Here is a 72,089-nt window from a genome sequence, read left to right as displayed (position 1 = left end):
ACCAGCTTGACCTTTGTATGCACTATGACTGAACTCATAGAACCTCTAGGGTCAGCATACCTTATGTCAAACTCGGTTCAACACATATATAAGCATAAAAATAAAACTCATGCACAAAGGGATTATCCAACTCGGGCTAAGCACAATACTATACCTCTGAACATATTACATAACATCATTTTTTTTTTCAATACCACTCTTTAACATCGTTACAAAACTTACATTACATCATGTCCACTACTATTCTATTACATATCATAACCATAGCCATAGCTTGAGGACTTCCTGAACTATCTCTGGCCCTGTATACCTAGGGTTAGGGGAGAGGGGTGAGCTATAAAGCCCAGTGAGCGGAAAACATACAAGAAAAACAGTTCATTTTAAAGTATGCTATCATGGAATGCAGCACATCACAAACATATCACATCAAGGATGAATTTGTCACCCCTAGCCCTCTACGTATCGTAATAAGTCCAACTATACCAGGGGCGATGAGGCCACACCTAGTATTCGCTTACTTAAATCATATCATAACATGTCCAACTACACCAGGGGCGATTAGGCCTCACCTAGTGTTCGCTTTCTTAACATAGTACCAGGGGCGACCTGGTCTTTCTATCTCATATCATACCATGGCATATCATATCATTTCATATCATACCGAGGGCTAAAGGATCATTCAAGATTCATCCACATCAACAACACATATTATGCAATGCATCATATTCGTGATTACTAGTGCAAAACAACCTATTACATATCATGGCATTTTATGATGCATGAACATGCTTAACATTTGATTTATTTTAAAACATAAGGTTTAGTTCCACTCACCTGAGACTAGCTCTGAACCGATTCTGAAACGGCTGACACTGCTAAACACCTTGGTTCCTCGGGTCCGATCCTACATAGGTGGACTCCAGTGAGGCACCAAACATACTCTAAACAACTCATAAACAACTCCCCAAAAACCCCCTAAAACATCATGAAATAATCATAGAAGAACGTGCATGAAATGGCTGAACAGGGCACTTTCGGCGGCAGGTTCGGCGGCCGAAAGTCCCTCCAGAGCCGAAAGTCAGGCACTTTCGGCGGCACCTTCGGCGGCCGAAAGTCCCAGACAGAGACGAAAGTCTTCTTTCGGGGGCAGGCTTCGGCAGCCGAATGCTGCCTCCACAAGAGGGTTCGGCGGCCGAAAGTCCCTTCGGCAGCCGAACCTGAGCTTCTCCTGAATGGCAGAAATTCATCTCTCATATGCACATTTCGCCTCCCAAGCTCAAATCATGCATACCACTCAACCAAAACATGCATACAAGTTCCTAGGGGCCTCAAACAAACAAATACCCCAACTACAACACTTCAAACATACTCAAACATGCCACATTGCTCAAAAATCACATAAAACCTAACATAGCTCAACTAACTTAAACATGCATTTCTACCCCATAAAACTTCATAAAACTTATTTAAAACATACTATGAGCTTAAGATCGGCTCTTACCTCTTGAAGATCGAGAGAGAGACGACCTAAACTCGGAGATCCAAGCAAATGAGCTCCTGAGTTCCCAAAGCTCCAAAACTTGTTTTAAAAGCTCAAAACCTTCAAAACCAAGTGAAAACAAGTGAAAATCTTGGAAGATTTAGAGGAAGAACATCAAAAATGGGTGAGGGGCGGCAGAGAGCTCACCTTGGCTGAAAATGGGGAAAAGCTCGCCCGTTTTCGGCTAAGGGACCCTTTTATAGTGGCTGGCCAGACCACGTTCGGGGGCCGAATGTGCCTCCGCATGCATGCCATGTTCGGCGGCCGAACTTGACTTTCGGCGGCCGAACCTGGACTTCCCTTGCTCATGCTTTCGGGGGCCTAACGTGCCTCCAAAACGCATGCATGTTCGGCGGCCGAACTTGACTTTCGGCGGCCGAACCTGGGTTTTCCTCCAAAGACTTTTCATGCAAAAACTCATTTAATTTCATGCTTAAAAACATTAAAATATATGAAAACATTCTATAAAAACATGATGTTACCCTTCTAGAGGTTTCCGACATTCAAATCCCACCGGACGGTAGGAATTCCGATGTCGGGGTCTAGCCGGGTATTACAGTTGGAGGCCCTTAAAAGAGCTGAAGGCAGAGCGGCTGAGGCAGCAGAGCACACCAAATCCCTAGAAGCAGAGTTGTCTCGTACTCGCAGGGTTCTCCAGGAGTCTGATGAGAGGGCAGCTGAGGTGGAAGTTCGTTGTGTGGAAGTTTCAAAGCAGCTGTCTTCTATGACAGCGGCTCTTCAGGAAAGGGATGAGGCTGTAAGTCAGAGGAATGAAGTCCAGTGCCAATATGAAGCCTTAAAGGCTGATTCTGAAGGACTTCGAGTTCGCCTGAACGAGGTGAATGCTCAGAAGGAGAGGGCCTTAGCTCGAGTGGAAGTCCTTGAGCGGGAGCTGAGCACGAGCTCTGAACATATCAGAGTCCTGGCTTCATCGGCGGAGGAGTCCCAACTTCGCCATCAACAGCTTAACCATGAAGTCAGGACTTTGGAACGTAAATGTTCAGCCCTGCTCGAGGTGGTGAAACATGCTGAAGGCAAGGTCCTGCTAGAACGCGAGAGGTGTCTAGCGGAATATCAGGAGTCGAAGGAGCTGAAAAGAAAAGTCGAGCAGGCCTGTGAAGCTCACCTTCAGGACTACAAAGATTCTCCTGAGTTGAAGGCATTTATAGCTGAGGCCTGTGAAACACATCTTAACGAATACAAAGCCTCTGCGGACATAAAGGCTGCTATTCTTCATAAAGCCTTCCGCATGTATGTAACGGGTTACAATCGCGGTATAAGAGAGGCTAGACACGCTCCTGGTACTCCTCTGGCAAAGCTTCGTATGGCCGAAGTGGACTCTGATGGTGAGCCGGTGTTGTATGGAGAGGATGATTTCCCTATGCCCAGAGGGGACTGTCGCGTTGGAGGTCCTTCGGCTGTATCTTCCGAAGAAGAATCCGAGTCGGATGGGGAGGACCTGGGAGCCCTTGAGTCTGAAGGAGGCGACCCCGAATCTGAAGGGGAGGACCTCAATCCAGGGTTGGAGACGACCCCTGTTGTTGATACTAAGACATCTGACCCAAAGGATGCCGGGCTTCCTCCAGATATAGTTGTAAATAAACATAATGTAGGCGAGGATGTTCTTACAAATGTAAGTCCTTTAAGAACTATCTTTCCTTCAACCTCGTCCGATAAGTAGATTGTAACAGCCCTGTATTCTTAATGAAATTTTAATTTCTTTTTACTTGAACTATTTTTTGCTTTATAATTTCTCTCTCCTTCTCGTAACTGTAATGCTGGCATTGTATATTTTTATTCATAAGCTTTTTCTGAACTAGATTAGCCTTTAGTCATGAGCTCGATTCTTAGCTAACTGTGAACTTACAAGTCAGATCACATACCTTCTAATGGTGATTAGCAGGGCTGCCTTTTTGCTTTTAGTTATGTCTTGTCAGGGAATGAAGCTGAGGTCCTTTCTTCCCAAATTGCCCCCTTGACCTCCTCAACCTTTCATTACATGAGTGTTGAGGGGGTAAATAATTTTTTCCTGCTCCCTGGTTATGAGCTCGGATGTCTATTTGACGGACTCAAGTTATGAGCGCGGTCCTTCAGCTTCATATGGATTTTTTTTTATATATATATCCGAGCAGAGAGCTCGGCTCTTTACTCTTCACTTAGGCTTTTACGCCTATGGCTTGTGATGCTTCGTATATCCCTGGGTATCTTCCGGGCTATTTGCTGTCTAGACTTCTTTGTGAGCTAAGCTTAGCGTCAGTGAACACTTTTTGAGTTCAGTACCTTTTGGCCATAGTGCTTCGAGCTCCTTTGGGAGATCGGAGTTTGGCCTTTCTTTGATGACTTTGGACGCATCTTTTTGTGAGGTCGGAACTGTATTTTTATGCATTGTCCCTGCATATGATATGGGGAATTTTTGCTTAAAGATGGTCTTAAAGCCTTCTCCAGCTATTTTTTACTTTGTTTTCCCGGGAGTTCTTAGGGGATCCCGGTCTTCTTTGTGTTTCCAGGACGACCTCGGGGCCTCGCCGGCTGTTTTTTGCTTTGTTTTCCCGGGAGTTCTTAGGGGATCCCGGTCTTCTTTGTGTTTTCGGGATGACCTCGGGGCCTCGCCGGCTGTTTTTTGCTTTGTTTTCCTGAGAGTTCTTAGGGGATCCCGGTCTTCTTTGTATTTCCGGGACGACCTCGGGGCCTCGCCGGTTGTTTTTGTTCCAGGAGATCTTACGGGATCCTGGTCATTTTTGTATTTTCGGGATGACCTCGGGGCCTCGCCGGTTGTGTTTTGCTTTGTTTTCCCGGGAGTTCTTAGGGGATCCCGGTCTTCTTTGTATTTCCGGGACGACCTCGGGGCCTCGCCGGTTGTTTTTGTTCCAGGAGATCTTACGAGATTCTGGTCATTTTTGTATTTCCGGGACAACCTCGGGGCCTCACCGGTTGTGTTTTGCTTTGTTTTCCCGGGAGTTCTTAGGGGATCCCGGTCTTCTTTGTATTTCCGGGACGACCTTGGGGCCTCGCCGGTTGTTTTTGTTCTAGGAGATCTTACGGGATCCTGGTCATTTTTGTATTTCCGGGACGACCTCGGGGCCTCGCCGGTTGTTTTTGTTCTAGGAGATCTTACAGGATCCTGGTCATTTTTGTATTTCCGGGACGACCTCGGGGCCTCGCCGGTTGTTTTTGTTCCAGGAGATCTTACGGGATCCTGGTCATTTTTGTATTTCCGGGACGACCTCGAGGCCTCGCCGGTTGTGTTTTGCTTTGTTTTCCCGGGAGTTCTTAGGGGATCCCGGTCTTCTTTGTATTTTCGGGACGACCTCGGGGCCTCGCCGGTTGTTTTTGCTCTCAACTTGGTTTGTGGTGTCAGGAAATCTAGGGGATCCTGTACACCTACCTTTTTTTTTCATGGAGGAATATTATTTATGATAATAATAAAGATAATCTTATTGTGTAAATAACTTGTTTCCTTCATATTCATCAGAATACAATATTTTTCTTTACAACTATATCAGGGGAAATACCTCTTTAGGTGTTGAATATTCCAAGCGTGTGGCTCATGGTTCCCTTGCATATCTTCAATCCGGTATACTCCTGGCCGGACCACTTTTGTTACTTTGAACGGACCCTCCCAGGTCGGTGCTAGCTTACCAGCTGCCGCCCTTTTTCCTGTGGCTTCCAGGTTTCTTAAAGCCAGGTCTCCCCACTTTCAAGCTTCTTTCTCTGACCTTTTGGTTGTAGTATCGTGCTGCCCGTTGTTGATAGGCGGCAGTTCGAATTTGAGCTTCTTTCCTGATTTCCTCAAGGGCATCCAGGTTGCTTCTTAGCTTGTCATCGTTAGTGCTTTCGCTAGCAAATTGGACTCGATGAGTAGGAATCTGCAATTCAACTGGGACTACGGCCTCTGTACCATAGGCAAGTGCAAAGGGCGTTTCTTTAGTGGGTGCTCTAGGAGTAGTTCGGAGTGCCCACAGGATGCTGTTGAGTTCTTCTGCCCAATTTGTCTTTGCCCCATCTAGTCGCTTTTTTAATCCTTGTAGGATGGCTCTGTTGGTGACCTCTGTTTGGCCGTTAGTTTGAGGATGAGCCACAGAGGAGAATTTATGCCAGATACCCATGTTCGTTGTGAAAGCTCTGAAGGTGCTGCAATCAAACTGTCTGCCATTATTCGAAATGAGCACTCTGGGTACACCAAATCTGCAGATGATATGCCCCCACACAAAATCTATCATCTTTCGAGTTGTGATTGTGGCTATTGCTTCCGCCTCTGGCCATTTTGAGAAGTACTCTACAGCCACCACTACAAATTTCCTCTGCCCCGTGGTTTTGGGGAAAGGTCCCAGGATGTCAATTCCCCATTGCGAGAAAGGCCATGGACTGGATATGTTGGCTTGAGGAGTAGCTGGAGTTTTGATGGCATTAGCAAATCTTTGGCATATGTCGCACCTTCAGACGAACTCTTCTGCTTCTTTTTTAACAGTGGGCCAATAGTACCCTTGTCTGAATACTTTATTAGCTAATGTCCCTCCTCCCTCGTGGGCTCCACACATGCCTCTATGTATTTCTTCCATCACCTTCATAGCCTCTTCCGGGCTCACGCATCGGAGCCACGGACTGGACTTTCCTTTTCTGTACAAGGTCCCCCTTATCGCTTGATAGTTAGCGGCACGAGCTGCTATCTTTTTGGCTTCATCTTTATCCTCGGGGAGTTTACCTTTCTCCAGGTATTCTAAGTAAGGGGTCATCCAAGTCGGGTTCTGTTCCACCTGCAATATCATGTTAGTTTTATTAAAAGCAAGTGTATGGACCTGTTGTATGTACACTTCATCGGGAAGCTGTTCCAGTTCTTCTTTGGATAATCGGCTAAGCAGATCTGCTTCCTCATTTTCCTCTCGGGGTATTCTTTGAAACCTGATGGTTACTCCCCGACAATTTTTTACTTTAGCCAGGTAACTTTGCATAAGGGGGTCTCTGATGCGGAACCCAGGACCAACTTGTGATCAAAAACCCCGTCACACAACTTGATAAAGAACAAGACAAAGATATCTTCCAGAAGGTTGCTCTACCACACCCCTAACCAACGAATGTGATTAGAAACATGGATAATCAAGCGAAGATTGCTCTACCACACCCCTAACCAACCATGTGATTAGAAACATAGATAATCAAGCGATTCCAGCTTCGAGAACGCCACAAGAAATTCTTGATAAGTTAACTAAGCATGGAGGAAATCCATATCAGAACGCCACAAGGTTAAACCTTGATAAGTTACCAAATAATGGAGACGAACCAAATATTGTTCATAAAATCATTTTTATTCACTGCCTTCTCGTGGCTGCCACCTTAAGGGTGTTTTTATAGCCTTCAAACCCTAATTCTATTGTAGGATGGTGTAATTACAATATAGGAAGGGTATCTAGTCAAATAGTCAAATCTGGATTACATTAAAGATCATTTTCCTAAATTATCTTGGAGAAATCTCCTTCCTAAATGGGCTGCACGAATTTGGCTTCTAATATAGGCCAAATTAATTTAAAACAAATCCCACAAAATACTAAAATACCAAAATAATAAAACTGGCCTAAATGCAATTTGGCCATACATGCATTACGCGATCTGAAATTGTGTTGTGCGTCCATATGTGTTGAAGAGAGTCTGATTTGTTTCCTTATTCTCCCATGCTTCCCAAATATAGTTCTCATCTCGTAAGTCTTGAATTAAGCGATGGTAACTTGATTTGTCATGATTTGGAGTTTCCCTTTTTAAATATTTGAAGTATCGTATTATTTCCTTATCCGTATCATTCTCTGCTTCTTCAAAAAGATTCGTCCTCGAATCTTCAACCATAATGATAAGAAAAGAATCGATCGACATGGGATTCTCCTTGAATGCAGTATGATATTTCACGAATAAAACACTAAATTTTGACATCTCTCCTCCTTTTTTCTTTTTTTTTTTTTTTCTTATCTCTCACTTTTTTTTTTAAAGAAAAAATCTCACACTGAAATAAAAAATAAATTCTCTTTTTTTTTTCCTTTTTTGTTGAGAGAAATTATAAGATAAACTGAAATAAAAAAATAGAGAAAAAATAAAAAAAAAACTTACGAAATAAATAAATATAGATAAATAGGAATTTATCTATCACCGTGCTCTGATACCAACTGATGCGGAACCCAGGACCAACTTGTGATCAAAAACCCCGTCACACAACTTGATAAAGAACAAGACAAAGATATCTTCCAGAAGGTTGCTCTACCACACCCCTAACCAACGAATGTGATTAGAAACATGGATAATCAAGCGAAGATTGCTCTACCACACCCCTAACCAACCATGTGATTAGAAACATAGATAATCAAGCGATTCCAGCTTCGAGAACGCCACAAGAAATTCTTGATAAGTTAACTAAGCATGGAGAAAATCCATATCAGAACGCCACAAGGTTAAACCTTGATAAGTTACCAAATAATGGAGACGAACCAAATATTGTTCATAAAATCATTTTTATTCACTGCCTTCTCGTGGCTGCCACCTTAAGGGTGTTTTTATAGCCTTCAAACCCTAATTCTATTGTAGGATGGTGTAATTACAATATAGGAAGGGTATCTAGTCAAATAGTCAAATCTGGATTACATTAAAGATCATTTTCCTAAATTATCTTGGAGAAATCTCCTTCCTAAATGGGCTGCACGAATTTGGCTTCTAATATAGGCCAAATTAATTTAAAACAAATCCCACAAAATACTAAAATACCAAAATAATAAAATTGGCCTAAATGCAATTTGGCCATACATGCATTACGCGATCTGAAATTGTGTTGTGCGTCCATATGTGTTGAAGAGAGTCTGATTTGTTTCCTTATTCTCCCATGCTTCCCAAATATAGTTCTCATCTCGTAAGTCTTGAATTAAGCGATGGTAACTTGATTTGTCATGATTTGGAGTTTCCCTTTTTAAATATTTGAAGTATCGTATTATTTCCTTATCCGTATCAGTCTCTAGCCTGATACATCCCTGTTACTTGGTTGATCACCAACTGAGAGTCGCTGCTTATCTCGAGATCGGTTACTCCCACTTCCAGTGCCACCAACATCCCATTTATCAGGGCTTCATATTCTGCCATATTATTCGAGGCTTTGAACTCTAGACGTAGGGCGTAACACACCTTAAAATCCTCTGGCCCCTTAAGCATTATTCCGGCACCACTGCCCTCAGTGCTTGATGCTCCGTCTACATACAACTTCCAGTTAAATTCTGGATGAGGCTCCCCCTCACGTTCCCGTCCTTCTATCCCTGAGGATGATCCTCCCTGCTCCTCGTTGAATGAGCATTCTGCTATGAAGTCAGCCAAAGCTTGAGATTTTATAGCTGTCCTGGGTCGATATTCTAGACAGTAAGGGCTGATCTCTACGGACCAAGCCAACATCCGACCTGAAGTTTCCGGCCTGCATAGAATCTTCTTTAAGGGTTGGTCTGTCATCACAACTCCTTGGTGGCCTTCCAAGTAAACTTTGAATTTTCGGATTGCTAGCAATAGGGCGTAAGCCATTTTTTTAATGTTCGAATATCTAACCTCGGTATCTCTGAGTACCTTGCTGACGTAAAAAACGGGTTTCTGCTCCCCTTCTTCCACCCTTACTAACACTGTGCTGACTGCTTGTTCTGAGGCTGCCAAGTATATCAAGAGTTCTTCTCCTTTCATAGGACTACTGAGCACGTGGGGCGAGTTGAGATATCTTTTAAGCTCTGCGAAGGCCTTCTGGCAGTCTTCTGTCCATTCAAAGTTTGGCACCTTCCTCAATTTTTTGAAAAATGGTAAGCATTTTTCTGCTGACCTTGACATGAATCGGTTGAGTGCTACTACTCTTCCGGTTAGTCTTTGGACATCCCTTACACAGGTCGGTTCTGGCATTTTCAATATGGCTTCTACCTTCTCCGGGTTAGGCTCGATGCTTTTTCCGCTCACTATGAATCCTAAGAATTTTCCTCCTCTAATAAAGAAAGCACACTTTGCTGGGTTCAACTTCATTCTATACTGGTTTAATACCCCGAATACTTCCCTCAAGTCTGCTATGTGCTGCTGGAAATTTGGGCTTTTGACCACCATATCATCTACATAAACTTCTACGTTCCTGCCAATATGATTTTTGAAGATTTTATTCATCAATCTTTGGTACGTTGCCCCGACATTCCTCAATCCGAATGGCATAGCTCTGTAGCAATAAGTCCCATCTTCAGTTATAAACGAGGTCTTTTCCTCATCCGACCTTTCCATTGGGATTTGATGATAACCAGACATAGCATCCAAAGAAGACATATAATCAAAACCGGCCGTAGAGTCGACCATTTTATTAATATCAGGAAGTGGATAACAATCTTTAGGGTAGGCCTTATTTAGGTCAGTAAAATCTATGCACATCCTATATTTGCCATTGGCTTTTTTGACTAATACAGGATTTGCTAACCACTGTGGGTACATAACTTCCCTAATAAAGCTTGCCTCCTCAAGTTTCTGCACCTCTTCCCTGGTGGCCTGCTGCTTCTCTCTTCCTACTACTCCCTTCTTCTGTTTTACTTGCTTGGCTTCGGGGAGTACATTCAGCTTGTGTGTCATTACCGTAGGGTCAATTCCAGGCATGTTGGAGGGCTTCCAGGCGAAACTAGACGCATGACCTCGGATCAGGGCCATGACTTCGGATCAGGGCCATGACTTCAGCTTTTTGTTCTTTAGTGAGGCCGGCGTTGAGACTAAAGACCTTTTCTACCTCTGCTTCTGATAAAGGGAAGATCTCCAGCTCCCCCACCGGTTCTGTCCTGTCCTCTGTTTTCTCATCCCGAACCTCTAGAACTTCCGAGTCAAGAGCTTCTCCAGTGGAGCTTGGTTCTGCTACTGTGGCTAAGTATACTGCTCTTGCCTCTTCCTGGCTGCCCTGGACTATTCCCACTCCTTCTTCTGTTGGAAATTTAAGCGCCAAATACCTGATACTGGTGACAGCTTTGAAATTGAACAGCGCAGGCCTCCCCAAGATCACATTATAGCTTAACGGAAGTTTGACCACTAAAAATACCTCGTGGTGAGTACGAGTTCTGGGTGCTTCACCTAAGGTGAGAGCCAGCTTCACCTTCCCTTCCACGAGCACCGGTACTCCTCCGATCCCCTTGATTGGTGCTTGGTCTTGGACCAACTGTTCTTCCGGAATTCCCATCTGCTGAAAAACCCGGTATGGTAGCAAGTTGACTTTACTCCCGTCATCCACTAAGACCTTCTTTACCCGATAATTGTGAATGACGGCTTCAATGATGAGCGCATCATCATGGGGCATCTGAATACCCTGAGCATCTTCTGAAGAGAAGGTGATTATCATGGGAGAGTGGTCAACGATCTGCATGACCTCGGTGCTGCTGGTCTCTCCCTCCCGATTTCTCTTCTTCCCTCGGCGGCCCATCCGTCCTCCCGTTCCTCCAACAATCATGTTGATGGTCCCACTGGATCCATCGTTCACTGGTCCCGTTCCTGTTCTCCTCGGCGCCTGGACCACCGGACTGGGTTGAGTCCTTTGTCCCTCTGATTTCTTTATAAAGTTCTTGAGGTGCCCCCTCTTTATTAACCTCTCGATCTCTGCTATCAACTGGAAGCAGTTGTTGGTATCGTGGCCATGCGTCCGATGATACTGACAATATTTGTCAGGATTCCGTTGGTCTGCTTCCGACTTCATAGGTTTGGGCCACTGGAGGAATTCCTTATCTTGGACAGCCATGAGCACCTCGGCTCTGGACGCATTTAGTGGAGTTGGCTTCTCAAGGACCCAAGGGGGAGGCAATCTTGGCTCAAGGACCCGTGGAGGGGGAGGCCTTTGATCCCTTCGCTCCCAGGCCTGCTTGTACGGCTCGGGCCTCTTGCCGTGTTTCTTTTCATGTTTCTCCGGCCTCCTTTCTTCTGAGGCTTTTTCTTTTCCTGTCATCCTTTTGGCAAATCGGCTTGTTACTAAGGCGTCATCCTGCCTTATATACTTCTCCGCTCTCTGCATCAGCTCGGCCAGGGAGGTCGGAGGCTTCCTGCTTAAGGAACCGAAGAACTCGGTAGAGGTCGTTCCCTTTTGCATTGCCTCTACCGTCCTTCCTTCATCGAGATCGGGAATCTGCAGGGCCTCCGTATTGAAACGAGCGACATACTCTCTGAGCGATTCACCCTCTCTCTGTCTTACTGTTTCCAAATAGCTCGTCTTCCTCTCTGCTGGCACCCCGGCTATGAATCGACTGATGAAGCGAATGGCTAGGTCTCCGAAACTTCTGATACTTCCGGCCTTAAGGCTGTTGAACCACGCCTGCGCTGGTCCCGAGAGCGTCGTTGGAAATACTTTACACATTAATGCATCTGAGAGAGTTTGCAACTCCATGAAGGTCTTATAGTTCATGACGTGCTCCCTCGGGTTACCAGTCCCATCATAAGCCGCCATTGATGGCATCATAAACTTCTTAGGGACAGTCTCTTGCTGCACCAACTTTGAGAAAGGGGAAGAAGTAGGCAAAGAGGTTTGGCTTTGGTCTTTCTTACCTAGCTCGGCGAGGAGTTGTTCTCTCAATTTCTTCAACTTTTGGTCCACCTTCTTGTCTTCTGGGCTGGGTTTTATCGCAGCTGCTGGCTTGAAGACGGTCAGGTGCAGGTCGGGGGTCATTGGTCTGAGGTTCCTCTACAACCGGAAGTGTATTTACTGGGGTGTTGAGGCCTCTCTGTTGCATTATCTGCCCCAACCAGTGGGCGGTATTCTGTAACTGGAAAGCCATGTTTTGAAGATCTTGGTTAGACAAGGTAACAGCGGGAGTATTCCCTGCCAAACTTGGCGAGGGATTAAGAGGAACAGGTGTTTGGTTGTTTAATGTCGTAGGACTAGAAAAGGAGAATTGTTGCCCCTCTTGGGCAGAGCTTAGGTCATTTGGGACGTTAAGGTTACTTTCTTGGTGATTAGCCATTGTGGATCTCAGTGGGTTTTGTTAAGAGTGAAAACTCCGGTGATGAAAAGATCTCCGTCGTCCCCACAGACGGTGCCAATTGATGATCTGAGATCCAATAGAATAGGGTTTTACAAGGGTTTTGGTATTGAAGAATAAAGCTTGGTCTATCTCTCTAGAGGGGTATCCCTTTTATCCTTTCTGTCTGCTTGCTGATGATGTACTATGGCTCTCCTATGATTGGGCCACGCGTCTCTGCCATACAGATATGGGCGTATGAAGATATCAGGCACCTGTTCCATGCGTAACGGCCTCTGATTCTCCCCCGTGCGTACGCTCGAGCAGATCTGCCAGGCTGTATGACGAGTCTCGTTCTGGATCCTGGGCTGGGCCGAGAGCTGGGCTGGACGCGGAACCCAGGAGGAGAAGGAATCCGTGGGGAGGTTATACGGGCTGGGCCGATCTTGATTAGGAAGAATCTGGTGGAGTCCGGCCTCAGGGGTCTGATGATCCGGGCCTGTTTTACTTGAGAGAGCATGCGGGCCTTCCTTTCATGGGCCATGGCCTTAATCTAGGCCCAGAATTGGGGGTAGGGAAATCCAGCGGTCATCAAAATTGTTATTAATATATTTTAGTTAATAAAAAAATTAGATAAATTATAATTTAATTATAATATTTTATTATTTTTTATAAAATTTTTTGAATATATATTTATTTTATAAATTTTATTTTTTATTGATCATATATTAAAATCGGGTCTGAGTAAATAAATTTTTTGGATCCATCATTGGATTTCAAATTTAATCGATTCAGTTTGATTCATAGTCCGAATCAGACTATTTTTCCAAATTCATATTCAATTGCCTAAAATAGAAAATTTCAAGTTCAAAATTAACAAATCCTACTTCACCAATAAAGAAGAGGAAAATCCACCTTTTAATTCCAAGAAGGTGAAATCATCCTATCGTTTTCTAGTGCTAAGGTATTGATTCACCACCTTTTTGGATTATTTCAAATCTATGATTTATTAGAACTATTTTGTGTTTTTTTGTTTTTTTGGATTACTTCAAATCTATGACTTATTAGAGCTACTTTGTTTTTTTTTTAAATTATTGATTTGACTTATTAGAGCTACGTAGACCCATTAAAAAGACGAAAAACTCTCTCCTAAATTTTAAATGTGTTTTATATTTATGACGTAAATTCGAAACTTTTGATTAAGGAGGAGAAACAATATCATGTTATGGATGTAGAGTATTCAATTATTTTTTTAACATCTCAATCAAACAATTATTCAAATTCTACCTCAAACTAATTATTCAATCATCTTATTGACCGATACTAGAGGTTTCGAATTCAAATTCTACTTCAAACTAAATATGCAAATTCTCCTTTCAAGCTGTAATCAGTAACAAAGGTCATAACTCATTTAACTGCATACCAAATTTGTTAAAGAGTAAAAGAATAAATGTCCCACTTGAAAATACACCTCCGAGGCTCAAGTAGTCGAAACATGCTCTACGCATTTCATCTTGTGCTGGATCATGTGATGCACTAAAGACTTTGTATAAGGCTCCTGCCAATGTATTTATAGTAGATGCCACTGGCTGGATAAGAAAGAAAAGAACACATGGTTAACAAAAATTTACTCTTTTCCTTGCTCTCTTTCTATGAAAATAGACAGACTATATGCTTGACTACCTTGCGAAGTGTGTAGAAAGATTTAAGATATTCACAAAGGCCAGATGCATCACTTAAATCATGTAGAGGTCTAAGAAGATTCCTTAGAACAACTATATCAGAAAGCGCCACAGTCATTCCTCCTCCAGTTAAAGGATGCCTCATGTTAAATGCATCACCTAAAAGAAGAGCACCTGGAGTGGGATGAGGAGCAGCAGGCATGCTCCTATTAGGCATTGTTCTGATGTTTCCTTTGTTAATGGCAGAAATGAAAGCATCAAATAGCTCATGAGGAATCTGAAACATGCAAGTTCCTGATGAGTCCAAGGAATCAAAGAGTAATGACTTGTAATTTCAAAAGAAAAGAAAAGAACATCTCCTCCATGCATTATAAACTGAGTCATGATCGAAAGCTCCTTTAAGCTAATAACTATATTAAGGATCAAATTAAGTAAAAGTTAAAATAACAAATAACAAATGGTTGTATTAGCAGGCTAAATAAGCAAGTTATTAATACCTGGGGAGCCACTATGGATTTTAAATAGTTGGCCATTTCACCATTGGAAATTGATGGCAGTTTTTGGCTTACTGGTATGTCAACCAAGCAACGAATTTCTGAGCTACTAATACGATAGAACAAGATTGGTGAAGGGTCTGCCAGAATAACATGTCCATGATTCTGGTATGGAAGCTCACAGTTCTCCAATATCAAAGCAACAAAGCAAGAGGGGATTTCAACCTGCAAACATTACAAGGCAAAATCCATAAATTACAAGTGAAATTGTGAATAAGACATTCATAGCTATTGCAAGTTTGAAACCCGATCTTGACCTTGGCATTGCAAAGAGAGCGTCGCAAGTTTGAAAAACAACCATCTCAAACTATTGTTAGTGGAGCAGATGCAGCAAGTTCCTGACCAAAAGTCCTCACGTGATACTACTGCTCAAGTGGGTTTTAACACTAGCACAGGTTAAGGATTTCTTGTCAGGATAAATTACTAGTCAAACATAACCCAAAGCCAATCACAAACTCAAAAATAAAAACAGTTACAAGTAGCTACAAATTATCATAATATATAAGATGTTATGATAATGCAATTCATATCATGAAACAGGTCTTTTGATAATGAAAGATATAATTTTTTATTAATTTTTTTTATTTGAAATGAAAGAATTTATTTCTTTCTTAACTTGAAAATTTTTCATTTTCAAATGAGATGAGATCCTTTTTTGTAAATATGCCAAACCAAGAGTAAATGAAACAATAAAAAGGTCAAAGCAAATAATAATAATAAAAAAAACTATGGCAGCATATGACTTAACTCAAGCAAAGAAGTGGATAACTAAGCTCAATGGGCAATGATTTAAGAGGTGTTTGACATTAAGGTTGGAAGTTAAGAAAGTGTTTTTTTGAAAAGTACCAATTTAGATGTTCTTTGGGAAAAACAGTTTGAAAAAAATTATTTTGTTATTTTATATTCTCGTGATTAAATTATATGAAAAATGATATTTTTAAGAAAATATTTTTCTCAACGGCATCTCCCAGCTCCAACGCTAATGTTAAACAATCCCTTAAAACAATAGATGTATTCCTTATTTCCTCTCCAAGGATTAAATATTTCCAATCATACTTGACAGATAAAGAGCATAGCGGGTCACTTTGCAAGAGAGCTTATTTATCAATATCTTCTTAGTTGATAGGTTTATCATTAGTTTTTAGAAAAATGGGAAGGATCCTCAGATCCAAAGTCTTATGAATTTTTCTTATGATTTATAGTGGTTTATACTTGAACTCGCACTTGTATTTAAATTGTTGAACTGCATGTACCTAATTAAATACCAAGTTCAATTAAGGTTTTTTTTTTTAATGATGAAATCAGCAAAATTTAAGTGAATCTAAGGATTCCACACTGAAATCAAGCCCTAACTTGCAAGCTATTTGGGAGGCAAAAAAGCGATAAAAGAAGAAGTTTGTTTTGGCATATGGCCATTAAAAGCAGCTCTTCCACATTTTGACGTTTTCTTGAGGGGCAATGATGCTATATTTTTCCGAAATGGTACCAGAAAATCTAGTTCCAAGCTTCTCAATGGCCAGTGGACACACAACCATAAAGAATGTCAATCCCACATCGGCCAGAATTAATACTCATTAATATTTTATGTTTCCAATGCAAGGACAACGGAAATCGCCGAGCTCAGTAACGTGGGCTTGTCACCCAAGTGGGGGCTCGAAGGTGTTGGAACGTTGTTCGAGCCCTTATGGCAGGATCAGGCTTGGCTAAATTTCTGGCTTGCCCGTTCCAAGCTGAGAGTTAAACCATGGGACCTGGGCGTAGGCTTGGGTCTCCTAGTTCCTAGAGCAGAGGGTAATGCGTGAGGCTGGCTTCACAGAGCAGCGATTACCTCTCGCTCCCAGCAGTGGAAGGATAACAGGTCAGTACCATCCTGGTTCATATGGCTAGATGGGCTGTGCTAACTGGACCATCACTTTTTACCCATTCACATTTTATTTTTTAAAAAAAAAAAATATTTGAGGATTAGAGTAATTGAAAATAAATAGCAAAACTTTAGAATCATATCCGATTAATAATGAAATGACTAACTCCCTATTCATATGATATATCATAAAGTATTTCACCTGATCTATGACTTGCATATTAAAGGAGAAAAAACACTGAGCAGTTCAGAATTGCTATTGATATTATCATTCGAATCTCAAAATAAATTTTTTGGCCTCCCATTTTCAGTAAAATTAACTATAATGGGACAATTGAATAATTAGAAATTATATTTTCCACATATAGCTGAACAAAATGCAAAGATACCTTTCCTTTAATAGAATCAATGTCAGTTGGTAATCTAAACTGTATAGAATAAAGCAATGAATCGTGCACCACCGAGCGCTTTTATTTCTTGTAAGTATACGATCTAGGATTTAAGATTTTCTCCAATTACAAAAAGGATTAGTGATCCAAGTCCTTGACAGATTTGGACACCTATATTCAACTGCTATAAATAAATACATATATTGAAAAGTTTTGTGGTACTTCTAAATCAATGGCATTCAAAACAAGTCTCTCTTCTACTTCTTCTCCCAAAAGAATCACCATCACTTTTTACCCATTCACATTTTATTTTTTAAAAAAAAAAATATTTGAGGATTAGAGTAATTGAAAATAAATAGCAAAACTTTAGAATCATATCCGATTAATAATGAAATGACTAACTCCCTATTCATATGATATATCATAAAGTATTTCACCTGATCTATGACTTGCATATTAAAGGAGAAAAAACACTGAGCAGTTCAGAATTGCTATTGATATTATCATTCGAATCTCAAAATAAATTTTTTGGCCTCCCATTTTCAGTAAAATTAACTATAATGGGACAATTGAATAATTAGAAATTATATTTTCCACATATAGCTGAACAAAATGCAAAGATACCTTTCCTTTAATAGAATCAATGTCAGTTGGTAATCTAAACTGTATAGAATAAAGCAATGAATCGTGCACCACCGAGCGCTTTTATTTCTTGTAAGTATACGATCTAGGATTTAAGATTTTCTCCAATTACAAAAAGGATTAGTGATCCAAGTCCTTGACAGATTTGGACACCTATATTCAACTGCTATAAATAAATACATATATTGAAAAGTTTTGTGGTACTTCTAAATCAATGGCATTCAAAACAAGTCTCTCTTCTACTTCTTCTCCCAAAAGAATCGCCTCGTGGATTCTTCCACTATTAAACCAAATGGTTTGAACTTCTCCCTGAACTGCTCCATTTGATCCCTGTTGACAAGTGTCGGCCACGTCCTGATGATCCGACCTGTCGACCGACCTATCCGACGTCTGAATGACTTGCCGACTTGTGGTGGTTTAAGACTTGATTTGTGTGTGAATATCTTTTCTTTCCTTCTTTGTCTTATGAAATATAAGAAATTTAGTTTGTACAACGCAGGAAATTTTGCTTGTACTGTATAGAAAGTTTTGCATTCTTAAGTTTTTCTAAATAGGGTGAACCTGATATATATATGGTCACTTTCCTGCCAATGAAAGGGAAAGGATTTTTATTCTCAAATTGTGTGATTCTCCAAATTTTTCATGGTATCAGAGCCATAGTGTAACGACCCGGAATCCGGACAGCTACCGGCGCTAGGATCCAGATCGGCATAAGGCCGCCGGGACCCGTAGCAAGCCTAACATACCACCTGTACACCTGTTTCATCTTATACATGATCAACACATACATAAAAATTTTGAACTTTTCTTTTCATTCATTCACCAAACTCAACCTGTGCATGCACTATTCATAAACATAATCATAAACATTAACCCCTCCTTGGAGTCCTCATCAATGCTCCAATGGGGTGACATAACATGTATTAAGTTTGGTTTATATAAGCATCATTAAAATCATGTACTCAAAGGGATTAACAACATACTAGGGAAGCACAATTCTATCCTCAATAACATCATATTACATAACTGATTAATACTATTCATTACATTTCAACATTTATCATGTCCACCACTAGCTATTACATAACCAAGACTTTACTCTAGCTGACCTCCTGGTCTATCCCGTACCTGCACACCTGGGGAATTAAGGGAGTGGGGTGAGCTACTAGAGCCCAGTGAGCAGAATAATAAAACATTATATTAAAAGTTCATGCTTTCATGAAATGCAACACATCACAAACAAATCACATCAAGGATGAATTTGTCACCAATAGCCCTCTACATTTCCATTAGTGCCAGAACGTAGAATGGGTCCTGGTCTTTCTCTTACATAACATAACATAACATTCCAAGATGCTAGGGACGTAGAATGGGTCATCCTGGACTTTCTCTTACATAGTGCCAGGGACGTAGAATGGGTCTTTCTGGACTTCCATTTCGTATCATCATCATATCATGACATAACATACGAGGGCTAATGGATCACTCAACATTCATCCACATCAATAACATAATATGCAATGCAACATATTCGTGAATACTAATGCAAACACCCTAACATATCACATGGTATCCATGATGCGTGAATCATGCTGATATATTCATTATTTACTTTAAAACATAAGAGTTATTCCACTCACCTTTGGCTAGCTCAGACCAAACACTGGAGCAGCTGACTCATTGCTGGGGTCCTCAGTTCCTCGGGTCCGAACCTACACAGGTGGACTCAAATGAGGGACCAAACATACAAGAACATGACTCTTAAATACTCCCCAAAACCCCCCTAAAATACCTCAAAACAATCATAGAAAACATGCAAAGGAGGGCTGCACAGGGCACTTTCGGCGGCAGGTTCGGCGGCCGAAAGGCCCTCCAGAGCCGAAAGTCATACACCTTCGGCGGCACTTTCGGCGGCCGAAGGTTCCCTCCAGAGACGAAACTCATGCATGTTCGGCGGCACCTTCAGTGGCCGAAACTTCCCTTCAGAGCCGAAAGTCCACTTTCGGGGGCAGGGTTCGGCAGCCAAAGGCTGGCGTCCACAGGCAGGTTCGGCGGCCGAAAGTCCCTTCGACTGCCGAACCTGAGTTCTTCCAAAGGCAGAACTCAGCCTCAACTCATGCACAAATGCCTCCCATACTTCACAACTCAACCAAAACATGCATAAACACATACAATAGCTCCTAGGGGCTTCAAACTATCCTAAACCTCAACTACAACACATCAAACACACATAAACAACCCACATTGCACAATAACTCAACATAAACCCTTAAACTCATCAAAAACCTACACATGCATTTCTATCCCCAAGAATCAACTTAAAACTTGTTTAAACGTATAATGAGCTCAAGATTGACTCTTACCTCTTGAAGATCGAGAGAGAGTGTGACCTAACTTGGAGATTTGGGGAAAATGGGTTCCTGAGGTCTCCAAGCTTCACAACTTCGATCTAAGCTCGAAATCTTCAAAAACCAAGTTAAAATCCATAAGAAATCATGAAAACTCGAAGGAAGAAGCTCAAAATCAACAAGGGACGGCGGAGAGCTCACCTTGGCCGAAAATGGGGAGAAAAGCTAGCCCGTTTCGGACAAGGGACCCCTTTATAGGTGGCTGGCCAGGCCACTTTCGGGAGCCTAACGTGCCTCCGCATGCATGCCATGTTCGGCGGCCGAACCTGGACTTCCCTCACTTATGCCTTCGGGGGCCTAAAGCGCTCCCGAAGCGCATGCATGTTATGCAGCCGAACTTGAGGTTCGGCGGCCGAACCTGAGTCTTCCTCTCAAGACTATTTTCATTCAAAACTTAATTTCTTTCTTGCTTAAAACCATAAAATACATTAAAACATTTTATAAAAATATGATTTTACCCTTCTAGAGGTTTCTGACATCCAAGATTCCACCGGACGGTAGGAATTCCGATACCGGAGTTTAGCTGGGTATTACACATAGAAGTTGAAAAGAAACATGGGGAGAATTCAGGAACAATGAAAAATTCTTCCAATCCTTATACACTAAATTTAAGTGACAACCCGAGCAATTTGACTACCTAGGTGCAGTTGAAAGAGAGAAGTACGAAGAATGGACAAGGGCCATGTGGACTGCATTGAGAGCCAAAAAGAAATAGGATTTTATCGATAGACCGTCAAACAACTGGTAGACGATGCAGCGGAACTCAAAGAGAAGTGGACAGTTAACTCCATGTTGGTTTTCTTAGTATTTAATACCATTGAACCAACACTTCGATCAACTATCTCTCACGTCGAAAGGATGAAGAATTTGTGAGAAGATATTAAGTAGAGATTCTCACGAATGCAGCCGTTGAGATCTGACTTGGCAAACTGTAGGCAGGATAGTCAATCCATTGTATCCTATTTTAGTAAACTCAAAACCTTATGGGATGAGATTAATAATTATGATCACATGACAATGTGTGCATGTGCAGATTGCAAATGCAATCTTACCATTGAAATGGAGCAAAAGCGTGAAGAAAAAAGAGTTCATTAATTTCTTATGGGCTTGGATGAAGAAGGTTATGGTACCGTGTGGTCCCATATCTTAAGCACTGCTCCTTTGCCTAATTTGCACCGTTCTTATGCTATGGTGGTTCGGTAAAAGTGAGTGAGAATTGTGACGAGAAGCAATGATGAACAGCGCAACCCCATGAGCTTCGCAATTCGAGCTAGTGGTTAGAATTCAGGGGGAATAAAGATAAAAATTATATTTGCTCTCATTGCAATCGGGAGGGTCATGACACTGAAAGTTATTTTCAGTTAATAGGCTACCAAGAATGGTGGGGTACTTGACCTCGTGGCAACTCAGGTGTGCAGGCAGTACTCAAAAGTCTGGGACCAACATGTCCATAAATAGCAGAAAATCTTCGTTGAGGGGACCGATATATCTATAAATTATGGAAAGCTTTATAGAAGGGACCGATATATCTATAAACTGCAGAAAATCTTTGTTGAAGGGACCAATATGTCCATAAACTGTAGAAATCTTTATGGAAGGGATCGACATGTCTATAAACTGCAGAAAATCTTTGACGAAGGGACCGACATATCCATAAATTGTTGAAGGGATTGACCTGTCCATAAACTATCTTTATGGAAGGGACCAGTATGTCCATAAACTGCATGTCCATGAACTGATATCTTCACCAAGGCCTTGCACAAAGATCAATTTCATTTTCCCCTAGGCAAGTTGGGCAGTCGGAATCTTCATGCTCCATCTTAAGGTGGAGTATTGGAAGCGACCGGACATCCTGATGATCCGGCCTGTCCACCAGACATCCCTTAATGACCTATCGACCTGTATTAACACTATCTGACGTCTTGACGACCAGCCGACCTGTAGTGGTTTAAGACTTGATTTGTGTGTGAATATCTTTTCTTTCTTTCTTTGTCTTGTGCATTACAAGAAGTTTAGTTTGCACAGCGTAAGAAGTTTGGCTTATATGGTATAAGATGTTTTACATTCTTAGATTTTCCTAAATATATATTGTCACTTTTCTGTCAATGAAATGGTAAGAATTTTCATTCTCAAATTGTGTGATTCTCTAAATTTTACATCTTCTTGGTGTTTTATTGCAAAATCACATGTGCCTCAGACACCATGGCTCCTGCTCCCTATACGCAATCAAATCAAGGACATCAGGTGGATACTGACGGGTGCCGAATCCGTCAATTTAAAATTTACTTCCCTTCTCTTGATTGTTAAGAACTTGAAGATAGGGTGAGTGAGTATCGATCCCACAGAGACCTTAAATCTGCTTAATTTAAATGACCAAATTGAAATAGAGAAATAGTTTAATGAAAAAGTGAGAAGAAGAGATTTTTCTTTTTTATGAAAATAGTTGTGCCTTGGGCAAGCCAATAAAAATAAACTTAAGAGAAAATAAATAAATAAATAAATAATGTAATTGAAAATTTAAAAACAACTAATTAATTAAAACTTTCAGCTGAAGGTAATCAAATTGAGTTATTTTGCAGTTGATCATTGATTAAAAAAAATAATTCATTTTATTATCTATTGTTTAGTTATAGTGGTCAAACACGCGAATCCCACCAATTCTTCCTTATGAATAAATTAATCCGCTTCGCGCTTAAATTAATTTCTAGTCAACTAACAACCCCAACAAGCGTGTAGATTTAATTAGTCAACTGCTTTAAGAGAGAAAAATCCAAACTTGATTAATAAAAACACGTGTTTTATTTAAATCAAATCCACTAATTTCTTAATATAAACTAATATATTAATTGCCACTTGTTATTAACCCAATTAAACAATTACGGATTTAATTAGATTAATTAGCAATATGTTGTCTCCCTAAGAAATTCAATGGGCCCCTTAAATTCTCAAGAAAACAACAATGGAGGTGGTGTTCCTCGAATTCAAAAATTAATAGAAAATAGAAAATAAGATGAAAAGAATTAAAGTACATAACCTCATAACTTGAACAAACCTCAATTTAATTTAACCTTCAACTGAAAAATAAATGTTTAGCTACTCATGGCCATAATAAAATTATAACAACTAAGTAAAAGAAGAAGAAAAAGAAAAGAAGATGGAAAAGAAGGTGGAGAACAACAAGAGAGGAAATGAGAGTGAGAGGTAGAATGTGATTCTCTAGGTTGAATGCTAGGAGCCTTTATATAGGCACAAAAAGATAAAACTTAAAATAAAAACTATTATCCCTATCTTATCTCTATCTTCATCTTATCTCTATCCTCATCCGATTGAGTTTGATTCAAATTGACTCCACTCGAAGCTGATACTATCTTTGCTTAGGTGGCAAAATATATCTTATCTCCCATCGCCTCCAGTATAAAAATCCTTTAATTTCGCCTTTTTTTTCTTCCTTTTTTCAACTTTTGCTAACAACTTTGTACAAAATTAAATTCAAATTAAAATTAAATATTTACATAAAAATTACAGTAAAATCAAGGAATTAAATGAGGAAAAAAATTGTGAGTTTTGCAACTCATCAAATACTCGTCGCTTCTTTAGTCTCCAGGATAATAAGACATATCAGATCAAGGACATAGATAAACTGGATGATGTTTGATGCGTTGGGTTGTCTCATGGGTGACCAGTGCTTTTGGATGATGAAGCAAAACCTTTTCTCTCAACCTAGACATGGCCATGGACCGGTTTCGGTTTGGAACCGGCGGTTCAATTTATTTCTTGAACCGAATCGGAGCCGGCCTAATTTAAAACGTTTGAAGACGGTTTCAATTTCTTAACGATTTTAGTCAGATTCCAGTCCGGTTTTAAAACGGTCACGGTTGTGATTTTTTATTGTAAAAAAACTTAAATAAAATATAAAAAAAATAAATATGTCTTAAATGTTATTGAATATATATTTTATTAAATAAGTAAATTATAAAATGAATCCATTTACATGATATAAAAATAAAATAATATATATATAATATAAAAATAAAATAAAATTACATTTAAATGAAAATAATATTTTTTTACAAATTAAAAATAAATTTACACTTATTTGATAATTTAACTTGTTTATGCATTAATTTTAAGTGATACAATTTTTAAAATGATTTATTTAAAAAATGAAAAATCAAACTGAAACTGAGCAGTTGGTTTGAACCGGTTAATTTCCATCCGATTGTGGTTCCGGTTCACATGAGGGGAAACATAATCGCCTTTCTAGTTTAAGGTTTATGTCTGAGTCAAGTACAATAAATAGTTGACCAGTTAGGCTTCGACAGGTACGAAGCTACGGTGGGTCAAGGGGCACCATGGACCCCTAAAAAATTACAAATCATTTAGGGATATTTAGATAGTTTTACATATAGCAAAAAAATTATTATTAAATCCCTATACATTTAAAAAACTTTATTAATTAATCTTTGTTTCAAAATTACTCTATTAAAATATTTTCTACTTTATAAAATTAAATTTTTAAATCATTCTATCAAATAAATCCTTATCCGTTTTCAATATTATTTAGTTCATTTAATTTTAATTATTTTTTTTTATTTTGTCCCTCCCATTTTCTATTTTTCCAATTCAAAAAATTTATTTTTTATTTTTGAAATTTCAACTCCAATGCATTAATTGTTTTTAAAAAATTATTCATTCATTGCCTAATTTAATTTGATATGCTATTGTTGTTATTAAAAAGTAATTATCTCTCTTAATTAGTTTCTAATATATTTATAAAATTAAAATTATTTGTTAAACTATCTAAATTAAGAGAAATAAATTTTAAATTTTTATAAATAAAAGAGTTTTATGATTAATTTTTTTATTAATTAATAAGTTTCATGGACCATTTAAATTTAAAAATAATTTAATTTTAAAAATATAAATTTAATGGGTAATAGGTTAGATAATTTAAATTTAAAAATACTTAAATATAAATAAGTATTATTTTTTATAGATAATAGATTAGATTATTTAAATTTAGAAAAATGAAATAAAATATTGTTTCTATAATTAATGGGTTAGATAATTTAATTTTAAAAAAATAAAATTTATAATAAATATTATATTAAATTATTATGTTAATTTAACCGTATTATTTTTTATGAATTTGCATGTTATATTTATAGTAGAAAGGTTTTTTTTCTATAATAAATACTATTAAAAGTGAGAAATAAAAACTATTGCGATATTATGCTCTAATGATTTTCTTTATGCATTAATTTTGGAAAATTCCATTGAAATCAGGGATATCCATGCTTCTTCACCAAAAAAGAAGAGGAAAATCCACCTTTTAATTCCAAGAAAAATGGTGGTAGCTGCAGAATATCTCATTAGAGCTACTTCGTATTTTTTTTTAAAATTAAGAGGACGAAAAGCTCTCTCCTAAATTTTAAATGTGTTTTATATCTATGGCGTAAATTCAAAATTTTTAATTAAGGAGGAGAAACAATATCATCTTATGGATATAGAGTATTCAATTATTTTTTTAACATCTCAATCAAACAATTATTCAAATTCTACTTCAAACTAATTATTCAATCATCTTATTGACCGATACTAGAGATTTCAAATTCAAATTCTACTTCAAACTAATTATTCAAATTCTCCTTTCAAGCTGTAATCAGTAACAAAGGCTATAACTCATTTAACTGCATAGCAAATTTGTTAAAGAGTAAAAGAATAAATGTCCAACTAGCAGTTGTATTACATTTGAAAATTCCTACATCAAATCTTAAAAAAAAAAAAAAAGAAAGATGAATCAAAACCTATTCTAGTTTACAATTTAGTACAAGATAAATGGTTAGTTCTGGGTAAATTTGATTAGCTATGCCGTCAAGTATCATTCATTTTGCTTGCTTCAATTTTCAAAGAGCTAAGGGTCTGCAGTATTTTGCCATGACCTTTGGGAAGAACATATGTTGAGCTCCTTCAACTCTTATTATTGGAAATATAATCCTTGATGCAACCTAAAGAAAAAGAAGAATATTAGGGAAAAAAGAAACAAAAAACTATGACTCATACAACTTAAAAGTGTAGTCAATATACATACTGAGATCATTCTAGCCCCCATCCATATCCTCTTGGCAGATGGCAATGTAAATACCAAGCGACCAACACCATAGACAGCCACAGCAAAGAAGTGCATAACCAAGCTCAATGGCTGAGGGTTTAAACCTGAGAGTAAAGCAATAGGTCCACTTGAAAATACACCTCCGAGGCTCAAGTAGTCGAAACATGCTCTACGCATTTCATCTTGTGCTGGATCATGTGATGCACTAAAGACTTTGTATAAGGCTCCTGCCAATGTATTTATAGTAGATGCCACTGGCTGGATAAGAAAGAAAAGAACACATGGTTAACATAAATTTACTCTTTTCCTTGCTCTCTCTCTATGAAAATAGACAGACTATATGCTTGACTACCTTGCGAAGTGTGTAGAAAGATTTAAGATATTCACAAAGGCCAGATGCATCACTTAAATCATGTAGAGGTCTAAGAAGATTCCTTAGAACAACTATATCAGAAAGCGCCACAGTCATTCCTCCTCCAGTTAAAGGATGCCTCATGTTAAATGCATCACCTAAAAGAAGAGCACCTGGAGTGGGATGAGGAGCAGCAGGCATGCTCCTATTAGGCATTGTTCTGATGTTTCCTTTGTTAATGGCAGAAATGAAAGCATCAAATAGCTCATGAGGAATCTGAAACATGCAAGTTCCTGATGAGTCCAAGGAATCAAAGAGTAATGACTTGTAATTTCAAAAGAAAAGAAAAGAACATCTCCTCCATGCATTATAAACTGAGTCATGATCGAAAGCTCCTTTAAGCTAATAACTATATTAAGGATCAAATTAAGTAAAAGTTAAAATAACAAATAACAAATGGTTGTATTAGCAGGCTAAATAAGCAAGTTATTAATACCTGGGGAGCCACTATGGATTTTAAATAGTTGGCCATTTCACCATTGGAAATTGATGGCAGTTTTTGGCTTACTGGTATGTCAACCAAGCAACGAATTTCTGAGCTACTAATACGATAGAACAAGATTGGTGAAGGGTCTGCCAGAATAACATGTCCATGATTCTGGTATGGAAGCTCACAGTTCTCCAATATCAAAGCAACAAAGCAAGAGGGGATTTCAACCTGCAAACATTACAAGGCAAAATCCATAAATTACAAGTGAAATTGTGAATAAGACATTCATAGCTATTGCAAGTTTGAAACCCGATCTTGACCTTGGCATTGCAAAGAGAGCGTCGCAAGTTTGAAAAACAACCATCACAAACTATTGTTAGTGGAGCAGATGCAGCAAGTTCTTGACCAGTTTTTGTTTTGTATTGGACACCCTTGATTGTTCCATTTGCTTCAAGCAAGGATGTTACTGTTCCTTGTTCCAATCTTACACTGTAAAGAGAAATTAGAGAAATTAAGTTATGAACTTACACGTTAAATGAAAAAGGTTTCATTAATGGAATTGGAAAGGAAACGATGATTACTTGGTTAGACTAGCAGCTTTTTCTCGCATCCTTTGGATGAAACGTCCATTGTGAAAGCTTCTGCCAGACACGTTAGAATCAAAGCTTTGCAAGGGATAGGAAAGTTTAGTACTTCTTCCACCCTTGTAAAGAGCATATCCAAATACTTGTTGGGCATCGATGTCTTCTACGCAATCTGCAGCCACTCAAAATGTATATAGTCTAAGAATTAGAAGTGACAACATTGGTTTGCAGTAATAAAAATTTTGGAACTTCCTATTCTGGTTACCTTGAAGTCCCAACTCAATTAGTTTTAGGTAGCCACCAGGTTGGAGAAGTTCTCCAACAATTCTGTCAGGCTCAGTCAAGTCTCTTTCAATCACATGTACGTTCCTTCCATCCTGCATTGGAGAGAAGGAAACAAGGACGTAAATCACATATTTCTGATAGATTAAAAAGCAAGCACACAAGAAGTAATAGACAGAGAGAGTTACCTTGCCAAGAGTATAAGCAAGAGCAGAACCTGCAACCCCAGCTCCAACAATAATTACATCTGGTTTCTTGTCTTTCTCTGCCTGGTCTATTCCATTTTCAGAGCTCTCTAATTTTTCATATCTTGCAACTCCTCTTGATGTTGTGGCTTTCTTCTGTGCTGTTATTCTATACAACAACACAAACCCCAACAAAGAAGCCATGATTCCTCCCATTAAGTATTCAGATTCCATTTCCAGAAGCAATATAAGAATTGTACAAGTGATGGTGAGTTTTGAAGTCGTGTAGAAAAATGGTTTTCTGGTTCCTTTATATAGTTTTCCAAATGTACGACTAAATTGATGAAATGGTTCTACTAAATCAAATACAATGAGATTTGGACAGATGCATAAGAATGAAAAATGTTGTCAAGATCTTCAAAATGAAATCAGTCTAAAAGACCACAAAATGGATTTCATTTGTTGTTTTTATTAAGCTGTCCATATTTGGAGTTTGGAGTCTTGTATTTGACCAAATAGGTCTTGAATTGCAGCAGTTGTCCAATGCAATTATTTGACTGGTAATGTAGTAGAATTGGAACCACATACCAAAAGTCCTCACGTGATACTACTGCTCAAGTGGGTTTTAACACTAGCACAGGTTAAGGATTTCTTGTCAGGATAAATTACTAGTCAAACATAACCCAAAGCCAATCACAAACTGTAAAAGGCAGAGTCTTCAGTTTAGCTGCAATCACAAACTCAGAAATAAATTATCTTAATATATAAGATGTCTTTTCCTTATTAAAAAATAAGTTATTTTCTTTAAAATAATTTAATTTTTTTAATAAAAAATTATTTTTATTAATTTTTTAAATATTTTAAATGTCAAAAAATATTACCAAATATTTTTCATAAAACAAAAGGAGAATTCAAGAAATTTAGCTCAACTCAACATATAAATAAATAGTTGTACAAATTAAATGAGATTCATTTATTTTTACTCTCTCCTATCCTTTTGGTTAAGATATAAATCAATTATAATAACTTTATTTTATTTTCAATACAACTTGTCTTTAATATTTTATTTTTTTAAATAATAATTCAAATTATCATTAAACTTTAATTCAAATCATTAGTAATGATTTTTTATTTGTATAAAACTTAATATCCATATTTTATGTTAAAAAATGGATACAATTTAAAAGTAGCCAAAAAATATTATTTTATAAACTAAAATAATTGTCATTGTTTAATCTATATAAAAAAAATAAAATGAACAAAAAATATGTGATACAAGAAGTGGATACATGGTATATCAAATGAGGGATAGAATTATCTTCAAGACAGTAACTTTAATAACTCTTAAAGCCTTTACTAAATTAGAGGATAAATTTTGCATAAAACTTGATTTACAATTTATCACAATATAAAAATTAAATGAGATTTATTTATTTATATTTGGACAGTTATAACCCGGATTATTACAAAAATAAGCGGTTGAATTAAGAATTTCCACACCACATTTAGTTTAAATGGTTATGGTTTTTTTTTTTTAAAGGGACTAAACAGATAAAGAGAAAAATAGAGAGAGAAATAAAGAGAGAGGAAAGCATAGGGTTGAGCTCCTCTATAGATTGAAGGAGGGTGCCCAATCGTGTGAATAGGTGTTTTCTTTTTTTATTTTGATGTTTTGAAGGGTTGATGTTTGCGTTGGATTTTTGTTTGGCTTAATTTTTTTTACTTATTTTCGATGCTCTTTCTGTGACTATTAGATACATTATCAGTGTCTAATAGTGGCTCCATAACTATGTTAGACCGAAAATATCATGAGCTACCTCTTTTTCTGGTGGACGTTGGTGCTCAATCATTATGGAATCAGTTGGTTTGCATAACTATGTTAGACCGAAAATATCATGCGCTACCTCTTTTTCTGGTGGACGTTGGTGCTCAATCATCATGGAATCAGTTGGTTTGCATGGTGCTCTTCTTCTTTGGTCGATATGGTCATTGATTTCTTGGTCGATCATGGTCAATTATGGAGGCTTTGGATAGATGGGCTAGTTTAAAACTGTTATTTTTTTTCTTATTTGAGTGATGCTCTATCGATATGATTAGGAGTAGTGTAAATTGATGCCATTGTAGGGATGCTAAGAGGAAGCTAGGTTGGTTCGGTGTAATGCAGGTGTTGGACAGTGGGTGCATGCTATCCGGTGGTCCTTCGAGTTAGGGTTTATGGGATTCTTATGATTTTGAGTTGTAGTTTAGTTTTCTAATTATTTTGATATCTAATCTTAATTCACTAGATATTATCAAATGCAATGCCTTTTCAATGTTTAATTTGCCTGTCCAAACTTCAAAGAATATAAATAATAAAAAGAAATATTCACATTATAGATTGAAAAATTGTTTTTTCTCATTCTTCTTTTTTTCTCTGAGATATTAGTCTCTTGCCCATCCGGATATGGGACATCGGTCTCGACTGACTGGATATATAGTGAGTTTTTCACCTCTGGATTGTTTATTTATTTAATACAATTTTTTTAATAATATGTAATGTTTCTCTTACTTAATGTATTAAGTAGTAATTTTATTATTTATTTAATAATATGTAATATTTCTCCTATCTCATAATTTGTCTATTTTATTTTTTTATATATATTAAGAAATATAATTTTTTTATTAACTTTTTAATTATATCTATCTTAAATATATTAAATTTTAATATATATTTTAAGATATTTTTTAAAAATTAAATAAAATTACATTAGTGAATTTATATATTATTCGATAACCGCGGGCACTCAGGCCGAGCTCTTGTAGGAGAGTCAGACTCAAAACCCATCAGAACCCACTAAGCAAGCTGGCCCATTAACGCGCAATCCAGTCCACAATCGGACAGACCGGTCTAACTGAGTTCGGGCTCAGAGGAACCCAACTCATCTGATGGGGGAGTAGGGAAACAGGCCCAATTATTCTGCGACTCTATCAGCACGAGCGTCGAAAGAAAATTAAATGGCCGTCTGACGATGATGAGAAGGCAGGTACGCCCGTATGTACAGCTCTATATGATAGGGACAATGGCACTGTAGAGTAGGATGGTGGTTATGCATCACTAGAGGACAAGAGAAAAAGAAATAAAAAAGGAAGGTGTGAACCATTCAGGTAAGCTTACTCACTCATACCAAAACCTACCTCTTTCTAAATATCATATTATCATTATTCTAAAATGAAAAAAAAATAAATAATAATTTTAAAATAATAAAAAAATAAAAATTATGAGACAGAAATAATAGATTAAATATGGTCATGGGTTGATTCTGGTTCGGAACTAGGGATTTGATTTTATTTTTCGAATTGAATTTAAACTGGCCCGCTTTAAAACAGTTCAAGGCAGTTTCGATTTTTTAATGGTTTCGATCTGTTTTCAGTCCAGATTTAAAGCTGTCACGATTCTAATTTTAATTTCAACTAAATTCAAATTATAAATGGTTAATCCGACTTCGATTTTAAAAAAATTAAAGGTAAAAAACTTAAATAAAATATAAAAAAAAATAAATATAAGTATTAAATTTTATTGAATATATATTTTATTAAATAAGTAAATCATAAAATGTATTTTATAGTGGTTTATGCTTGAACTCAAACTTATAATCAAATTGTTGAACTGCATGTACCCAATTAAATACCAAGTTCAATTAAGGTTTTTTTTTTTTTTTTTAATGATGAAATCAGCAAAATTCAAGTGACGTTTTCTTGAGGGGCATATGGACATTAAAGAATGTCAATCCCATATCGGCCAGAATTAAAACTCATTAATATTTTATGTTTCCAATGCAAGGACAATGGAAATCGCTGAGCTCAGTAACGTGGGCTTGTAACCCAAGTGGGGGCTTTAAGGTGTTGGGACGTTGTTTGAGCCCTTATGGCAGGATCAGGCTTGGCTAATTTCTGGCTTGCCCGTTCCAAGCTGAGAGTTAAACCATGGGACCTGGGCGTAGGCTTGGGTCTCCTAGTTCCTAGAGCAGAGGGTAATGCGTGAGGCTGGCTTCACAGAGCAGCGATTACCTCTCGCTCCCAGCAGTGGAAGGATAACAGGTCAGTGCCATCCTGGTCCATATGGCTAGATGGGTTGTGCTAACTGGACCATCACTTTTTTCCCATCCACATTTTATTTTTTATTAAAAAAAATATTTGAAAATTAGAGTAATTGAAAATAAATAGCAAAACTATTGAAGCATATCAGATTAATAATGAAATGACTAACTCCCTATTTATATAATATATCATATAAAATAAATTGAATAATTAGAAATTATATTTTCCACACTGAACAAAATGCAAAGATACATTCCCTTTAATAGAATCAATCTCAGTTGGTAATCTAAGCCGTGCAGAATAGAGCAATGAATCGTGCACCACCAATATTTTTCAAAAGATCTAGACCATTGCGCTTTCATTTCTTGTAAATATATGATCTAGGATTCAAGATTTTCTCCAATTACAAAAAGGATTACTGATCCAAGTCCTTGACAGATTTGGACACCTAATTTCAACTGCTATAAATAAATACATATATTGAAAAGTTTTGTGGTACTTCTGAATCAGTGGCATTCAAAACAAGTCTCTCTTCTACTTCTCCTCCCAAAAGAATCGCCTTGTGGATTCTTCCACTGTTAAACCAAATGGTTTGAGCTTTTCCTTGAACTGCTCCATTTGATCCCTATTGACTAGTGTCTGCCACGTCCTGATGATCCAACTTGTCGACTGACCTGTCCGATGTCTTAACGACTTGCCGACTTGTTGTGGTTTAAGACTTGATTGGTATGTGAATATCTTTTCTTTCCTTCTTTGTCTTGTGAAATATAAGAAATTTAGTTTGTACAATGCAGGAGATTTTACTTGTACTGTATAGAAAGTTTTGCATTCTTAAGTTTTTCTAAATAGGGTGAACCTGGTGTATATATTGTCACTTTCCTGCCAATGAAAGGGAAAGGATTTTTATTCTCAAATTGTGTGATTCTCCAAATTTTACATGGTATCAGAGCCATAGAAGTTGAAAAGAAACACGGGGAGAATTCAGGAACAATGAAAAATTCTTCCAATCCTTATACACTAAATTTAAGTGACAACCCGAGCAATTTGACTACCTAAGTGCAATTGAAAGAGAGAAGTATGAAGAATGGACAAGGGCCATGTAGACTGCGTTGAGAGCCAAAAAGAAATACGACTTTATTGATAGACCGTCAAACAACCGGTGAACGATGCAGCGGAACTCAAAGATAAGTGGACAGTCAACTCCATGTTAGTTTTCTTAGTATTTAATACCATTGAACCAACACTTCGATCAACTATCTCTCACATCGAAAGGATGAAGAATTTGTGAGAAGATATTAAGTAGAGATTCTCACGAATGCAGTAGTTGAGATCTGACCTGGCAAACTATAGGCAGGATAGCCAATCCATTGTATCCTATTTCAGTAAACTCAAAACCTTGTGGGATGAGATTAATAATTATGATCACATAACAATGTGTGCATATGCAGATTGCAAATGCAATCTTACCATTGAAATGGAGCAAAAGTGTGAAGAAAAAAGAGTTCATTAATTTCTTATGGGCTTGAATGAAGAAGGTTATGGTACCGTGTAGTCTCATATCTTAAGCACTGCTCCTTTGCCTAATTTGCATCGTTCTTATGCTATGGTGGTTCGGTAAAAGTGAGTGAGAATTGTGACGAGAAGCAAAGATGAATAGCGCAACCCCATGAGCTTCGCAATTCGAGCCAGTGGTTAGAATTTCGGGGGGATAAAGATAAAAATTCTATTTACTCTCATTGCAATCGAGAGGGTCATGACACTGAAAGTTATTTTCAGTTAATAGGCTACCAAGAATGGTGGGGTACTTGACCTCGTGGCAACTCAGGTGCGCAGGCAATACTCAAAAGCCTGGGACCGACATGTCCATAAACAGCAGAAAATCTTTGTTGAAGGGACCGACATGTCCATAAACTGTAGAAATCTTTATGGAAGGGATCGACATGTCTATAAACTGTAGAAAATCTTTGTTGAAGGGACCAACATGTCCATAAACTGTAGAAATCTTTATGAAAGAGATCGACAAGTTTATAAACTACAGAAAATCTTTGATGAAGGGACGGACATATCCATAAATTGTAGAAATCTTTGTTGAAGGGATTGACATGTCCATAAACTGTACAAAATCTTTATGGAAGGGACCAGTATGTCCATAAACTGATATCTTCACCAAGGCCTTGCGCTAAGATCAATTTCATTTTCCCGTAGGCAAGTTGGGCAGTCAGAATCTTCATGCTCCATCTTAAGGGGGAGTATTGGAAGCAACCAGACATCCTGATGATCCGGCCTGTCCACCAGACATCCTGAGGTACATTTTGAGGATCCAACCTCTTAATGACCTACCGACCTGTATCGACCTATTTGATGTCTTGACGACCTGCTGACCTGTAGTGGTTTAAGGCTTGATTTGTGTGTGAATATCTTTTCTTTCTTTCTTTGTCTTGTGCATTACAAGAAGTTTAGTTTGCACAGTGTAGGAAGTTTGGCTCTCATTTGTCCCATTTTTCTGTTAAGCACATACTCACATGCACTGTTTTTCTATTTTATTAATAAAGCACGTACCCACGTGCTCTGCATGTTTTAATTTGTTAAGAATCAGTTGTCCACGTATTCTGTAACCCGAGTCTTGTGCGATGTGGATTCAAGCTCGAAGTAAATTTCATTTTCAGTTTGCAATGGTTGATTTGATTCAGTATAAATAAGAATGAAAAGCGGAAACAAGTCTCCTCGCTGCTAATTTTTTCAAAAAGAGAGTTTACACTCTGCACAAAGCAATATTCACATTCTCGTGAGTTTGGTTTGAGAGAGTTGCAGGAGGTTGGCAGTCCGACTACAGTGTTCGCACTTGGAAGAAGGAGTGCTCACACTCGTTAAAGGAGATCGACCTCTAAGATACGGGAGGTTGGAGATCTGCTGCAGAGTTATAAGAGGTCGAAACTCAGCAAGACCTGCTGCAGAGTTACAGGAGGTTGGAGCTCGGCTAGATCTGCCTGCAGAGTTATAGGAGGTCGGAGGTCAGAGCTCGGCTCCCGTGTTCACTTGCTTTCAGGAGATCGACTTAAGAGGTTATAGGGGATCAGCCTCTCAGTCTACACTTGGTATCAGAGCCCGGGACCTTGTTTATGCCCAAATACATGCCTCGGCATGAACCATCATCGTCGAGTGTTGTCCATAGTGGTAATGGCGGCAATGGTGGTCAGACGGCAGAAACTGGTCTGACGGTAGAAACCATAGTGAGAGCGCCCGTAAGAGAAGAGGGTGTCTCTCTACAGTATCCGCTCCTAACAAAGACAAATTATGCGGCTTGGGCAATCAAGATGCAAGTCTATATGCAAGCTCAAGGTGTTTGGGATGTCGTTGAGTCTGAAGATCCAGTTGATCCTCATTCAAACCAGATTGCATTGGCAGCAATCTTTCAATGGATCACCGAAGACACCCTGTTACAGTTGGGGGTAAAGAAATCAGCTAAAGAGAAATGGGATGCTCTCAAGGTGATGAACATCGGTGCAGAGAGGGTCAAAGAAGTACGAGCACAAGCTCTTAGATGGGAGCTCGAAAGCATAAGAATGGAAAATGGTGAGTCTATCGATGATTTCACCGGAAAAATCTCAACTGTTGTCAACAAGCTCCAAGCACTTGGAGAAGTGGTTAATGAAACATATGTAGTTAAGAAAATGTTGCGTTCAGTATCCCCTAAGTATCTTCAGATTGCCTCAACCATAGAAAAATTCAGAAATCTGTATGTAAAGACGATTGAAGAAGTAACTGATTCTCTCAAAGCTCACGAGGAGAGGTTGCGGAGCTACGACTCCAGAATAGACGAACACGTGCTACTCACTAAAGGAGAGTGGAAAGCACGAGCTGAGTCCTCAAAAACCAACGAAAAGTGTCCGTAGGACATGAATAGAGGTCGAGGACATGGAAGTGGACGTGGTAGAGGATGCGGCAGAGGCAGAGGAGGAGGTCGCGGCAGGGGTCGTGGCCCTCCTGGAACACGCCGAGTTTAGGATGATGAAGGACAACACCATCAGAAGTTCGACATTAAAAAGGTCAGGTGTTACAATTGCAACAAATATGGCCATTTTCAATCTGATTGTAAAGCTGAAAGGAAGAAACATAATGAGGCACATTTAGTGGAACAATTCGAAGAGGAGTCGACGTTGTTGATGCTAGAAACCAGTGAGCTGATTTACATCGGTGAAGAGAAGGAAGAGGAGCTAATGCTGAATGAAGAACAGATGCATGACTTTGAAGGAGTAGAAACGAAAGGAACCATGTGGTACTATGATATGGGGGCAAGCAATCATATGATAAGCAACAAGCAGGCCTTAATCGATCTTGATGAAACAGTCAAAGGGAATGTCAAGTTCGGTGATGGTTCCGTCGTCAAGGTAGAAGGCCGAGGTACTTTAGTGTTTCAGTGCAAGAATGGAGATTATTTTAAACTAACAAATGTATACTACATTCCTCGATTAAGATTCAATATTATAAGCCTTGGTTAGCTCGACGAATCAGGAGCAAAAGTGGTGGTGAATGGAGGAATTCTCAGAGTATATGATGCAAAGGACAGGTTGATAGCCAAGGTGCAGAGAACTGAAAATCGTCTGTATACGATGAGGATGATACAAGCTAAACCGAAGTGCCACTTGACAAGGTTGTCAGGAAAGTCGTGCCTATGGCATGCACGCTATGGGAATCTTAACTATCAAGCTTTACGCAAGCTTGCACAAGAAAGAATGGTGAAAGGATTACCAGAGATAGAAACAGTGAAGTACGTTTGTGAACCCTGTGTGATCAGCAAGCAGCATTGCACAAGTTTCCCAAAAGCAGGAGAGTATCAAGCAACTAAACCTCTAGAACTCACGTATGGTGATCTGTGTGGGCCGATATCACCTACCACATGCGGCGAAAACAGGTATTTCCTTTTGCTTATGGATGATTACAGTCGTTATATATGGATTGAAATGCTTAGAAGCAAAGATGAAGTTTTTAATGCTTTCAAGAAAGTGAAAGTTCATTTGAAGTCCAGTTTGAATGTAAGCTCATAATGTTTAGAACAGACAGAGGAGGTGAGTTTACATCGAATGAGTTTGGAGAGTACTGCAAGTTATATGGCATCAAACGCCAACTCACTACACCTTACTCCCCACAGCAAAATGGTGTAATAGAGCAAAGAAACCAAACTGTAGTGCAGATGATGAGGTGTCTATTAAATAGCTCTGGGGTGCCAGTTACATACTGGGGAGAAGCTGCACGTACTATAGTATACATATTGAACAGATCACCTACAAGAAGTGTCTAAGGCATGACTCCGTATCAAGCGTGGCATGGAAGACTCCCGAGTGTTCATCATATGCGTGTTTTTTGTTGCATTGCATATGCCAAAAACACAGCTCCTCACTTGAGAAAATTGGATGACAGAAGCATGAAGCTGGTTTTATAGGGATATGAACCAGGGTCCAAAGCATACCGATTGGATAGTCGGGATGTTGTGTTTCAGGAAGAAGAGAAGTGGAAATGGTAAGGCCAGACAACATCAAACTCCACAACAAAAGGACCACTTGTCATCACATACAAGGAAGTACAAATACAAGAAGACAAAAACCTCCAAAGTCAGGAACTGACACCGGCTTCCTTATCACCTATAGCCGGGTCAAGTCCAGAACATTCAAAGATAGGAGAAAGCAGCTAGGAGGGACTAAGGAGGTTCAGGACTCTTCAAGAAATTTATAGCAACACAGTGAAGGTCGACCAAGACTACGGTCTTTACCTCATGTAAATTAAAGAACCAGCATCTTACCATGATGCTGCCTGCAGTGAACATTGGTGACAAGCAATGATAGAAGAAATGGAGGCTATCTAGAGAAACAGAACATGGGAACTAGCAAAACTCCTAAAGGACTAGAGAACTATTGGTTTGAAGTGGATCTTCAAAGTAAAGAAGAATCCAGAAGGGGAGATCATTAAATATAAAGCGAGACTTGTTGCAAAGGGGTATGTACAGAAACAAGGCATAGACTTTGAAGAAGTCTTTGCTCCCGTAGCTAGGTTGAAGACTGTAAGAGTATTACTTGTTGTAGCTGCTCAAGAAGGCTGGATAGTGCATCATATAGATGTCAAATCTGCGTTCTTGAAGGGTGAGATAGAAGAAGAGGTTTATGTGACACAACCAAAGGGATTTGTTGAACAAGGGAAAGAAAAAAAGGTTCTGAAGCTACGGAAGGCCCTGTATGGTCTTAAGCAGGCGCCTCGTGCATGGAATATAAAGCTAAACAAATATCTACGTGAACTAGGGCTTCAAAAGATGTGTGATCGAACATTCAGTCTACAAGAAACACAAAGGAGATGAAGTGCAGATTGAGAGAGTGTACGTAGATAATCTGATAATCATGGGTTCAAAGCTGAGAGCAGTGGAGGATTTCAAAGCCAAGATGAGAGAGAACTTCGAGATGAGTGATCTTGGAAAGCTAAGCTACTATCTGGGAATAGAAGTCAAGCAAAAGCCGTATAGTATCACCCTTAACCAAGCAGGGTATGCAGAGAAGATATTCGAGAAGCTTGGCATGGCTGAGTGTAAGCCATGTTGGGTTCCAATGGATACACGAGTAAAGCTGAGCAAATCAGACGGAAGTCCTCCAGTAGATGCAACACTATACAGGAGTGCAATCGGAAGTCTAAGGTACTTGGTGAACACTCGTCTCGATCTTGCATATTCAGTTGGGATGGTAAGTCACTTCATGGAAGCCCCAACAACGAAACATCTAGCGGCCGTAAAACAGATATTACGCTATGTGAAAGGCACTTTGCATCATGGCTGCAATTACAACAAAGTTGAAGAGGAGGAGTTCAAGCTGGTAGGCTATAGCGATAGTGACTTAGCCGGAGACGTAGATGATCGAAAAAGTACGACACGGATAATCTATTTTCTCGGCCAAAGTCCTGTGCCCTAGATTTCACAGAAGCAGAAAGTCGTAGCCTTATCTTCATGTGAAGTCGAGTATATTGCTGCAACAACAGGGACTTGTCAAGGCACGTGGATTAGTAGGCTATTGCATGAGCTGATCGGTTGGAAGACAAACAAGTTTGTGTTAAGAGTTGACAACAAATCTGCAATCGCGCTCACAAAGAATCCTGTTTATCATAACAGAAGTAAGCATATAGACATTAAGTTTCATTTTATTCGGGAATGTGTTCAAAGAGGAGAAGTCGAAGTAGAATATGTCAAGACTGAAGCACAACTGGCTGACATTCAGACAAAGCCACTGTCTCGGGACAAGATCGACGAGCTGAGCGTGATGATCGGGATCAAAGATGTGAAGAACAAGCCTACGGGGGAGAAATGAAGAAAGTAAGCTCGTTTGTGCCATTTTCTGTTAAGCACATACTCACGTGCACTGTTTTTCTATTTTATTAATAAAGCACGTACCCACGTGCTCTGTATGTTTTAATTTGTTAAGAGTCGGTTATCCACTTATTCTATAACCCGAGTCTTACGTGATGTGGCTTCAAGCTCGGAGTAAATTTCATTTTCAGTTTGTAATGGTTGATTTGATTTAGTATAAATAAGAATGAAAAGCGGAAACAAGTCTCCTTGCCGCTAATTTTTTCAAAAAGAGAGTTTACACTCTGCACAGAGCAATATTCACATTCTCGTGAGTTTGGTTTGAGAGAGTTGCAGGAGGTCGGCAGTCCGGCTACAGTGTTCGCACTTGGAAGGAGTGCTCACACTCGTTAAAGGAGATCGGCCTCTAAGATACGGGAGGTTGGAGATCTGCTGCAGAGTTATAGGAGGTCGGAACTCGGCAAGACCTGCTGCAGAGTTAAAGGAGGTCGGAGCTCGGCTAGATTTGCTGCAGAGTTACAGGAGGTCAGAGCTTGGCTCCCGTGTTCACTTGCTTTGAAGAGATCGGCTTAAGAGGTTATAGGAGATTAGCCTCTCAGTCTACATAGGATGTTTTACATTCTTAGATTTTCCTAAATATATATTGTCACTTTTCTGTCAATGAATGAGTAAGGATTTTCATTCTCAAATTGTGTGATTCTCCAAATTTTACATTTTCTTGGTGTTCTATTGCAAAATCGCATGTGCCTCAGACACCATGGCTCAGGCAATCAAATCAAGGACATCACGTGGATACTCGTCGCTTCTTTAGTCTCCAGGATAATAAGACATATCAGATCAAGGATATTGATAAACTGGATGATGCTTGATGCGTTGGGTTGTCTCATGGATGATGCTTGATGCGTTGGGTTGTCTCATGGATGATGCTTGATGCGTTGGGTTGTCTCATGGGTGACCAGTGCATTTGGATGATGAAGCAAAACCTTTTCTCTCAACTTAGACATGGCCATGGACCGGTTTCGGTTTGGAACCAGCGGTTCAATTTATTTCTTGAACCGAATCGGAGCCGGCCTTATTTAAAACGTTTGAAGACGGTTTCAATTTCTTAAGGATTTTAGTCAAATTTCAGTCCAGTTTTAAAACGGTCACGATTGTAATTTTTTATTGTAAAAAATTTAAATAAAATATATAAAAATAAATATAAGTCTTAAATATTATTGAATATATATTTTATTAAATAAGCAAATTATAAAATGAATCCATTTACATGATATAAAAAATAAAATAATATATATATAATATAAAAATAAAATAAAATTACATTTAAATGAAAATAATATTTTTTTACAAATTAAAAATAAATTTGCACTTATTTGATAATTTAACTTGTTTACACATTAATTTTAAGTGATACAATTTTTAAAATGATTTATTTTAAAAATAAAAAATCAAACTGAAACTGAATAGTCGGTTTGAACCGGTTAATTTTCATCCGATTGTGGTTCCAGTTCACACGAGGGGAACATAATCGCCCTTCTAGTTTAAAGTTTTTATCTGATTCAGGTACCGGAAATGGTTGACCAGTTAGGTTTCGACGGGGGCAAAGTTATTACAAATCATTTAGGGGTATTCAGATAGTTTTACATATAGCAAAAAAAATTATTATTAGATCCCTATATATATTTAAAAAACTTTATTAATTAATCCTTATTCCAAAATTACTCGATTAAAATATTTTCTACTTTATAAAATTAAATTTTTAATATTTTTATCAAATAAATCCTTATCTGTCCCTCCCATTTTCTATTTTTCCAATTTAAAAAATTTATTTTTTATTTTTAAAATTTCAACTCCAATGCATTAATTTTTTTAAAAAAATTATTCATTCATTGCCTAATTTAATTTGATATGCTATTGTTGTTATTAAAAAGTAATTATCTCTCTTAATTAGTTTCTAATATATTTATAAAATTAAAATTATTTGTTAAACTATCTAAATTAAGAGAAATAAATTTTAAATTTTTATAAATAAAAGTGTTTTACGATTAATTTTTTTATTAATTAATAAGTTTCATGGACCATTTAAATTTAAAAATAATTTAATTTCAAAAATATAAATTTAATGGGTAATAGGTTAGATAATTTAAATTTAAAAATACTTAAATATAAATAAGTATTATTTTTTATAGATAATAGATTAGATTATTTAAATTTAGAAAAATGAAATAAAATATTGTTTCTATAATTAATGGGTTAGATAATTTAATTTTAAAAAAATAAAATTTATAATAAATATTATATTAAATTATTATGTTAATTTAACCGTATTATTTTTTATGAATTTGCATGTTATATTTATAGTAGAAAGGTTTTTTTTCTATAATAAATACTATTAAAAGTGAGAGATAAAAACTATTGCGATATTATGCTCTAATGATTTTCTTTATGCATTAATTTTGGAAAATTCCATTGAAATCAGGGATATCCATGCTTCTTCACCAAAAAAGAAGAGGAAAATCCACCTTTTAATTCCAAGAAAAATGGTGGTAGCTGCAGAATATTTCATTAGAGCTACTTCGTATTTTTTTTTTAAATTAAGAGGACGAAAAGCTCTCTCCTAAATTTTAAATGTGTTTTATATCTATGGCGTAAATTCAAAATTTTTAATTAAGGAGGAGAAACAATATCATCTTATGGATATAGAGTATTCAATTATTTTTTTAACATCTCAATCAAACAATTATTCAAATTCTACTTCAAACTAATTATTTAATCATCTTATTGACCGATACTAGAGATTTCAAATTCAAATTCTACTTCAAACTAATTATTCAAATTCTCCTTTCAAGCTGTAATCAGTAACAAAGGCTATAACTCATTTAACTGCATAGCAAATTTGTTAAAGAGTAAAAGAATAAATGTCCAACTAGCAGTTGTATTACATTTGAAAATTCCTACATCAAATCTTAAAAAAAAAAAAAAGAAAGATGAATCAAAACCTATTCTAGTTTACAATTTAGTACAAGATAAATGGTTAGTTCTGGGTAAATTTGATTAGCTATGCCGTCAAGTATCATTCATTTTGCTTGCTTCAATTTTCAAAGAGCTAAGGGTCTGCAGTATTTTGCCATGACCTTTGGGAAGAACATATGTTGAGCTCCTTCAACTCTTATTATTGGAAATATAATCCTTGATGCAACCTAAAGAAAAAGAAGAATATTAGGGAAAAAAGAAACAAAAAACTATGACTCATACAACTTAAAAGTGTAGTCAATATACATACTGAGATCATTCTAGCCCCCATCCATATCCTCTTGGCAGATGGCAATGTAAATACCAAGCGACCAACACCATAGACAGCCACAGCAAAGAAGTGCATAACCAAGCTCAATGGCTGAGGGTTTAAACCTGAGAGTAAAGCAATAGGTCCACTTGAAAATACACCTCCGAGGCTCAAGTAGTCGAAACATGCTCTACGCATTTCATCTTGTGCTGGATCATGTGATGCACTAAAGACTTTGTATAAGGCTCCTGCCAATGTATTTATAGTAGATGCCACTGGCTGGATAAGAAAGAAAAGAACACATGGTTAACATAAATTTACTCTTTTCCTTGCTCTCTCTCTATGAAAATAGACAGACTATATGCTTGACTACCTTGCGAAGTGTGTAGAAAGATTTAAGATATTCACAAAGGCCAGATGCATCACTTAAATCATGTAGAGGTCTAAGAAGATTCCTTAGAACAACTATATCAGAAAGCGCCACAGTCATTCCTCCTCCAGTTAAAGGATGCCTCATGTTAAATGCATCACCTAAAAGAAGAGCACCTGGAGTGGGATGAGGAGCAGCAGGCATGCTCCTATTAGGCATTGTTCTGATGTTTCCTTTGTTAATGGCAGAAATGAAAGCATCAAATAGCTCATGAGGAATCTGAAACATGCAAGTTCCTGATGAGTCCAAGGAATCAAAGAGTAATGACTTGTAATTTCAAAAGAAAAGAAAAGAACATCTCCTCCATGCATTATAAACTGAGTCATGATCGAAAGCTCCTTTAAGCTAATAACTATATTAAGGATCAAATTAAGTAAAAGTTAAAATAACAAATAACAAATGGTTGTATTAGCAGGCTAAATAAGCAAGTTATTAATACCTGGGGAGCCACTATGGATTTTAAATAGTTGGCCATTTCACCATTGGAAATTGATGGCAGTTTTTGGCTTACTGGTATGTCAACCAAGCAACGAATTTCTGAGCTACTAATACGATAGAACAAGATTGGTGAAGGGTCTGCCAGAATAACATGTCCATGATTCTGGTATGGAAGCTCACAGTTCTCCAATATCAAAGCAACAAAGCAAGAGGGGATTTCAACCTGCAAACATTACAAGGCAAAATCCATAAATTACAAGTGAAATTGTGAATAAGACATTCATAGCTATTGCAAGTTTGAAACCCGATCTTGACCTTGGCATTGCAAAGAGAGCGTCGCAAGTTTGAAAAACAACCATCACAAACTATTGTTAGTGGAGCAGATGCAGCAAGTTCTTGACCAGTTTTTGTTTTGTATTGGACACCCTTGATTGTTCCATTTGCTTCAAGCAAGGATGTTACTGTTCCTTGTTCCAATCTTACACTGTAAAGAGAAATTAGAGAAATTAAGTTATGAACTTACACGTTAAATGAAAAAGGTTTCATTAATGGAATTGGAAAGGAAACGATGATTACTTGGTTAGACTAGCAGCTTTTTCTCGCATCCTTTGGATGAAACGTCCATTGTGAAAGCTTCTGCCAGACACGTTAGAATCAAAGCTTTGCAAGGGATAGGAAAGTTTAGTACTTCTTCCACCCTTGTAAAGAGCATATCCAAATACTTGTTGGGCATCGATGTCTTCTACGCAATCTGCAGCCACTCAAAATGTATATAGTCTAAGAATTAGAAGTGACAACATTGGTTTGCAGTAATAAAAATTTTGGAACTTCCTATTCTGGTTACCTTGAAGTCCCAACTCAATTAGTTTTAGGTAGCCACCAGGTTGGAGAAGTTCTCCAACAATTCTGTCAGGCTCAGTCAAGTCTCTTTCAATCACATGTACGTTCCTTCCATCCTGCATTGGAGAGAAGGAAACAAGGACGTAAATCACATATTTCTGATAGATTAAAAAGCAAGCACACAAGAAGTAATAGACAGAGAGAGTTACCTTGCCAAGAGTATAAGCAAGAGCAGAACCTGCAACCCCAGCTCCAACAATAATTACATCTGGTTTCTTGTCTTTCTCTGCCTGGTCTATTCCATTTTCAGAGCTCTCTAATTTTTCATATCTTGCAACTCCTCTTGATGTTGTGGCTTTCTTCTGTGCTGTTATTCTATACAACAACACAAACCCCAACAAAGAAGCCATGATTCCTCCCATTAAGTATTCAGATTCCATTTCCAGAAGCAATATAAGAATTGTACAAGTGATGGTGAGTTTTGAAGTCGTGTAGAAAAATGGTTTTCTGGTTCCTTTATATAGTTTTCCAAATGTACGACTAAATTGATGAAATGGTTCTACTAAATCAAATACAATGAGATTTGGACAGATGCATAAGAATGAAAAATGTTGTCAAGATCTTCAAAATGAAATCAGTCTAAAAGACCACAAAATGGATTTCATTTGTTGTTTTTATTAAGCTGTCCATATTTGGAGTTTGGAGTCTTGTATTTGACCAAATAGGTCTTGAATTGCTGCAGTTGTCCAATGCAATTATTTGACTGGTAATGTAGTAGAATTGGAACCACATACCAAAAGTCCTCACGTGATACTACTGCTCAAGTGGGTTTTAACACTAGCACAGGTTAAGGATTTCTTGTCAGGATAAATTACTAGTCAAACATAACCCAAAGCCAATCACAAACTGTAAAAGGCAGAGTCTTCAGTTTAGCTGCAATCACAAACTCAGAAATAAATTATCTTAATATATAAGATGTCTTTTCCTTATTAAAAAATAAGTTATTTTCTTTAAAATAATTTAATTTTTTTAATAAAAAATTATTTTTATTAATTTTTTAAATATTTTAAATGTCAAAAAATATTACCAAATATTTTTCATAAAACAAAAGGAGAATTCAAGAAATTTAGCTCAACTCAACATATAAATAAATAGTTGTACAAATTAAATGAGATTCATTTATTTTTACTCTCTCCTATCCTTTTGGTTAAGATATAAATCAATTATAATAACTTTATTTTATTTTCAATACAACTTGTCTTTAATATTTTATTTTTTTAAACAATAATTCAAATTATCATTACACTTTAATTCAAATCATTAGTAATGATTTTTTATTTGTATAAAACTTAATATCCTTATTTTATGTTAAAAATGGATACAATTTAAAATTAGCCAAAAAATATTATTTTATAAACTAAAATAATTGTCATTGTTTAATCTATATAAAAATAAAATAAAATGAACAAAAAATATGTGATACAAGAAGTGGATACATGGTATATCAAATGAGGGATAGAATTATCTTCAAGACAGTAACTTTAATAACTCTTAAAGCCTTTACTAAATTAGAGGATAAATTTTGCATAAAACTTGATTTACAATTTATCACAATATAAAAATTAAATGAGATTTATTTATTTATATTTGGACAGTTATAACCCGGATTATTACAAAAATAAGCGGTTGAATTAAGAATTTCCACACCACATTTAGTTTAAATGGTTAAGTTTTTTTTTTAAAGGGACTAAACAGATAAAGAGAAAAATAGAGAGAGAAATAAAGAGAGAGGAAAGCATAGGGTTGAGCTCCTCTATAGATTGAAGGAGGGTGCCCAATCGTGTGAATAGGTGTTTTCTTTTTTTTATTTTGATATTTTGAAGGGTTGATGTTTGCGTTGGATTTTTGTTTGGCTTAATTTTTTATACTTATTTTCGATGCTCTTTCTGTGACTAGTTCCATCAAAAAGTGTAGGAGTTGGCTATTATGAGTGTCACAGCTCTTCATTTGCTCTAATAGTGGCTCCATAACTATGTTAGACCGAAAATATCATGAGCTACCTCTTTTTCTGGTGGACGTTGGTGCTCAATCATCATGGAATCAGTTGGTTTGCATAACTATGTTAGACCGAAAATATCATGCGCTATCTCTTTTTCTGGTGGACGTTGGTGCTCAATCATCATGGAATCAGTTGGTTTGCTTGGTGCTCTTCTTCTTTGGTCGATATGGTCATTGATTTCTTGGTCGATCATGGTCAATTATGGAGGCTTTGGATAGATGGGCTAGATTTAAAACTGTTATTTTTTTTCTTATTTGAGTGATGCTCTATCGATATGATTAGGAGTAGTGTAAATTGATGTCATTGTAGGGATGCTAAGAGGAAGCTAGGTTGGTTCGGTGTAATGCAGGTGTTGGACAGTGGGTGCATGCTATTCGGTGGTCCTTCGAGTTAGGGTTTATGGGATTCTTATGATTTTGAGTTGTAGTTTAGTTTTCTAATTATTTTGATATCTAATCTTAATTCACTAGATATTATCAAATGCAATGCCTTTTCAATGTTTAATTTGCCTGTCCAAACTTCAAATAATATAAATAATAAAAAGAAATATTCACATTATAGATTGAAAAATTGTTTTTTCTCATTCTTCTTTTTTTCTCTGAGATATTAGTCTCTTGCCCATCCGGATATGGGACATCGGTCTCGACTAACCGGATAGTGAGATTTTCACTTTTGGATTGTTTATTTATTTAATATAATTTTTTTTAATAATATGTAATGTTTCTCTTACTTAATGTATTAAGTAGTAATTTTATTATTTATTTAATATTATGTAATATTTCTCCTATCTCATAATTTTTGTCTATTTTATTTTTTTATATATATTAAGAAATATAATTTTTTTATTAACTTTTTAATTATATCTATCTTAAATATATTAAATTTTAATATATATTTTAAGATATTTTTTAAAAATTAAATAAAATTACAATAGTGAATTTATATATTATTCGATAACCGCGGAAACTCAGGCCGAGCTCTTGTAGGAGAGTCAGACTCAAAACCCATCAGAACCCACTAAGCAAGCTGGCCCATTAACGCGCAACCCAGTCCACAATCGGACAGACCAGTCTAACTGAGTTCGGGCTCAGAGGAACCCAACTCATCTGATCTGATGGGGGAGTAAGGGAACAGGCCCAGTTATGCTGCGACTTTATCAGCACGAGCGTCGAAAGAAAATTAAATGGCCGCCTGACGATGATGAGAAGGCATGTACACCCGTATGTACGGCTCTATATGATAGGGACAATGACACTGTAGAGTAGGGTGGCGGTTATGCATCACTAGAGGACAAGAGAAAAAGAAATAAAAAAGGAAGGTGTGAACCATTCAGGTAAGCTTACTCACTCATACCAAAACCTACCTCTTTCTAAATATCATATTATCATTATTCTAATTTGAAAAAAAATAAATAATAATTTTAAAATAATAAAAAAATAAGAATTATGAGACAGAAATAATAGATTAGATATGGTCATGGGTTGATTTTGGTTCGGAACTAGGGATTTGATTTTATTTTTTGAATTGAATTTAAACTGGCCCGCTTTAAAACAGTTCAAGGCAGTTTCGATTTTTTAATGGTTTCAATCTGTTTTCAGTCCGGATTTAAAGCTGTCACGATTCTAATTTTTATTTCAATTAAATTCAAATTATAAATGGTTAATTCGACTTCGATTTTAAAAAAATTAAAGGTAAAAAACTTAAATAAAATATAAAAAAATAAATATAAGTATTAAATTTTATTGAATATATATTTTATTAAATAAGTAAATCATAAAATATATTTTATAGTGGTTTATGCTTGAACTCAAACTTATAATCAAATTGTTGAACTGCATGTACCCAATTAAATACCAAGTTCAATTAAGGTTTTTTTTTTTTTAATGATGAAATCAGCAAAATTCAAGTGACGTTTTCTTGAGGGGCATATGGACATTAAAGAATGTCAATCCCATATCGGCCAGAATTAAAACTCATTAATATTTTATGTTTCCAATGCAAGGACAATGGAAATCGCTGAGCTCAGTAACGTGGGCTTGTAACCCAAGTGGGGGCTTTAAGGTGTTGGGACGTTGTTTGAGCCCTTATGGCAGGATCAGGCTTGGCTAATTTCTGGCTTGCCCGTTCCAAGCTGAGAGTTAAACCATGGGACCTGGGCGAAGGCTTGGGTCTCCTAGTTCCTAGAGCAGAGGGTAATGCGTGAGGCTGGCTTCACAGAGCAGCGATTACCTCTCGCTCCCAGCAGTGGAAGGATAACAGGTCAGTGCCATCCTGGTCCATATGGCTAGATGGGTTGTGCTAACTGGACCACCACTTTTTTCCCATTCACATTTTATTTTTTATTAAAAAAAATATTTGAAAATTAGAGTAATTGAAAATAAATAGCAAAACTATTGAAGCATATCAGATTAATAATGAAATGACTAACTCCCTATTTATATAATATATCATATAAAATAAATTGAATAATTAGAAATTATATTTTCCACACTGAACAAAATGCAAAGATACATTTTCTTTAATAGAATCAATCTCAATTGGTAATCTAAGCCGTGCAGAATAGAGCAATGAATCGTGCACCACCAATATCTTTCAAAAGATCTAGACTATTGCGCTTTCATTTCTTGTAAATATACGATCTAGGATTCAAGATTTTCTCCAATTACAAAAAAGATTACTGATCCAAGTCCTTGACAGATTTGGACACCTAATTTCAACTGCTATAAATAAATACATATATTGAAAAGTTTTGTGGTACTTCTGAATCAATGGCATTCAAAACAAGTCTCTATTCTACTTCTCCTCCCAAAAGAATCGCCTTGTGGATTCTTCCACTGTTAAACCAAATGGTTTGAGCTTTTCCTTGAACTGCTCCATTTGATCCCTATTGACTAGTGTCTGCCACGTCCTGATGATCCAACTTGTCGACTGACCTGTCTGATGTCTTAACGACTTGCCGACTTGTGGTTTAAGACTTGATTGGTGTGTGAATATCTTTTCTTTCCTTCTTTATCTTGTGAAATGTAAGAAATTTAGTTTGTACAATGCAGGAAATTTTACTTGTACTATATAGAAAGTTTTGCATTCTTAAGTTTTTCTAAATAGGGTGAACCTGGTGTATATATTGTCACTTTCCTGCCAATGAAAGGGAAAGGATTTTTATTCTCAAATTGTGTGATTCTCCAAATTTTACATGGTATCAGAGCCATAGAAGTTGAAAAGAAACACGGGGAGAATTCAGGAACAATGAAAAATTCTTCCAATCCTTATACACTAACTTGAAGTGACAACCCGAGCAATTTGACTACCTAAGTGCAATTGAAAGAGAGAAGTATGAAGAATGGACAAGGGCCATGTGGACTGCGTTGAGAGCCAAAAAGAAATACGACTTTATTGATAGACCGTCAAACAACCGGTGAACGATGCAGCGGAACTCAAAGATAAGTGGACATTTAACTCCATGTTAGTTTTCTTAGTATTTAATACCATTGAACCAACACTTCGATCAACTATCTCTCACGTCGAAAGGATGAAGAATTTGTGAGAAGATATTAAGTAGAGATTCTCACGAATGCAGTAGTTGAGATCTGACCTGGCAAACTGTAGGCAGGATAGCCAATCCATTGTATCCTATTTCAGTAAACTCAAAACCTTGTGGGATGAGATTAATAATTATGATCACATAACAATGTGTGCATATGCAGATTGCAAATGCAATCTTACCATTGAAATGGAGCAAAAGTGTGAAGAAAAAAGAGTTCATTAATTTCTTATGGGCTTGAATGAAGAAGGTTATGGTACCGTGTAGTCTCATATCTTAAGCACTGCTCCTTTGCCTAATTTGCATCATTCTTATGCTATGGTGGTTCGGTAAAAGTGAGTGAGAATTGTGACGAGAAGCAAAGATGAATAGTGCAACCCCATGAGCTTCGCAATTCGAGCCAGTGGTTAGAATTTCGGGGGGATAAAGATAAAAATTCTATTTACTCTCATTGCAATCGAGAGGGTCATGACACTGAAAGTTATTTTCAGTTAATAGGCTACCAAGAATGGTGGGGTACTTGACCTCGTGGCAACTCAGGTGTGCAGGCAATACTCAAAAGCCTGGGACCGACATGTCCATAAACAGCAGAAAATCTTTGTTGAAGGGACCGACATATCCATAAACTGTAGAAATCTTTATGGAAGGGATCGACATGTCTATAAACTGTAGAAAATCTTTGTTGAAGGGACCGACATGTCCATAAACTGTAGAAATCTTTATGAAAGAGATCGACATGTCTATAAACTACAGAAAATCTTTGATGAAGGGACCGACATATCCATAAATTGTAGAAATCTTTATTGAAGGGATTGACATGTCCATAAACTGTACAAAATCTTTATGGAAGGGACCAGTATGTCCATAAACTGCATGTCCATAAACTGATATCTTCACCAAGGCCTTGCGCAAAGATCAATTTCATTTTCCCCTAGGCAAGTTGGGCAGTTAGAATCTTCATGCTCCATCTTAAGGGGGAGTATTGGAAGCAACCAGACATCCTAATGATCCGGCTTGTCCACCAGACATCCTGAGGTACATTTTGAGGATCCAACCTCTTAATTGTAACGACCCGAAAATCGGACCGCTACCGGCGCTAGGATCCAGGTCGGCTTAAGGCCGCCGGGACCCGTAGCAAGCCTGACATGCAACCTGTAAACCTAATTAATCCCATACATGATCAACAACATACATAAAAAATTTAAAACTTTTCTTTCATTCGTTCCTCATACGCCAAACTCAACCTGTGCATGCACTAGACATAATCATAATCATAAAACATGATCCCTCTGTGGGATCTCATCAATGCCCCAATGGGCAAATACAACATGTGTTGAGTTGGCTAAACATAAACATCAATAATATTAAGATCATGTTTCAAAAAGGGATTACATTATACTATGGTCAAGCACACTTCTAACCTTAATATCGTTACATTACATATCTATACATCATAATACAGTCTGTCATGTCCACATTCTAACTATTACATACATAAGACTTCATTACTCTTCTTGACTTCTCTGTCTAACCCGTACCTGCAAACCTAGGGAATTTGGGAGAGAGGTGAGCTACTAGAGCCCAGTGAGCAGAATCACAAAGCATTTAAAACACATGCTATCATGGAATGCATCACATCACAATTAATCATATCAAGGATGAACTTGTCACCATTTAGCCCTCTACATATTCCAATCATGCCAGGGGCGTAGTGCAGGCCACACCTGGTCTTTCTCTTATACATAACATAACATAACATACATAATCCATGGTGCCGGGGGCGTAGTGCAGGCCACGTCCGGTCTTTCTCTTACATAGTGCCAGGGGCGTAGTGCAGGCCACACCTGGACTTCCATACTATATCATCATGTCATAACATATGAGGGCTAATGGATCATTCAACATTCATCCACATCAACAACATATTATGCAATGCAACATATTCGTGATTTCTAATGCAAACAACCTAAAATATCACATGGCATTCGTGATGCATGAATATGCTCAAAACTGATTTATTTACTTGAAAGCATAAGAGTTATTCTACTCACCTCTGGCTAGCTCTGACACTGACTGAAGCAGCTGACTCACTGCTGAGGTCCTCGGTTCCTCGGGTCCGAACCTACACAGGTGGACTCAAATGAGGGACCAACATACTATAACATGACTTTGAAAACATCCCCCAAAAACCCTCTAAAACACCTCAAAACATTCATGCAAAAACATGCAAAGAAAGGCTGGACAGGGCACTTTCGGCGGCAGGTTCGGCGGCCGAAAGTCCCTCCAGAGCCGAAAGTCAGGCAGTTTCGGCGGCACCTTCGGCGGCCGAAACTCCCAGACAGAGGCGAAACTCATGCATGTTCGGCAGCACTTTCGGCGGCCGAAACTCCCAGACAGAGACGAAAGTCTCCTTTCAGGGGCAAGCTTCGGCAGCCGAAGGCTGCCTCCACAAGAGGGTTCGGCGGCCGAAAGTCCCTTCGGCTGCCGAACCTGGTTTCTCCCAAAGGGCAGAAACTTGGTTCAAACATGCACAAATGCCTCCAAACTCATACCATCATGCATTTAGCTCAACCAAAACATGCATACAAGTTCCTAGGGGTCTCAAGCTACCTTAAACCCTAACTACAACACATCAAACATACATTTACAAGCCACATTGTTCAAAACTCATCAAAAACCCATAAACTCAACCTAAGTTTACTCATGCCCGTGCTGGCCCCGAGAGCGTCGTCGGGAATACCTTGCACATCAAGGCATCTGACAAAGTCTGCAGCTCCATGAAAGTTTTGTAGTTCAAGACGTGCTCCCGGGGGTTTCCAGCTCCGTCGTACACCGCCATAGGTGGCATCATAAATTTCTTCGAGACGGTCCATCAACCCTTCAAAATATCAAAATAAAAAAAAGAAAACACCTATTCACACGATTGGGCACCCTCCTTCAATCTATAGAGGAGCTCAACCCTATGCTTTCCTCTCTCTTTATTTCTCTCTCTATTTTTCTCTTTATCTGTTTAGTCCCTTTAAAAAAAAAAACTTAACCATTTAAACTAAATGTGGTGTGGAAATTCTTAATTCAACCGCTTATTTTTGTAATAATCCGGGTTATAACTGTCCAAATATAAATAAATAAATCTCATTTAATTTTTATATTGTGATAAATTGTAAATCAAGTTTTATGCAAAATTTATCCTCTAATTTAGTAAAGGCTTTAAGAGTTATTAAAGTTACTGTCTTGAAGATAATTCTATCCCTCATTTGATATACCATGTATCCACTTCTTGTATCACATATTTTTTGTTCATTTTATTTTATTTTTATATAGATTAAACAATGACAATTATTTTAGTTTATAAAATAATATTTTTTGGCTAATTTTAAATTGTATCCATTTTTAACATAAAATAAGGATATTAAGTTTTATACAAATAAAAAATCATTACTAATGATTTGAATTAAAGTGTAATGATAATTTGAATTATTATTTAAAAAAATAAAATATTAAAGACAAGTTGTATTGAAAATAAAATAAAGTTATTATAATTGATTTATATCTTAACCAAAAGGATAGGAGAGAGTAAAAATAAATGAATCTCATTTAATTTGTACAACTATTTATTTATATGTTGAGTTGAGCTAAATTTCTTGAATTCTCCTTTTGTTTTATGAAAAATATTTGGTAATATTTTTTGACATTTAAAATATTTAAAAAATTAATAAAAATAATTTTTTATTAAAAAAATTAAATTATTTTAAAGAAAATAACTTATTTTTTAATAAGGAAAAGACATCTTATATATTAAGATAATTTATTTCTGAGTTTGTGATTGCAGCTAAACTGAAGACTCTGCCTTTTACAGTTTGTGATTGGCTTTGGGTTATGTTTGACTAGTAATTTATCCTGACAAGAAATCCTTAACCTGTGCTAGTGTTAAAACCCACTTGAGCAGTAGTATCACGTGAGGACTTTTGGTATGTGGTTCCAATTCTACTACATTACCAGTCAAATAATTGCATTGGACAACTGCAGCAATTCAAGACCTATTTGGTCAAATACAAGACTCCAAACTCCAAATATGGACAGCTTAATAAAAACAACAAATGAAATCCATTTTGTGGTCTTTTAGACTGATTTCATTTTGAAGATCTTGACAACATTTTTCATTCTTATGCATCTGTCCAAATCTCATTGTATTTGATTTAGTAGAACCATTTCATCAATTTAGTCGTACATTTGGAAAACTATATAAAGGAACCAGAAAACCATTTTTCTACACGACTTCAAAACTCACCATCACTTGTACAATTCTTATATTGCTTCTGGAAATGGAATCTGAATACTTAATGGGAGGAATCATGGCTTCTTTGTTGGGGTTTGTGTTGTTGTATAGAATAACAGCACAGAAGAAAGCCACAACATCAAGAGGAGTTGCAAGATATGAAAAATTAGAGAGCTCTGAAAATGGAATAGACCAGGCAGAGAAAGACAAGAAACCAGATGTAATTATTGTTGGAGCTGGGGTTGCAGGTTCTGCTCTTGCTTATACTCTTGGCAAGGTAACTCTCTCTGTCTATTACTTCTTGTGTGCTTGCTTTTTAATCTATCAGAAATATGTGATTTACGTCCTTGTTTCCTTCTCTCCAATGCAGGATGGAAGGAACGTACATGTGATTGAAAGAGACTTGACTGAGCCTGACAGAATTGTTGGAGAACTTCTCCAACCTGGTGGCTACCTAAAACTAATTGAGTTGGGACTTCAAGGTAACCAGAATAGGAAGTTCCAAAATTTTTATTACTGCAAACCAATGTTGTCACTTCTAATTCTTAGACTATATACATTTTGAGTGGCTGCAGATTGCGTAGAAGACATCGATGCCCAACAAGTATTTGGATATGCTCTTTACAAGGGTGGAAGAAGTACTAAACTTTCCTATCCCTTGCAAAGCTTTGATTCTAACGTGTCTGGCAGAAGCTTTCACAATGGACGTTTCATCCAAAGGATGCGAGAAAAAGCTGCTAGTCTAACCAAGTAATCATCGTTTCCTTTCCAATTCCATTAATGAAACCTTTTTCATTTAACGTGTAAGTTCATAACTTAATTTCTCTAATTTCTCTTTACAGTGTAAGATTGGAACAAGGAACAGTAACATCCTTGCTTGAAGCAAATGGAACAATCAAGGGTGTCCAATACAAAACAAAAACTGGTCAAGAACTTGCTGCATCTGCTCCACTAACAATAGTTTGTGATGGTTGTTTTTCAAACTTGCGACGCTCTCTTTGCAATGCCAAGGTCAAGATCGGGTTTCAAACTTGCAATAGCTATGAATGTCTTATTCACAATTTCACTTGTAATTTATGGATTTTGCCTTGTAATGTTTGCAGGTTGAAATCCCCTCTTGCTTTGTTGCTTTGATATTGGAGAACTGTGAGCTTCCATACCAGAATCATGGACATGTTATTCTGGCAGACCCTTCACCAATCTTGTTCTATCGTATTAGTAGCTCAGAAATTCGTTGCTTGGTTGACATACCAGTAAGCCAAAAACTGCCATCAATTTCCAATGGTGAAATGGCCAACTATTTAAAATCCATAGTGGCTCCCCAGGTATTAATAACTTGCTTATTTAGCCTGCTAATACAACCATTTGTTATTTGTTATTTTAACTTTTACTTAATTTGATCCTTAATATAGTTATTAGCTTAAAGGAGCTTTCGATCATGACTCAGTTTATAATGCATGGAGGAGATGTTCTTTTCTTTTCTTTTGAAATTACAAGTCATTACTCTTTGATTCCTTGGACTCATCAGGAACTTGCATGTTTCAGATTCCTCATGAGCTATTTGATGCTTTCATTTCTGCCATTAACAAAGGAAACATCAGAACAATGCCTAATAGGAGCATGCCTGCTGCTCCTCATCCCACTCCAGGTGCTCTTCTTTTAGGTGATGCATTTAACATGAGGCATCCTTTAACTGGAGGAGGAATGACTGTGGCGCTTTCTGATATAGTTGTTCTAAGGAATCTTCTTAGACCTCTACATGATTTAAGTGATGCATCTGGCCTTTGTGAATATCTTAAATCTTTCTACACACTTCGCAAGGTAGTCAAGCATATAGTCTGTCTATTTTCATAGAGAGAGAGCAAGGAAAAGAGTAAATTTATGTTAACCATGTGTTCTTTTCTTTCTTATCCAGCCAGTGGCATCTACTATAAATACATTGGCAGGAGCCTTATACAAAGTCTTTAGTGCATCACATGATCCAGCACAAGATGAAATGCGTAGAGCATGTTTCGACTACTTGAGCCTCGGAGGTGTATTTTCAAGTGGACCTATTGCTTTACTCTCAGGTTTAAACCCTCAGCCATTGAGCTTGGTTATGCACTTCTTTGCTGTGGCTGTCTATGGTGTTGGTCGCTTGGTATTTACATTGCCATCTGCCAAGAGGATATGGATGGGGGCTAGAATGATCTCAGTATGTATATTGACTACACTTTTAAGTTGTATGAGTCATAGTTTTTTGTTTCTTTTTTCCCTAATATTCTTCTTTTTCTTTAGGTTGCATCAAGGATTATATTTCCAATAATAAGAGTTGAAGGAGCTCAACATATGTTCTTCCCAAAGGTCATGGCAAAATACTGCAGACCCTTAGCTCTTTGAAAATTGAAGCAAGCAAAATGAATGATACTTGACGGCATAGCTAATCAAATTTACCCAGAACTAACCATTTATCTTGTACTAAATTGTAAACTAGAATAGGTTTTGATTCATCTTTCTTTTTTTTTTTTTTAAGATTTGATGTAGGAATTTTCAAATGTAATACAACTGCTAAATGGACATTTATTCTTTTACTCTTTAACAAATTTGGTATGCAGTTAAATGAGTTATGGCCTTTGTTACTGATTACAGCTTGAAAGGAGAATTTGAATAATTAGTTTGAAGTAGAATTTGAATTCGAAACCTCTAGTATCGGTCAATAAGATGATTGAATAATTAAGATGATTGAATCATTAGTTTGAAGTAGAATTTGAATAATTGTTTGATTGAGATGTTAAAAAAATAATTGAATACTCTACATCCATAAGATGATATTGTTTCTCCTCCTTAATCAAAAGTTTCGAATTTACGTCATAAATATAAAACACATTTAAAATTTAGGAGAGAGTTTTTCATCCTTTTAATGGGTCTACGTAGCTCTAATAAGTCAAATCAATAATTTAAAAAAAAAAACAAAGTAGCTCTAATAAGTTATAGATTTGAAGTAATCCAAAAAAACAGAAAAACACAAAATAGTTCTAATAAGTCATAGATTTGAAATAATCCAAAAAGGTGGTGAATCAATAACTTAGCACTAGAAAACGATAGGATGATTTCACCAACTAAGTTTGGCAAAAATGAGATATTCTGCAGCTACCACCATTTTTCTTGGAATTAAAAGGTGGATTTTCCTCTTCTTTATTGGTGAAGAAGCATGGATATCCCCGATTTCAATGGAATTTTCCAAAATTAATGCATAAAGAAAATCATTAGAGCATAATATCGCAATAGCCCCCACAAGCTCCATTAGGAACCGTCCAACCTGAATCTCAGGCAATTGAATTGAGTAGTTTTGTGTAACAGCCCGGAAACCGAACTGCTACCGGCACTAGGATCCAGATCGACTTAAGGTCGCCGGGACCCGTAGTAAGCCTGCTATGAACTTTGTGTACCTGTGAAATCCCATACATGATCAAACATTTTCAGTAAAAACATAAAACTTTTCTTCATTCCAAGGCTTAACCTGTGCACATACATCTCTGTTCTCTAACAATCCCTACTAGAGCTCCTCATTGCTCTAGGCGGATCAAACTCATAATGTTAAGCCTGGTTTTCTCATAAACATACAACACTTATATGTAAACATAAACTGATCATGTAAAAAGCACAAGGGATTACAACTCTTATAATCAAGCACCATTCTATACACTACGCATAAACCTTATCTCTTTATATTTACATGTCCACACTAGCTATTACAATACTCTATACTCTTCCTGTACCCTGCTGACTTCTCTCTGACCTCTGAACCTGCACAACTGGAGTTAGGGGAGAGGGATGAGCTACTAGAGCCCAGTGCGTAGAACAGTAATAAAATAACAGGTGATAAAACATGCTCTCATGGAATGTATCACATCACAAGTAATCACATCACCTCGGCCGGACGGATCAAAATTCCCTTTATCTATGTCCAGCCCACAAAAGAGCTCTCAGGACTGCATCTCATCTGGGGTACCGGAGTACCTTGTGCCTGGTCCCTATAGGGCTGTTCCAGGTCTTTGTGCCTGGTCCCCGTAGGGCTGTTCCAGGTCTTTCCTCCGAGGGCTAATGAATCCTCACGAAGTCCGTGCCGTCTCATAGACGCAATGTACAAGGAGCCATGCCAAGTACAAGGATAGATGCAATGCGTCATATTCGTGTACACTAATGCACTCACCCTATAGCATATTCATGATGCATGAAGCATGATAAAATATTCATTCCTCAAATTAAAACAGTAAGTTTAGTTCCACTCACCTCTGGCTAACTCTGAACTGACTCTGCAGGCTCTGAAACTGGACTCACTGCTGACCTCCCTGATTCCTCTGGTCCGTACCTACACAGGTGGACTCAAATGAGGGACCAAACTAACTCAAGAACATTGCTAAGAAACTCCCCAAAACCCCTCTAAAAGAGCCTAAAACAATCACATAAAACATGCAAAGGAAGGCTGGAGAGGGCACTTTCGGCGGCAGGTTCGGCGGCCGAAACCCCACTCCAGAGACGAAACTCATGCATGTTCGGCGGCACCTTCGGCGGCCGAAGGTCTCGTCCAGAGACGAAACTCACACACTTTCGGTGGCCGAACTCCCTCTTTCGGCGGCCGAAAGTACCTTTCTAAATCGAAAGCCTAGCTTTCGGGGGCAAGCTTTGGCAGCCGAAACTGCCTCCACAAGGGGTTCGGCGGCCGAACCTTCCTTCGGTGGCCGAACCTGGTTTTGCCCGAAGGGCAGAACCCTGCTCTGTTTCATGCAAACTTTGCCCAAAAACCTACAACATGCATATCAACTACTCCCAACTAGCACATACACATATATATGCACAAAGGGGTCTAAAACTACCCTAAAACCCCAAACAAACATAGCACATAACACTTGAACCTGCTTGAACACCAAAGATCACCAAAAACCTCACCTAAACCTAAACATGCATACTACCCATACAAACTTCATAAAACCTTTATAAATCAACAAAGAAGCTCAGGATCTTCACTTACCTCTTAAAGAACTTGAGGATGAAGAATCCTAACTTGGAGATATGAAGAAATCTCTTCTCAAAGCTCCAAGCTTCAAACTTTGCTCTTTTTGCTTAAAACCTTCAAAACACACCACAACTCTTAAAACCCTTGAAAGATTTGGTGAAAATCATGGAAAACATGAAAGTCAACGTGGGAGAGGCTGGAACTCACCTCTGGCTGCAAGTGGAGGAGAAATATCCTCCTTCCACCGACCCTTGGCCCTTTTATAGGTGGCTGGCCAGACCACCTTCGGCAGCCGAACGTGAAGCCGAAACCATGCAATGTTCGGCGGCCGAAAGTGACCTTCGGCGGCCGAACCTTTGCATTTCTCCCTTGTTGCTTTTCTTTCAAAACTCAAGTCCTTTAACACTTTAAAACATTCAAAACTCTTAAAAACACACCTAAAAACATATGTATTACCCTTCTCGAGGGTTTCGACACCCGAGATTCCACCGGACTACAGGAATTCTGATGCCGGACTCGAGCCGGGTATTACATTCTCCCCCCCTTAAGAACATTCGTCCCCGAATGTCCCTAACACAACATAAAACACATAGAAAAGGGGAAAACTGACCTTAAAACAGATGGGGATATTGTTGGAGCATAGACTCTCGTGTCTCCCATGTGCATGCTTCCAGATTGTGGTGGTTCCACAGGACTTTCACCATTGGTATCTCCTTGTTTCTCAGCTTTCTGATCTGGGTGTCTAAGATCCGCACTGGTTGCTCTACATAGGTGAGATCACTTAAGATTTCCACCTCAGGTTCACTAAGAACCTTCTCTGGATCTGACACAAACTTCCTCAACATAGAAACATGGAATACCGGGTGAATTCTTTCCATAGAAGCAGGTAAATCTAGCTTATACGATACATTCCCGACCTTCTGCAAGATCTCAAAGGGACCAATGTACCGTGGGGCCAGTTTACCCTTCTTTCCAAACCGAACCACTCTCTTCATCGGAGACACCTTTAGCAATACCATATCCCCCTCCTGGAACTCTATCTGCTTCCTACGGATGTCTGCATAGCTTTTCTGTCTGCTAACAGCTGTCTTGATCCTCTCTCTGATGATAGGCACTAGCCTGCTGGTAAGGTCGACAATCTCTGGCCCTGCAAGAGCCTTCTCTCCTACCTCTTCCCAGCAAACAGGTGTTCGGCACTTCCTCCCATACAAAGCTTCATAAGGAGCCATCTCTATGCTAGCATGATGGCTGTTGTTGTAGGCAAACTCCACCAAAGGTAGATGCTGCCTCCAAGAACCGCCAAAGTCTAACACACACATTCTCAGCATATCTTCTATGGTCTGGATGGTCTTCTCTGACTGACCGTCTGTCTGTGGATGGAAAGCAGTGCTGAAATCCAATCTTGTGCCCATTTCATTCTGCAGACTCCGCCAAAATCTGGAGGTGAACTGAGGTCCTCTGTCTGATACTATTGACACTGGCACTCCATGCAGCCTCACTATCTCTTCTACATACACCTGCGCCAACTTGTCCACAGAGTAGTTACTCCTGACTGGAATGAAGTGAGCAGATTTAGTCAATCTATCCACAATCACCCAGATGGAGTCTAGCCTGTTGGACGTCGCCGGTAACCCCACTACAAAATCCATAGCTATGTTCTCCCATTTCCACTCTGGAATCGATAGTGGGTTAAGCATTCCAGCCGGCTTCTGGTGCTCTAGCTTCACCCTTTGACATGTCTCGCAGGCTGACACAAACTGTGCCACTTCTCTCTTCATCGCTGGCCACCAATACACCCTTCTCAGATCTTGATACATCTTGGTGGCTCCAGGGTGAACACTATACCTCGCATTATGAGCTTCCCTCATAATGTCTTCCTTTAAACTGCTATCATCTGGGACACATAACCTCTTACCATGCCGAAGAATCCCCTCCCTGTCAAACTTGAACTCTGCACTGTTGCCAGACTGAACAGTCCTGGCAATCTTCACTAACTCGGGATCTTCGTGCTGTTTCAAAGCCACTTGCTCTAGAAACACTGGTGTCACTCTCATCTGTGCAATCAAAGCACCTGTACCAGATAACTGCAACTGTAGCCCTTCATCCATGAGTCTGTAGAAGTCCTTCACCACCGGTCTTCTTTCCACTGTAATGTGGGATAAACTGCCAAGTGACTTCCGGCTTAAGGCATCAGCGACAACATTAGCCTTATCCGGATGATACTGGATCTTGCAATCGTAATCACTGAGCAATTCTACCCATCGTCTCTGCCTCAAGTTTAACTCTCTCTGACTCAAGATGTGCTGCAGGCTCTTATGATCTGTATAGATCTCACACTTTACCCCATAGAGGTAATGCCTCCACATCTTAAGTGCAAAGATAACAGCTGCCATCTCCAGATCATGTGTCGGGTAATTCAGCTCGTGCTTCTTCAGCTGTCTAGAAGCATAAGCTATCACTCTATCATTCTGCATTAACACACAACCTAATCCCACTCGGGATGCATCACAGAACACTGTGAAATCTTCATCACTGATCGGCAGAGCTAACATCGGTGCTGAAGTCAACCGTCTCTTCAACTCTTCAAAACTCTCTTCACATTCCTCTGACCATACAATCTTTTGATTCTTTCTGGTCAGTCTGGTCATAGGAGCAGCTATCTTTGAAAAGTCCTGAACGAACCTCCGATAGTAGCCTGCCAAACCCAGAAAACTCTTGATCTCTGTCACGGTAGTGGGTGTAGGCCAGTTGGCTACTGCCTCTACCTTTTTGGGATCTACTGCTATACCTTCCTCTGATACGACATGTCCCAAAAAAGAAATGCTCCTTAGCCAAAACTCGCACTTGGAGAACTTAGCATACAAGCCATGCTCTCTCAAGGTCTGAAGCACTATCCGCAGATGATGGGCATGCTCCTCTGCATTCCTGGAGTACACCAAGATATCATCTATAAAGACGATCACAAAGCGATCCAGGTACTCCCTGAACACCCTGTTCATGAGATCCATGAATGCTGCAGGGGCATTAGTCAACCCGAACGGCATTACTAGGAACTCATAATGCCCATATCTGGTCCTGAAAGCAGTCTTAACTACATCTCCTTCCCTGATCTTCAACTGGTGGTATCCGGATCTCAGATCTATCTTCAAAAAACACCCTGCTCCTGACAGCTGGTCGAATAGATCATCGATCCTGGGTAGAGGATACTTGTTCTTGATAGTGACTTTGTTCAACTGCCTATAGTCAATACAAAGTCGAAGAGATCCATCCTTCTTTTTGACAAACAGTATTGGAGCACCCCAGGGTGAGGTACTCGGGCGGATGAAACCCTTGTCTACCAAGTCCTGCAACTGCTCTTTCAACTCTCTCAGCTCTGCTGGTGCCATCCTGTAGGGCGGTATAGAGATCGGTCTGGTACCAGGCATCAATTCGATCTCGAACTCTATTTTCCTATCAGGTGGTAGTCCTGGAAGCTCTTCAGGAAACACATCTGAGAACTCTCTAACAACTGGTACTGAGGACGGTTCCCTAACCTGACTGTCTAGCTCCCTCACATGAGCTATGAACCTCTGACAACCCCTCCTCAACAACCTATGAGCCTGAAGGGCTGAGATCAAACCCTTAGGTGTCCCCCTCCTATCTCCTCTGAAGACACACTCTGACCCATCCTGGTCTCTGACACTAACTATCTTATCTCTACAGTTCAGGGTAGCATCATACGTAGATAACCAATCTATCCCTAGAATGACATCAAAATCTGTCAACTCTAGAACCACCAGGTCAGCTGGAAGGTATCTACCCTCTATGCACACTGGACTGAACCGACAGACTGACTCTGCCAAAGATGGATCACATTTGGGTCCACTGACCCAAAGAGGACACTCTAACTCGAACACCATCAGACCCAACCTCTCTGCAGCTCTATAAGAAATGAAAGAGTGAGAAGCACCGGGGTCCATTAAAGCATACACCTCTGAACACCCAATGATGAGATTACCTGTCACCACTGTGTTTGAAGTGTCTGCCTCCTGCTGAGTCAGGGTGAAAATCCGCGCTGGGGCTGACGGACCTGCACCTCGGGGACCCATCCGTGATGAAGAGGCTGCCCCTCTTCCTCTTCCTCTGCCACTGTTCGGTGGTATGGCTGCAGCTACTGGCTGTGCTACACTGCCTGTACTCATCTGCTGGGATGGTGCAACCAAAATCGCCTAAGGACATTCCCATGCATAATGTCCCTCCTGCCCACATCTATAGCAGGCTGTGGATCCCAACTGACAAGCTCCTCTGTGCTGTTTGCCACACCTCTTGCAAACTGGAAAATCTGCGCCAGAGCTGGAGCCACTACTCATTCCCAGACCCGACTTAAGCTTGTTCCAGAACTTGCCTCTCTTTCCTCTGAATTTATCCCATCTCTTCTTACTCACACTTGTTGTACTCTGTGAGGAAGAACCCGGTTTAACACCAGAAGACTGTGCCTTTGATTGCTTGACTATTCCCTGACTTAGGGCACTGGCCTCCATCTTCCTAGCAGCATCCACAATGGAGTGGAAACTCTCCTTCTCTGCGTGAAGGATCAAAGAGAAATACCTGGCATGAAGCCGCGTGGCATATCTCTTTGCCTTCTTCTGATCCGTATCATATGCCTGACCGACATATGGTAACAATTCCAGAAACTTATCTGTATACTCATCAACGCTCATCTCCTCCGTTTGTCTCAACTGCTCAAATTCCACAACCTTTAGTTCCCTGGAACTGTCAGGAAAAGCCCACCCAACAAATTCGTTGGCGAACTCTTCCCATGTCATACTCTCAAGTCTCGGGTCCACGTAGTTCTTGAACCATTCTCTAGCTTTCTTGCACTTTAAGGTGAACCCTGCCATCTCAATGGCCCTACAGTCATCTGCTCCCAACTCGCTTGTGATCATTCTGACTGCACTGAGATACTCAAAGGGATCATCTCCTGTATTGAATTTAGGAGCATCCAACTTTAAGTACTCTGTCATCTTCACTTTACCTCCCCCTGAAGAACTGGGTTGCTGTGCTTCCACAACAGGGGCTACTGGTTCAGGTGGTGGTGGTGGAGGTGGTACTGTTTCTCTTACTTCAGGCTGTGCTGGACTTGGAGGAACAGGTGGGGGTGGATACATGTGATATGGTGGATAGAAGGAAGGATAGGGCATATATGGCATGTAGGGTGGATATGGGGCGAAACTGGAGTAATCCGACGTGCCTCCCATCGGATACCCTGGGCCCTGTGGAAAGGGTGGATAGCCAAACCCCAAGGCCTGTGCGCCTCCCTGGGACTCCCCCATACCTTCTTCTGACCTTCCAACACCCTTCATCAGTTCTACTGACCTTCCCCCTCTGCTTACTCCTCTTCTGCTCTCATCAGAAGACCTTCTAGGGTCTCGTGACGTTCCCTCCCTGCTTAACCTACGAGATCTTGCCCTTGGCAAGGCAGGTGGACGAGCAGCTGTACCCTCACTGGCAGGTGGGACTCCAGTCAATCTAGCTGATCGACGAGTTCCTCGCATCTTAACTCTCTAGAAAATAGCACATCACATAGCACATCAGCAACATATCAGCATACATCACATATAAAATAATGCACATGTATGAATCATGGCATTTCACAGCATCATATAGACAGGACTGACATCCTATCCTAGTGGACATGTTTTCCTATGGTGCTTGACCTACTAAAACCTCTATGAGCCCAACTCTATCTCTATCTCTATAGGTCCGATCATGTGAACCTAGGGCTCTGATACCAATCTGTAACAGCCCGAAAACCGAACTGCTACCGGCACTAGGATCCAGATCGACTTAAGGTCGCCGGGACCCGTAGTAAGCCTGCTATGAACTTTGTGTACCTGTGAAATCCCATACATGATCAAACATTTTCAGTAAAAACATAAAACTTTTCTTCATTCCAAGGCTTAACCTGTGCACATACATCTCTGTTCTCTAACAATCCCTACTAGAGCTCCTCATTGCTCTAGGCGGATCAAACTCATAATGTTAAGCCTGGTTTTGTCATAAACATACAACACTTATATGTAAACATAAACTGATCATGTAAAAAGCACAAGGGATTACAACTCTTATAATCAAGCACCATTCTATACACTATGCATAAACCTTATCTCTTTATATTTACATGTCCACACTAGCTATTACAATACTCTGTACTCTTCCTGTACCCTGCTGACTTCTCTCTGACCTCTGAACCTGCACAACTGGAGTTAGGGGAGAGGGATGAGCTACTAGAGCCCAGTGCGTAGAACAGTAATAAAATAACAGGTGATAAAACATGCTCTCATGGAATGCATCACATCACAAGTAATCACATCACCTCGGCCGGACGGATCAAAATTCCCTCTATCTATGTCCAGCCCACAAAGGAGCTCTCAGGACTGCATCTCATCTGGGGTACCGGATTACCTTGTGCCTGGTCCCCGTAGGGCTGTTCCAGGTCTTTGTGCCTGGTCCCCGTAGGGCTGTTCCAGGTCTTTCCTCCGAGGGCTAATGAATCCTCACGAAGTCCGTGCCGTCTCATAGACGCAATGTACAAGGAGCCATGCCAAGTACAAGGATAGATGCAATGCGTCATATTCGTGTACACTAATGCACTCACCCTATAGCATATTCATGATGCATGAAGTATGATAAAATATTCATTCCTCAAATTAAAACAGTAAGTTTAGTTCCACTCACCTCTGGCTAACTCTAAACTGACTCTGCAGGCTCTGAAACTGGACTCACTGCTGACCTCCCTGATTCCTCTGGTCCGTACCTACACAGGTGGACTCAAATGAGGGACCAAACTAACTCAAGAACATTGCTAAGAAACTCCCCAAAACCCCTCTAAAAGAGCCTAAAACAATCACATAAAACATGCAAAGGAAGGCTGGAGAGGGCACTTTCGGCGGCAGGTTCGGCGGCCGAAACCCCACTCCAGAGACGAAACTCATGCATGTTCGGCGGCACCTTCGACGGCCGAAGGTCTCGCCCAGAGACGAAACTCACACACTTTCGGTGGCCGAACTCCCTCTTTCGGCGGCCGAAAGTCCCTTTCTAAACCGAAAGCCTAGCTTTTGGGGGCAAGCTTTGGCAGCCGAAACTGCCTCCACAAGGGGTTCGGCGGCCGAACCTTTCTTCGGCGGCCGAACCTGGTTTTGCCCGAAGGGCAGAACCCTGCTCTGTTTCATGCAAACTTTGCCCAAAAACCTACAACATGCATATCAACTACTCCCAACTAGCACATACACATATATATGCACAAAGGGGTCTAAAACTACCCTAAAACCCCAAACAAACATAGCACATAACACTTGAACCTGCTTGAACACCAAAGATCACCAAAAACCTCACCTAAACCTAAACATGCATACTACCCATACGAACTTCATAAAACCTTTATAAATCAACAAAGAAGCTCAGGATCTTCACTTACCTCTTAAAGAACTTGAGGATGAAGGATCCTAACGTGGAGATATGAAGAAATCCCTTCTCAAAGCTCCAAGCTTCAAACTTTGCTCCTTTTGCTTAAAACCTTCAAAACACAGCACAACTCTTAAAACCCTTGAAAGATTTGGTGAAAATCATGGAAAACATGAAAGTCAACGTGGGAGAGGCTGGAACTCACCTCTGGCTGCAAGTGGAGGAGAAATATCCTCCTTCCACCGACCCTTGGCCCTTTTATAGGTGGCTGGCCAGACCACCTTCGGCAGCCGAACGTGAAGCCGAAACCATGCAATGTTCGGCGGCCGAAAGTGACTTTCGGCGGCCGAACCTTTGCATTTCTCCCTTGTTGCTTTTCTTTTAAAACTCAAGTCCTTTAACACTTTAAAACATTCAAAACTCTTAAAAACACACCTAAAAACATATGTATTACCCTTTTCGAGGGTTCCGACACCCGAGATTCCACCGGACTACAGGAATTCTGATGCCGGACTCGAGCCGGGTATTACATTTTGGTAGTAAAAAAACTTTTCTAACTTCTGAATTAAGTAGGATTTGTTAATTTTGAACTTGAAACTTTCTATTTTAGGCAATTGAATACGAATTTGGAAAAATAGTCTGATTCGGACCATGAATCAAACTGAATCGATTAAATTTGAAATCCAATGATGGATCCAAAAAATTTATTTACTCGGACCCGATTTTAATATATGATCAATAAAAATAAAATATATAAAATAAATATATATTAAAAAATTTATAAAAAATAATAAAATATTATAATTAAATTATAATTTATCTAATTTTTTTATTAACTAAAATATATTAATAACAACTTCATTTTTAATGTTTACAAATATAACTTCTTTTAATATAAGTCAACAATCAAACCATCAATAGCTTATCTCTCATTCTATTATGAATTGACTTTTAATAGTATTTATTGTAGGAAAAAAAAATCTTTCTACTATAAATATAACATGCAAATTTATAAAAAATAATACGGTTAAATTAACATAATAATTTAATATAATATTTATTATAAATTTTATTTTTTTAAATTAAATTATCTAACCCATTAATTATAGAAACAATATTTTATTTCATTTTTCTAAATTTAAATAATCTAATCTATTATCTATAAAAAATAATACTTATTTATATTTAAGTATTTTAAATTTAAATTATCTAACCTATTACCCATTATATTTATATTTTTAAAATTAAATTATTTTTTAAATTTAAATAGTTCATGAAACTTATTAATTAATAAAAAAATTAATTGTAAAACACTTTTATTTATAAAAATTTAAATTTATTTCTCTTAATTTAGATAGTTTAACAAATAATTTTAATTATATAAATATATTAGAAACTCATTAAGTGAGATAATTACTTCTTAATGACAACAATAGCATATCAAATTAAATTACGCAATGAATAAATAATGTTTTAAAAAAAAATTAATTCATTGGATTTGAAATTTTAAAAATAAAAAATAAATTTTTTGAATTGGAAAAATAGAAAATGGGAGAGACAAAATAAAAAAAAAATTAAATTAAATGAACTAAATAATATTGAAAACGGATAAGGATTTGTTTGATAGAATGATTAAAAAATTTAATTTTATAAAGTAGAAAATATTTTAATCGAGTAATTTTGGTATGAGATTAATTAATAAAATTTTTTAAATATATAGGGATTTAATAATAATTTTTTTTGTTATATATAAAAGTATCTAAATATCCCTAAATGATTTGTAATTTTTTAGGGGGTCCATGGTGCCCCTTGACCCACCGTAACTTCGTACCTGTCGGAACCTAACTGGTCAACCATTTATTGTACTTGAATCTGACATAAACCTTAAACTATAAGGGCGATTATGTTTCTCCTCGTGTGAACCGGAACCACAATTGGATGGAAACTAACCGGTTCAAACTAACTGTTCAGTTTCAGTTTGAATTTTTATTTTTTAAATAAATCATTTTAAAAACTGTACCACTTAAAATTAATGCATAAACTAGTTAAATTATCAAATAAGTGCAAATTTATTTTTAATTTGTAAAAAAATATTATTTTCATTTAAATGTAATTTTATTTTATTTTTATATTATATATATATATATTATTTTATTTTTTATATCATGTAAATGGATTCATTTTATAATTTACTTATTTAATAAAATATATATTCAATAACATTTAAGACTTATATTTATTTTTTTATATTTTATTTAAGTTTTTTTACAATAAAAAATCACAACCGTTACCGTTTTAAAATCGGACTGGAATCTGACTAAAATCGTTAAGAAATTGAAACCGTCTTCAAACGTTTTAAATTAGGCCGGCTCCGATTCGGTTCAAGAAATAAATTGAACCGCCGGTTCCAAACCGAAACCGGTCCACGGCCATGTCTAGGTTGATAGAAAAGGTTTTGCTTCATCATCCAAAAGAACTGGTCACCCATGAGACAACCCAACGCATCAAACATCATCAAGTTTATCAATGTCCTTGATCTGATATGTCTTATTATCCTGGAGACTAAAGAAGCGACGAGTATCCACCTGATTAATAGATAAGGATAATACTAAACCTTCTTCGAGTGTTTTGAAATAGTTTTCTGTTGTATTTAGATATGTATAACTCGCTTATTTGTAGGATGTAAACGGGTTATATGTATGTATTTAAATTCATCTGTTATTCATAATAATACACATTTTTCCTGTTCTCTTATGGTATCAGAACTGAAAGCTTAACAATATTTTTTTATCGATCCATTTTTTTTTCCTTTCCTGTGTTATGGATCTGCCATCTCCTACTGTTGAGAGTACAACAACCCCTTCGGTTGTGCAATCCCCTACTGTGTCCTCTGGTTCTCAACTTATTTTTATTAATGCCGTAGCGCAAGCACCTATTAAACTCACCTCCACGAATTACCAATCCTGGCATACACAGTAGTATTCGCTGTTGGTGGGGTATGATTTTCTTAAATATGTGGAGAAACCAAGTGATGTAACCATTGAATCAGATCCAATCTGGTTTCGTCAAGACCAATTAATTTGAAGTGCTCTAATAGCATCTCTTTCTCTGGATATTGTTCCCTTTATAGTTTGTGAGAAATCTGCATTTGATATCTGGCTTACCCTGGCAAAGAGTATGCAAAACCTTCACAGGCTCGGATTATGAGTCTTAGGGAATCTCTGTTCACTACTAAAAAGGGATCCATGACTATCACTGAATTTTTACAGAACGTTAAAGCTATCACCACCACTCTTGCTGCCACCGGTGTCCTAATTTCCATGAATGAAGTCGTCCTTCATGTTCTTCATGGGTTACCCCCGGAGTATAAGGAAGTTGCTGCTGCAATTCGTGCTTGAGATACAGAGGTATCTTTTGATATTTTGCATGATAAACTTACTGATTTCGAAAGTCAGTTGGCTCGCGAATCAGGTTTTGTTGCTGCGCCGACTACGGTTAACTATACTGCCAAATCAGGATCTGCGCGGCCTCAGTGTCAATCAACTAGGACTCGATCAAATATGTCTGCTGCGGTTTCATTGCCTGGTAATTCTGGAGGAGGATCGACTTCGAAAGCAAAAGTCAAATGTCAATTTTGTGATCGATCGGGTCATACCACCAAGAAGTGCTTTAAACTTAAAAAGTTGTTGCCCTGGATGTTTAACAATGATGCATCGCAGGTTGCAAATAAAACTCAGGTTAATTGTGTGACACAAACTGGGCAGTCTACTGATTCTAAGTGGATCATGGATTCTGGCGCCAATCAACATATTGTTCAAGACTTACAGAATTTGGCAATCCATTCTGAATATGATGGCAATGACGATGTTCTTCTTGGTGATGGTAGTTCTTACCCTATAACACATATTTGTTCTGTTCAACTTTTGTCACACTCAAAGCCCTTGCATCTGAATAATGTGTTATGTGTCCCTGCTTTAAATAAGAATTTGATTTCTGTTTATCAGTTATGTGCTGCTAACAATGTTAAAGTTACATTTAATCCATTCTTATTTAATGTGAAGGATTTGAGCATGGGAGCACTGCTGGCGAAAGGGAAGCCCGTTAATGGAATTTATGAATGGCCACCTGATCTGTCAGTTCTGCGAAATCCAAGTGTGAATCATACTGTTGCCTATTCACAGTCTCTCTAGCATCGTCGGCTTGGCCATCCCTCTACCCCTGTTTTGCGACTTCTTTTGAAGCAGTTTCAATTTTCAGTTGTTCATAATAATTTTTTTTGTGATTCCTGTAAGTGCAATAAAATCCACAAACTTCCATTTTCTCAATCCACAATGACCAATTCAAAACCATTGGAATTAATTTACACTGATATCTGGGGTCCTTCCCCGATTACTTCTGTTGATGGGTTCCATTATTACCTGATTTTTGTCGATCACTATACTAAATATGTCTGGTTCTTTCCCTTGAAACGAAAGTCGGATGTGTCTTTTATTTTTCCTGTTTATAAGAAAATGGTTGAGAATTATTTTGACACGAAAATTATTTCAATCTATTTCGACAATGGGGGGGAATTTCATCATTTAAAGTGTTTTTGACAAGATAATGGGATTTCGCATTTTCTCACTACGCCTTATACCCCTGAACACAATACAATTGCTGAACGTAGGCACCGACATATTGTTGAGACTGGACTCACCTTACTTCATTCAGCTAATTTGCCACTTTCATTTTGGTCCTATGCTTTTCAAACGGCAGTCTACTTAATTAATAGGATGCCTACTCCTATTCTTGAAAATAATTCTCCTTTCTGGTGTCTTCATAAGAAAGAACCAAATTATGTAAAATTAAAAGTCTTCGGGTGTTTGTGCTACCCTTGGGTTAGACCCTTTAATTCCCATAAGCTTGAAAAACGCTATGTTCCTTGTGTTTTCTTAGGATACTCAATCACGCAGAGTGCGTATAAGTGCTACAATCCACTCACTTCGAAACTATATCTCTCTCGTCATGTGGAGTTTGTAGAAACAGAGTTCCCCTTTTGTACTCTTGCTCAAAACCTAGAACGCCCAAATTCTTCTACCACAGATACTTGGTCTCCCATCCATTTTGTTTTATCAATTGTAGGAATTGACAGTCTCAGGGAGCCAGAATCGACGGTGGCTGCTATGGCTTTCCCTTCTCCAGTTCAGTTGCAACCAATGCCAAATCCGGGAGCCATATCGGAATCTAGATCAGGAACGGATACGGGTATGGGTTTTTCTGCTGGTTTAATATATGATAATACTAATATTGTGGATGTCTCTCAGTTGGATTTGGTTCCTCAAGTGCAAAATC

General features: G+C 38.2%; 3 protein-coding genes and 1 pseudogene across 6 annotated transcripts; 1 reads left to right on the top strand and 3 right to left on the bottom strand.

The window, feature by feature from the left end:
- Nucleotides 1-13,871: 13,871 nt before the first annotated feature.
- Nucleotides 13,872-17,266, bottom strand: LOC122724825 (annotated as a pseudogene).
- An 8,498-nt stretch (nucleotides 17,267-25,764) lies between these two features.
- On the bottom strand, nucleotides 25,765-28,505 carry LOC122724887 (squalene monooxygenase SE1-like). Of its 2 annotated transcripts, XM_043960839.1 has the most exons (8): nucleotides 28,040-28,503; nucleotides 27,835-27,946; nucleotides 27,567-27,741; nucleotides 27,306-27,474; nucleotides 26,992-27,213; nucleotides 26,496-26,771; nucleotides 26,123-26,401; nucleotides 25,765-26,039 (listed from the first exon to the last, which is right to left on the bottom strand). In XM_043960839.1, exons 1-8 carry the CDS (start codon nucleotides 28,268-28,270, stop codon nucleotides 25,938-25,940), a joined length of 1,566 nt encoding a protein of 521 aa, XP_043816774.1. In that variant the 5' UTR covers nucleotides 28,271-28,503; the 3' UTR covers nucleotides 25,765-25,937. The 2 variants fall into 2 exon arrangements, with proteins under 2 accessions (XP_043816774.1, XP_043816775.1); XM_043960840.1 differs by lacking the exon at nucleotides 26,496-26,771 and having other exon boundaries at nucleotides 28,040-28,505.
- A 13,873-nt stretch (nucleotides 28,506-42,378) lies between these two features.
- On the bottom strand, nucleotides 42,379-45,118 carry LOC122724886 (squalene monooxygenase SE1-like). 2 transcript variants are annotated; one of them, XM_043960836.1, is made up of 8 exons: nucleotides 44,653-45,116; nucleotides 44,448-44,559; nucleotides 44,180-44,354; nucleotides 43,919-44,087; nucleotides 43,605-43,826; nucleotides 43,109-43,384; nucleotides 42,736-43,014; nucleotides 42,379-42,652 (listed from the first exon to the last, which is right to left on the bottom strand). In XM_043960836.1, exons 1-8 carry the CDS (start codon nucleotides 44,881-44,883, stop codon nucleotides 42,551-42,553), a joined length of 1,566 nt encoding a protein of 521 aa, XP_043816771.1. In that variant the 5' UTR covers nucleotides 44,884-45,116; the 3' UTR covers nucleotides 42,379-42,550. The 2 variants fall into 2 exon arrangements, with proteins under 2 accessions (XP_043816771.1, XP_043816772.1); XM_043960837.1 differs by lacking the exon at nucleotides 43,109-43,384 and having other exon boundaries at nucleotides 44,653-45,118.
- Nucleotides 45,119-54,128: 9,010 nt separating this feature from the next.
- Nucleotides 54,129-56,870, top strand: LOC122724879 (squalene monooxygenase SE1-like). 2 transcript variants are annotated; one of them, XM_043960818.1, is made up of 8 exons: nucleotides 54,131-54,596; nucleotides 54,690-54,801; nucleotides 54,895-55,069; nucleotides 55,162-55,330; nucleotides 55,423-55,644; nucleotides 55,865-56,140; nucleotides 56,235-56,513; nucleotides 56,597-56,870. In XM_043960818.1, the coding sequence occupies exons 1-8, from the start codon at nucleotides 54,366-54,368 to the stop codon at nucleotides 56,696-56,698; spliced, it is 1,566 nt and encodes a 521-aa protein (XP_043816753.1). In that variant the 5' UTR covers nucleotides 54,131-54,365; the 3' UTR covers nucleotides 56,699-56,870. The 2 variants fall into 2 exon arrangements, with proteins under 2 accessions (XP_043816754.1, XP_043816753.1); XM_043960819.1 differs by lacking the exon at nucleotides 55,865-56,140 and having other exon boundaries at nucleotides 54,129-54,596.
- Nucleotides 56,871-72,089: the final 15,219 nt, after the last annotated feature.

This window comes from Manihot esculenta, chromosome 10, assembly GCF_001659605.2.
Source record: "Manihot esculenta cultivar AM560-2 chromosome 10, M.esculenta_v8, whole genome shotgun sequence".
Taxonomy (NCBI): domain Eukaryota; kingdom Viridiplantae; phylum Streptophyta; class Magnoliopsida; order Malpighiales; family Euphorbiaceae; genus Manihot; species Manihot esculenta.
This window is presented reverse-complemented; position numbering and strand designations above follow the sequence as displayed.

Coding starts and splice junctions, on each gene's coding strand:
- LOC122724886 (XM_043960836.1), bottom strand. CDS start 44,883: ATGGAATCTGAATACTTAATGGGAGGAATCATGGCTTCTTTGTTGGGG. Junction 44,355..44,447: donor AATTGAGTTGGGACTTCAAG/GTAACCAGAATA, acceptor GAGTGGCTGCAG/ATTGCGTAGAAGACATCGAT. Junction 43,015..43,108: donor CTTTCTACACACTTCGCAAG/GTAGTCAAGCAT, acceptor TTTCTTATCCAG/CCAGTGGCATCTACTATAAA.
- LOC122724879 (XM_043960818.1), top strand. CDS start 54,366: ATGGAATCTGAATACTTAATGGGAGGAATCATGGCTTCTTTGTTGGGG. Junction 55,070..55,161: donor AAAGCTGCTAGTCTAACCAA/GTAATCATCGTT, acceptor TTCTCTTTACAG/TGTAAGATTGGAACAAGGAA. Junction 55,645..55,864: donor AATCCATAGTGGCTCCCCAG/GTATTAATAACT, acceptor TGCATGTTTCAG/ATTCCTCATGAGCTATTTGA.
- LOC122724887 (XM_043960839.1), bottom strand. CDS start 28,270: ATGGAATCTGAATACTTAATGGGAGGAATCATGGCTTCTTTGTTGGGG. Junction 27,947..28,039: donor TTGCTTATACTCTTGGCAAG/GTAACTCTCTCT, acceptor TCTCCAATGCAG/GATGGAAGGAACGTACATGT. Junction 27,214..27,305: donor GCTCTCTTTGCAATGCCAAG/GTCAAGATCGGG, acceptor TAATGTTTGCAG/GTTGAAATCCCCTCTTGCTT.